We start from the raw sequence: 72089 nt of genomic DNA, 5'->3' as shown, positions 1-72089 counted from the left end.
ACTAAGCTTTTCTTTGTTTGTGTGATTTCAGTTTATGCACGGTAGACTTGGCACAGATCCATTGGTGTTTGATCCGGAGCCAGAGCGTACTCTCCATCGTCGTCGAGCTCAGCAAAGAGCTGCTGAGATAGCCGCCATGGCTGTCCACATGACGGAGGAGGAATTGCAAGGTGAAGAAAGAGTGAATGAGGCTATTGCTCAAAGACTTCAAGAGCAAGAAGCGGAGAATGCCAATCGTTCTCTTAGAGACCTCACCTCGGCTGCCATGAGCTACGATTATCCGGGGAGCATAGTTTCCCCCGATGGCACGGGAAATTTTGAGCTGAGGTCAGTATTCATTAATTTGGTGAGCCAAAATCAGTATGGTGGCGGTGCTCTTGAAGATCCTCATGCACACATGGAGCGGTTTATCCGCAATTGCAACACTTATCGAGTTCAGAATGTTTCAGCGGACACCATCCGCTTGAGTTTGTTCCCTTTTTCGTTGAGGGACACTGCTGAAGAATGGTTGAATTCACAGCCCCAAGGTAGCATAATATCTTAGGAGGACTTGGCTGAGAAATTCACCACAAGGTTTGTTCCAAGAGCCCTCTTGAGAAAGCTCAAGAACGACATCATGACTTTTGCTCAATCCACCGATGAGAATCTTTATGAAGCTTGGGAAAGGTTCAAAAAGCTCTTGAGGAGGTGTCCTCAACACAACCTTACCCAAGCTGAACAAGTAGCAAAGTTCTATGATGGTCTCCAATATTCTTCGAGGTTTGGCTTGGATGCGACTTCAAACGGTGAGTTCGATGCCTTACTTCCACAAGTGGGGTACGAGTTGATTGAAAAAATGGCTATAAGAGCCATGAACTCAAGTAATGAACGCCAAGCCCGAAGAGGAGTCCTAGAGGTTGAGGCTTATGATCAGCTCATGGCCTCCAACAAGCAACTCTCCAAGCAAATGAATGAGATTCAAAATCAAATGAAGACTACCAAGATTGGTGGTCGAGTTGCCAAATTGGAGTGTGTGACTTGTGGAGGGCCACATGACAACGAAGAATGCACAGAGACTAGACCGGAGGAGGAAGTGAAGGCCATGGGTCAAGCTCGGAATGACCCATTTTCAAATACTTACAATCCAGGATGGAGGAATCACCCTAATTTTTCTTGGAGGCAAGGTAATAGTGGGCAAGGAAATGGCTTTCAAAGGCAATTTCCTAGCCAAGGATTTCAAGGCCAAAGCTCAAGACAACCTCAAGAGCGAGGAGAAGGTGAAGGAGGTAGTTCCAAGCAAAGCTTAGAAGAGTTGGTGGAAACTTTCATCAACCGGACGGAGAATAAATACAAGAATCAAGAGGCGGCTATCAAGAATCTTGAGAATCAATTTGGCCAGCTGGCCAAACAAATAGCCGAGAGACCTCAAGGTAAGTTTCCTTCCGACACTATCCCCAAGCCTAAGCAAGAAAATGCCTCTGTTGTAGCCACTAGAAGTGGGAGAGTGATGAATGAATTGAAGAAAAAAACAGAGGGAGAAAAGAGAGAGGAGATAGTGGAAGGAGAAGTAGTTGTGCCTATTAAGGTGATAGAGGAAGTTGATCTTACTCCTGAAACTAGCAAGGTTCCGTTCGCTAAAGCATTGGCTAAAAAGAGCTTAGATAAAAAGTTTTCAAGATATTTTCAAAAAGCTCCACATTAGTATTCCTTTTGCCGATGCTTTGGAACAAATGCCTATATATGCTAAGTTTATGAAGGATATTTTGCATAAGAGAAGAAGGTTGAAGGGAGTAGATGAGACGGTGTTGATGACGGAGGAATGTAGTGCCATTTTGCAGCGGAAAATGCCAAAGAAAAGAAGAGACCCCGGAAGTTTTACTATTCCGGTGGAAATTGAAGGAATGTTGGATGTGGAAGCCTTGTGTGATCTAGGAGCAAGCATCAATTTGATGCCGCTCACCATGTTCGAGAGGCTGAACCTAGGAGAGGTTACTCCAACCATGCTCTCCTTGCAAATGGCGGATCGATCCCTCAAGACTCCTTATGGGATTGTGGAGGATGTAATGGTGCGGGTGGACAAGTATGTGTTCCCCGTGGACTTTGTTGTGCTTGATATGGAGGAGGATGAGAAGATTTCTCTCATTCTTGGTCGACCTTTCTTAGCTACTGGTAGAGCTAAGATTGATGTTGACAAGGGTCACCTCATTCTCCAAGTTGGTAAGGAAAAAGTACGGTTTTCTGTTTTTAATCCTATGATTAAGACTAACCATGATAACAATTTTGTTTGAGATGTGATTAGAAGCAAATCGAAAGTTCCGGAAGAGACCCCCAAGGCTAATGAAACAGTTGATGAGTTCCATCCGGCTCTCATCAAGCTTGTTAGTGGTAACAAGTATGGGGGGTCTAAGTACGAGAACCTGCATGCTCACATGGTTAAGTTCACCTAAGCTAGCTCTCTTGCTAAGATTGAGGGCGTTTCAAGTGATGATGTGAAGATGTGAAGATTAAACTCTTCCCTCATTCTTTGACAAGGGAAGCTAGGGCTTGGTTTGATGAGCAAGAGGACATTGCCTCATGGGAGGAATTACTTCAGAGGTTTTGTGCAAGGTTTTTACCTTGCACTCATGGAAAATTGATCAATGGTAAGGAATTTCCTCCCTAACACCATCGGAAGGAGAGTCCACCTAGGACTATAACCTAGGGCTAAATGGGAGACAACCCATTCTTTTATTTTGCTCTTTTCTATCTTTTAGTTTTGTAGTATTTTAGAATTGGCGCCTAGGCGCTAGTGCAAATTCCTGAAGGTCAAGGAATTGGCGCCCAGGCGCTGGGAATTGGCGCCTAGGCGCCAATTAGCTCCAGAGAGCATGTTTGGGCATGCAATTGGCGCTCAGGCGCTCTGAATTGGCGCCTGAGCGCCCAGACTCGTATTTTTTGTGTGTAAATAAGGTTTTAAGCCAATTTCTTGGAGACTTAGACATTTCACTCATTTTAGGATCAAGTTTGAGAGTTGAGGAGAACTTTGGGGCTGTAGGAAGGCTTCCAACTTGTATTTTTCTCAGGTTTTCATTACATTTTTCTGCATGAATTCACTAGCCATGAGTGGCTAGTTTCCTTTTTGCTTTGGGTTAAGAGATTCTATGAAGTTTTAGTTTGTTAAATCCTATCTCTATGCATGAGTTCTTGATTTAATCTTGTATTTCATTTCCATTATGTATGTTTAGCTTTGGTGCACCTTTGCTTTAGGCTAGATTATAATCAAATGGAAGTTTGTTATGATTTAGGGACATGAATTGAAATAGATCCATCTATACTTGCTTCTAGGCATAGAGTGAGGGGAGGGTTTTGTTGGCCTGAATATACATGCTTATAAACCTCTTATGAATGTTTAAGTACACAAGGAATTGGGCTTAACTTTCAGTTTGAGAGAATTACTTTTGTGAGGAATTAACTAGTAAGTACATAGGCTATAACAACAAGAGATAAATCAAGGTGTCACATGCATAGGATAGGTGGACTAAAGTGAATTAGATGATCAAAAACCCAAGGCAATTTTCTATCAATTGTTATTTACAACTTTATCAACATTGCTCTTTTGCAAAACTTTTGTCACAAACAACCAAAACGAATTTCTGAATTTTATTGCTTTAGAAACTTGCAAACTTTAGGCTTAAATCAACAATTCTCACTCACAATCTTTGTGGTTCGATATTTTAAAACCCGGAGGTATTCGTACACTTGCGAATTGACCAACATTTAGCTTGATCTCCTTTCCTTGATTTTCAATTTCCTATATTTTCTTTTTAAATCGATTGTGTTATATGTATAGTGGTTTGTTTTGAGATGAACTGACTTTGAAAATCCTATGGATTTGGTTTCCCCGTCATTAGATGATGTCTTCATTTTGTTATCACTAATACTAGCAGAAGGGTATCCTCAAAGATGCTTCTTCTTAGAATGGTCTCAATTCTTGATATGGTTGACAGATTTTAGGAAACAAAGGAAATGATTTATCTATATATTTGTTAGCTTTGCTTCCTTCAAACTACTAAAGCTTTATCTATATCTTTTTTTTATCTACATATTTGTTAGAAAAATCTACATATTTGTTACATTGTAGAAACATGACAGCATATTTCCCGTCTTTAATTTGTGGGTGGATATTTGATTAGATATGTACCATGAAAACCAATACCATATTAAGGCAAAGGAAGATACCGGAACATGGTGTCCTGAAGGAGCTTGACTAGAGGAGCATAAAGTTAAAATCCTTGAAGTGGATGACAAATAGCATTTTATTTGTCTCTTATTTTTATTTTTGAGGGGGGAACACTGCGCTTTCTCATTTAATCTGAAATGTGGAACCATTGTTTGCTTCCACGAGCAGAATGTTGAATTGGATTCCTTTAAATTCTCCCTGGGCCATGTTTTGGTATCAATGGTTGTAAGGTTCATTTTGACTGTATTTTTGTTATAAGTGGTGGTGATGTTCTATTTAGCTTCTTCATTGCAGATGTCAATCATAGACTGTGCGAATTTAGTTCTTCTATTTAGTAATTTCTTGGTCATGTGAAACTGTGTGATACTCTCATTAATTTTCTTTACCATACCTTTTGCTATGTTTGTGTCACAACCAGGATTGCGGCGGGACAGCGCTACAAATATTAGAATTCATAAGAGTCGCCACCAACATTTTTGAAGAGGGAAAATGTTAGAAAACCCATATGAATATAGTCTTCGAAACCAAAAACGGGTCCGGGAGTCAATTACGCGTAGGAAAGGTACTAACACCATAAGCGTCCATTTATAAATGGTTACCCTAATTAATTGTGTGAAAGAACATAGCTTTTTATCTATTCCACCTCAAGAAAATGATTTTGATTAAATACTATTTTATATTTTATTAAGAAAAAAAGATTATTTACAAATTTGACTTGACGGTTGTTGATGCCCGCTCCTACGTATCCCCAAAGTGCGATGGAGAATTCAAAGTCACGTAGTTCTTAGAATATTTTTAGATTGGTTTCTGTACTTTATTTTGAAATGATTTGATATATTAACATGTCTTACGTGCGTTGCACGGGTAATATGTCTATTGTATTTGATATATCAATTAATTATGAATGTGATTATTCGTGTTTGTTTAAATCTTATATAATTAGGGCAAATCTTTTAAAATTCGGTTTCAAGATCTGTTTTGGAATTAGGAAACACGTGTCAACAAAAGATAAATTATCTAATTCTTTTATAATAAGATAAATTAAGATAAAATCATGAAATAAAAAACCTAAATCCTAATCAAATCTAACATTTAAAAAGGTACTAAATAAATATAGATAAAAACTATCAAAATCTAGCAAATCACAATAAAAACTCATAAAATCCTGAATTAATTAAAAATCCGAAAATTCAATAAGAATACCATAAAAATTAATTAATACTCTAAAAATAAATCAAAAATAAATTAAGATAACATCAAGAAATAAACAACATAAATCCTAATCAAATCTAAAATTTAAAAATGTATTTTTTTATGAGAATTAACCTGAGAATGACACGTGTAATTTTTTTTTATGAGAATTAACGTGAAAATGACATGTCACTAAGAATTAACGTGAGAATGACACGTCACTAAATCAGCCGGATAGAAGTTCTTCTTTTCTAATATATATTGATGATTGATGATGTAGAAAAAAGATCATTTTAAGTTGGTGGGTGTATTTTATTATATATAAAAAACGGCCAACCCTTAATGAATTCAGTACGTGATTTCAAAATTATATTTGGGAGATTGTGTTTTGATTAATTGCAGGAGGAAAGAAAAAGAAAATAAGTCTACAGCAGGCAATAGATATACTTGAAAGAAATTATTATTTTAAGTAAGAATCAAACCATTCTTAAAAAAAAAAAAATCCTATGTTGGAAAGAAAGTAAAACGCGTCCTGCACCAGAGCAAGAAGTCCACGACAACATGGTAAAAATTGACATTCACAGTACCAAATCTTTTTAATCACGCCAAAGTCCTTTTTAATAATTAAAAAAAACCATTAGTTTTCCAGGTTCACACAGAAGGCAAGGATAAAATAAAGGGAGACCATTAGATTTGGAACTTTGAATCCATTTCCTTCCAGCATTCAAATAATTCACGATAGAGGGGAAGAAAAATAATTTTCCTTTCAATCACAAACAGATCAGATCACATTAGGATAAGTAGATATATTCATGTCGATTTACAATAACAACATATTAAACAGAGCTTTGTCAATAACAGGTATTAGTAATAACATGTTATCTAACAAAGAGGAGCCAAACCTTTTCAATCACCACTTGACGATTTGCTATTTGCTACTGGGGATTCACTCTCACTCTCCAACTCTTATGTTTAGAGTTGTGGTTCAAATATGGAACTACAATCCAAATAGGCAATATGAGTAACAATTGTTATCAAATTGCTATGATAAAATAAAAGTAAAGATATGAACTCTAATTTTTTCTCACAATTCCATGGTCAATATGGCTTAGCGCACATGAGACCGAGAAACGAATAAAAACTGAAATGAATAGTGGAACCACTACGTGGTCTCCTGAAGAAAGGAAAGCGAGATAGGGGACCACTACGTGGCCTCTTGAGAAAAGAGTTGCGGAACCACTACGTGGTCATCCGAAAAAGAAGAGCGAGATAGGGGGCCACTACGTGGTCTCTTGAGAAAAAAGTTGCGGAACCACTACGTGATCTTCCGAAAAGAGAAACATGCTAAGGAACCACTACGTGGTCTTTCGAAAAAAGAACAAACTGCGGAACCACTAGGTGATCTTCCGAAGAAGAAAATAGAAGCGAAACCACTACGTGGTCTTCAAGCGGGTGCACTACGTGCTCCCTGACTGGATGACGGGGTGAACATGGGCCGGGTAGATCCAATGAACCCGTCCAACCCAATCCGATCCAATAGAAAAAATGCGGGTTGGATCAGGTAATCGGGTTAATCGGATGGATTTTACTACAACCCAACCAAGTTCGGATCGGATTTCGGATTCAGTTCAAATCCATCCAACCCAACCCAGAATCCATACATATAATAATAATTTTTTTTATAATTTTACTCATACTTGGAGTGCTAGTGTTGTAATGATGACTTTTTGAAACTTTAAGACTTAAGTATTTATTGTTATCTATCTATCTATCTATAATCATCTATCTATAATATATATAAAAGCAGAGTTTCTGCAGCCTTGAGGGCAAACATGTCATTCAACAATTAATTTTAAAAATTATGAAGTTTGGCCATGGTTATTTTAGTAAAAATATCTCTTATTTCACTTGGATTGAATCTCAGCCGTTGATTCACAGTAAGTTATTAGTTAAGGATCAAATCTTGGCCATTGAAATCGAGCTACAATATTGATCTCCTTCAGCGTTTCGCTAACGCTTTTTCGTTTTCCTTCCGTTTTCATTTTTCCACCTTCTCGCGTTTCATTCTAATGTCCGCCTTTTCGGTTTCTTCAACTACGATTTCGTTAAACAGCAGTTCACCTCTCATTCATTCTCTTCAAAATTTCTGGCCTTTCACTTCAATCTCCTCTCCCTCACTTTCTACCGCAATGGAACCACTCTGATTGCATCCTTCCCTGGCCCGCGAATCGTCACGAATTGCCCTCAGAAGCCAACACCTCCAGTCCTCCACCACGCCTGCAGTGGCGCCACCGATTGAACAACAAAAGCTTTTCGACTGCTCCAGACCCATCCCTCACTTTCTACCGTGTAGGATTCACAACTTCGCACGCCGCGGGATCCCTCAAGATCTCCACCTCATGGCTGATGCCTTCGCGAACTTTACCATGCTGGTGAACCGTGGCTGCAAGCCGTGTGACCCAGCTCAGAATGGCTACCCAGAATCCTTTTTCTTCTTCCTTTCATCTTAACGCTAACCATGGAGGTGAGATATTTTCTCTGCGTGTTCAATTTTCCATATTTCCTTATGAATTTGTTCTTTGTCAGTATCTCTATTCTAAATGAAAATCACTTTGATTTGCACATTCAGATGCTGTTTTTTTTCGTATTATAGAAACCCCTTTATTTACGGTCTCATCTTCTCTTTCTGTTCGCCAAGGTAAGAACTAAGCGCTATCAGGTTTGCTCAGTGTTCAATTGCTTTGTGTTTTTTTCTCCATCAGATTTTGTGTTTATAGGTCAACATGGACATCAACAAAGCAAATAAAGAGTGTGACGATTAAAGGCTTCAAAGCAAGTTCAACATTGCTACCTATGTCGTTTAGAGAGTTTATCTTTGTATTCGTAAGTCTTCTTAATCTCTTATGACTATGAGAGTTGTGACATGTAATTGATAGGTGTTTGTTATCTTAAATCTTGCCATGAACTGTTTTTAATTTCATGTATCAACAATTAGATTCATTTTCCTTTTTTCTGTTGGTTAGATTGAATCAGAAGTATGGATTCATCCAGCCCGGTAAGTAACCTTCTATTTTTGTCTTCTATCATCCTTTTAGTTCTGCCTTTTCAGATCGAAAATCTAATTTGACTGCCATTTCATGTACAGGTTCCTTTATAGGCAATGGTGATCTTCATTGCTCATGACACCGGTAAGGATGAGGGAAGGTGCAGCAAACTCACAGTACATGTGGTGGCTGAGGAAGGAGATGTGCCAGCAGCCAGATTTATTTGGCTGAGCTCTCTGTCGTTTCAACCTTTATTGGACTTCAAGTGTGTTTCATCTTCCTAAACTCTTCCCTTCCTTTATTTTATTGACTCTAATTGCTAATTTCTATTTAGGATTTGGCGAGCACCATTTCATTAGTCCTTCATTGGCAAGGCAATAATTTGAAACCGCTTGCAATTTTCATTCTCACAGGATGTTATTACTTCTAATATCATTCTTAGTGCCAGATAGCATGCCCAATTTCTAAGATTGTTAGCACCACTGAAAATAAGATACTCACCTGAAGAAGCTTAATTACACATTTTCAACTTGCTGCCATCTTGGGACAAGCTAAACATTTTCATAATAGGAAAGATCTGCAGCTTAAATAATTAAGCTGCCTAAATCAATGATTGGACATTTTATTGATGTGATATTTAACTAAATCTGTTAAATGCAATGAGAGATTGATGTCATCCTTGCAATAGCAATTGTATTATTGTTTCCAGTATAATTCTACATGTATATAAAAAATTGTTCATTTTGACCTTTATCTTATGGGTCACTTTCCATGTCTGAATGCATGGTATGGAAAAATCTATTTACTTTGTGGATCTGGGAGTAACCCTGTTTATGATCAACTTAGTGCATGTTTGCTTTTGAGTTGGGTGCCCTCAAAACCATGGTTTTTGCAAACACTATAAGTTATAGAAAAAAATCTAATAATACATGATACATTGTTAGTTTTATCCATCTGTTCTCATTCTGCATATATCAAATTGGTTTTCCTTAGTATAGGAACTTTAGATGTGTTTATACTTTATATTATGGTTTGATATTTTACCCAATTAACACATTATTTTCTTGGCACAGATGACTATGAATGAAGAAGAGGAATTAAACACTAGACCACTATCTGTCCTGATGATGAGTAAATAATTTGATTTTTCTGAAAGTGTTGCCGGTATTGAGCTTTTTAATACATGCCCCTTTTCTATGCTAACTTCGTGCATAACACAAGTAATCTCATTAAAGCCACATAGTCAAAGTAAATTTCATATTCAATAGTGTTATTCTCATTGTCATTTTTGCAGGACGCATGCTTATTCAAGGAAGTGCAGAATGGTTGGTGAAAATCATGTAGACAAGCAAGAGGATTAAAATGTTGAGAGAACACGCAGGAGCAATAAGTTAGTATCTATCTATATCTTCTTTTTCTCTATTATAACTTTTTTCCTTCTCTTTTTTGCTATAACTGTTACAATCTTGCATAATTAATTCCATTCACTTTTCTATGACACCTTTCTGCATCTGTTTTAGAGGATGAAGTGAGATCTCAAACTGACTTGCTAGCTGCCAAAGACCAAGGTGAGTATTGTGTGATTCTTTGTCTTTATAAGAAGGAAACATTTAATATATCTTTGTATCTTTTTTTTGAGTGTCAAAATGCCTCAAAGTAATTTGTTTAGTGCCTTCTTTTCATTACTGAAAGTGTTTATTTTACTTGAAACTCTACACATTCTGTTATAAGTCTCCAAGCCAAAATTGACAGCTAATCAAAATTGTATTTACATTATAAAGCATGGCCATAAGTTCTGAAGATTGTATACCACTCAAATTCCTCTTCTCCATGTCCAAACTTGCAAAAATCATTCCTAAAACTTAGCATCATTTGATTATTTTACTGAACATGAAAAAATCTGTTTTGCTGTTGTAAGTTGATGTCTTAGCCCCTGTTTGGTTCAAAGGAGGGGAGGGGAGGGGAGGGATTTTAATGGAGGGGAGGGGAGGGATTTTAATGGAGGGGAGGGGAGGGGAGGGAATGGGAAGGGAGGGATTTTAATACTTATTATGTTTGGTTCATAGGAGGGGAGGAGAGGGAAAATAACTTATTTTTATTTGGTTCATGAGGTGAGGGAAGAGAATTTATAATTAAAATTACTTTTATACCATTATATATTTACTTGAATTTAACAACACAATATAACATCTTCTTCATCAACAATTATTCTGCATATTAAGCCTTCACCACAACCTCACAAACCAGAATTTTCGAGATCTTGCACTTGCACAGTGACAAAAAAAGAGAAGTTAAATGCACCATTAAATTCACAAATTCATTGCTACAAAGTGATCAAAATTTCCCCTGCTCAGAATAAATGAATTGAAATTGTTGTAAACAACAGAACAAAAAAGTTATGATTCATGATTAATAATTTGAGTACAAATACCTTGGGCTTTGTCGTTGCTCCATTTTCATCAGAAACAGTCATGACTAATCTCCGTAAGAAGCAATTAATTCATCATGAACACACACATTTTCTAGAATTCACATGAATGAGTGGATACAAAGTATGGTACGTGCCTAATAAACTGAATTTGAACCTTGTATGCAAATGAAACAAGAGAAAGCGTACCAGTATTGAAAAATAGAGATTACAATTTGAGAAAGGAAGTGAGACAGTGGTGTGTGGAGTGAATATTCAATTTCAATTTTGACAATGAATTGAATAATTCTTATATGAGTTTTGGCACCCTGAGAAGGAGGCGACGACGGCGGAGAGAGAGACCGGAGAGGGGGGCATCGGCGGCGGAGAGAGTGAGTAGAGAGGGGGCAGCGGTGGTTGTGAGAAGAAGGGTGGTTGTGAGAAGAAGGTAGGAAATACACGTGAAATGAAGAAGAGAAACCCTAGAATAAAAAATTGGAATTTTTAGATTTGTGCAAGGTTATTTTTGTCCGAAATTTATTTCCCCTCCTAATTCCCCCACTTTTGGGGGGAACAAAATATTGGGGTTGGAGGGATTTTGCTCCCCTCCATTTCCCTCCCCTCCCCTCCCCTCCCCTCCTAAAGTTTGAACCAAACAAAATCAGTTTTTAAAAATCCCTCCCCTCCCCTCCCCTTCCCTCCGTTCTCCTCCAACCAAACAATGCCTTAGGGAACAACTATTATGCAGGAACTAGGGGGCTTCATTAGTAATATGTTCTAAATTGGGAACAACACCAAGCCTCTCAAGTAAGAGACAAAAAGGAGATTCAAAATGGGTAGATCTTGGATGCTATAAACCATAGAGATTTTAATTTGACAGGACTGAGGTTAGCCACACAAAAAAATCAGAGCTTGGTACAAGGAGAGAGCAACATCATAGTGGGATATGGATTTGACTATTAACATCAAGAAAGGATTGGAATATTAGGGTATAGTATCATTGTGATTACCTGTTGTGTGACCTCCCTGTCATCCCCTTGAAAAAAAAAGAGAATTTGTTTAGCTTTTTATGTTTTGTATTGCTATTGGTTGACACTTAGCCAGTGTTGTATAATAGAAAAATGTAATGATCCTTAATAAAGACTTTTGCGCTGTATAATGGATGGTACCAGGTTAACTGAAAAAATGTATTGATCCTTATCGGTGATATTCAAATATTGTTTTGCACTACATGAATATACAATTTTTTTAATTATTTGCATATAAAAAGAAACTTTTTCTTGGGTACTGACTTTTAGAATTTTTTATTTATTTTGGTACATTGGAAAAAAAAATTATACCCCAGCAGTTGATCTCTAAATCTTCCCCTTCCCAACAACTCATCTTACCACTTGAGTTATCCTTTAGCGACAACCTCATTAGAATTTGAATAAGAAATAATCTATATATTCACTTTTAAAAAGTACAATTTGAAGTAATTAATTTAAATTTTAATATCAGGATATTATAATTTTTTTAAGTTATATAGAATATATTAATTAATAATCTTCAAAAGTGAATTTCCATGAGATAAATTCATTGGACATGATAAAATATTTTCTATTTATATAATATATTAATTAATCTTTATATTGATATTAATCGTCATCAATTCACAACCGTACCCTTTCACTTGCAATTTTTTTATTGTTTAGTTAATATTAGTTACGCACTAAATAAAAAAGTTAACATTACTTAGAACTCTATAGGTCATGGTAAGTTATTTTTTAATAATATAATAATTTAATTAATATTAATAATAATAGTTAAAAATTAAAGCTAGATGTTTAACATTTAATTTGATATGAATGTCAAAATAAATATTGGACTAACCCTTTCACCTTCACCAAATTTTGTTTTTAAGACTAACCCTTTCACCTTCACCAAATAATGAGGTTACTATAAGTTAGTGAATTATATTGGATATGATCAAGTATTTGGGTTTTATTAAATATGTATTATTTAATTTTAATATTATACTTAAAAAAATTAAAATCAGATATGAAATACCTTAAGATATCATATCAGTTTAATATAATAAATTAATTAATATTAATATTAATATTAAAGAAAATAATATCAGTTATGATTTCCATAAAAAATGATTAATTATTTTTTATTTATACAATATGTTACTAATATTTAAATTAATCTTCAGCAACTAAAGGTTGATATTCTACCTGATATAAATGAAAAAAATAATTTTTCACTGCCGCCAACACAAGTGACATTGTCGCTGGCCTTCACTGATGGCGGCAACGAAGGCAACCGTGGTGGTGATGGCAACGAAACATGATAAATTAATCCCAAAATGAAAATTCCAAATTTATTTTTTATTATACTAAAATTAATTTTTTTCTTTAAATTTATAAAAATTTTATTTTTGGTGTATTAAATTGCGCTCGCAATTTTAACCTGGATGTGGTGAAAGCTAAAGGCTTCTCCATGAGTGTGACTCCTAAGGATCGAACACTCGATCCGAATTCGGTTCATTAACTTTCTTTTACTAAACGTAGAAAAAACACTTATTTTGAAAAATTTCACGCTTAAAAGAAAAAAAAAATGTCCCCGAGGGTTAGGTCAAGTGGTAAGAGTTATGAGACATATGGGTTGTGAGGAATGAAAGGTGAGGGGCCATGTTCAAACCCAGGTGAAAGAACTAATTACTTACATTACTAACAACTATTATTTTCCTATAAAAAAGAAAAGAATACCCTCGAATGTTTCACACGTCACAAGACGAGGATAAATATGATAAAAAAGTAGTAACTAAAAAAACCAAAACAAACATTCAATAAAAATACTTTAAAATTTATGTTTTTTATATCTAAAATAAATTTTCTCATATTAATCCATAAAATATCTTAAAAGAAATAACACATATTTTAAAAAAGATCATAAAAGAAAAACCAAAAACAAAAATGGATATCCCCGTGCATCGCACTGGTAAAAAATACTAGTTTGTCATATTTGAACTTAGAGTATTTGTTTGTAGTTATTTGTTACATGTCTATATATATTATTTGGCATGTTGGAGACATCTAAGTTCTAAGTGTCATGGCATGACATTTAGTGTTGCTTTTCACTTTTTAGGTACTATTTATGTTAGATTGTTTCATGTCAATTGGTAATGAAGTTTTATGTTTTCATGATATCTTAATAATATATAAAACACATCCACCAAAGTGGGTCATATTGTGATTTTAATGACACATGTATTTTCCTGATTGGCTCTTCCTTACTATTTTCCACATGTATCTCTTTTATTGGTCCAAATTGTGTACACAATTAATAGAATAAAAGATTAAATAAAAATTCATTCAGTTCAATAGTTCCCCAAAAATAGGAGCAAATATGAAAACACGGTGGCATGGTGGTAAATATTATAAATTTTAACTAAAATTCATGTTTTTTCATTTCAAGTACGCTCCAGACCCGGGATCGAATCTGCGATGACACATAACAGTGCCTATTTTTTTTTCACAAATAAACTTTCAACAGATCACCATGTTTGCTATATTGAAAAAAAAAATTCAGGAGGTGGAGCCATCGAGAGCATTAAGCCATTAACGGTAGAAATAAAAGCATGAATTCTTTTTCTTAATCCATAATATATACATTTAGGGGTTTTTCAAGGTCCAGTCATCGCCTGTGTGGCACCTCCTAATTGGTTAATATATGAAAAAATCCTACATGACATGCATTCCTTCATTCATATTATCCTACACCTTTATTCTTAACCTACACTCACCTCTCTTTAATACCAATAATTAATTCCAATTATCAAAACACGTTTTTGCCCTCTCTCATCTATTTTCCTTCTCTGTCGTTTCATTCATCAGCATCTCTTCCATTTTTTCTTCACCGATGCCCTCCTCCTCTGAAAATTTTCCATTCTGCGATAGCCTCTTTCTCTGATCGACGTCGTGGCATTACGGCCCCTTTACGGTTGTAATCGGCAGTCTCATCCCTCCCCATGCTCAGATCCACCCTCTCCTAACCGAGTATAAGATCAATAACATCAAAAAGCGTGATACGAATTCTCACAGCGTCCTCGACTCTGGTACGTGGTTTTTGTACTCCAGTACTTTAGTCTTCTTCCTGACCGGATATTGATTTGTGAAATCCGGGTTTTGCAGGCCAATACAGATTCCATGGTAGTTTTTCGTCGGCGACTGCGAGTTCGACTTTGTCCAACAAATTTGCGGGATGAGGTAGCAGGTACTAGAAATTTGAATATTTTCTTTTGTGGAGAACTAACATTAAGGCTGCTCATAGCTTAATTCCTGCTTTTTTCTTCATGCTTGCCATTTTATTGGTTGAAATCTAGGATTTTCCCCTCTCAGTTAGATAGTTGATCTTCTTTATTCCATTCACTTTAAAACCTATGCTTATATTTATTTGTTTTTTGCACTTCATAGCATCACCAACCACACGGTTTCCAGCTGAGTATGTGCAAGAATTTCAGAATTGTTTTGACAGATCTCCTGCAGTTCCTGTGTCTGAATCCTCGAGTTCATCATGGCTGCAAGTTTGACCTCATCGCCATCTCAGGTATGTTCAAAGCAGGATTTGGTTTTTATTCCTTTTTCAAAAAATTTGGTGATTGATTAGTTTCTTATTCGATGCTGAATCTGTTGATTAGTTGCCTAATCTGCCTTATTTGTAATTCAAGAACAGATTTCATTGTCAATTTTTTCTCATTTTGACCATGTCCTTAAATCACTCTACCTATCAAGCTTCAAATTAGGACATTTATTTCCTTCAATCACGTTATGTAACGTTTTTTTATTTATGCCAAAACATTTGTTACTGTTTTTTTTTTTTTTAAAAAAGAGTAAGAATCTGCACTCATGAGCCATTATATCAGAAGAGATAATCAAGCAAATCTGCACTCTAGAGCCATTATATCCATATTTAAAATCAATCAATGCCACAATCTTTCAAATTTGAAAAAGAAGTTTCAAATTCAAATTTGAAATTTGACCAGCCAAGCCCCTCTCTTTTTACCTATTTCTGGAACTTATTATCCCCTGAAAAAGGGAATCCCGTAAATTTCTGATCAGGCGTAACATTCAATTTCTCTTTTTGATAATTTCTTTTTTCTGTTACACTTTCAAATTAGTGCGTTTAAACAAAGGTTCTTCATTTCAACTCTTTCTTTTTTATTACTTGGTTGCTTGATCATTGTTTGACTCTTTTATTCAGTGTCAGAGATTATCTTTGTTGTCGCTGCTATTTTGATGGTCTAAAATTGCACTCTTTGTTTGCCTTCTTTCTTTGCATATTGATGTTAATCTGATTTAGTTTTGTGGTATGTCATTCGCAAGATAATTCTTGAACTGAATTCAAATCCAAAACATCACTCAATCATGCATTGGCTTCAGGTATTCCTTTGTTTTGTTAATCCGATGCTAACTTTCTTTTGTATTAATCAGGAGAAAAATGAAGAACTTTGCTTATGCGCAATAGCAGGGGATAAAAGAGTTTTAATGTATGTTAAGTACATTGTCATGTACTATACTTTCATGTAGAATCTTCCATCCTACTTTCAGGCAACTCTGTTCATTCTCGTGTTATTTTTTATCCTGTTAGATGTGTTATTGTAGATTCCTGCACTCGGGTCACGGTTTATGGGAGGGAGAGTATTAACCGAAAAGTACACGCTCAAGCTTCAATTTAATTGAATTTATATAGAGATAGAAATAAAAATTCAAAATGAGGTTTATATTTTAGGCTATATATTTAAGCTGAGATTCTTTTGATTTTCAATTTTTTAGGGCACGCTACCTTCACATTACAAAGAAACATTCTGAGAATCAAGGATGCGGAGGTGTGAGCATTTCCTTTATACATGTGTGTGTTCCCGCCATTGCTGGATTATGGTAACCAGGTAAGCACTACTCCTAGCAAAATTAAGGTCAGCTGCTTCTACACAATTAAAAGGTCAACAAATATAATATGGCTTATTATTTATATGAGTCTGTACAATTGATGTAGCTTGGACTGAGGTTGGATACGTTGTTCAGGAGAATGAAAATGAGGCAGAAAATCAGCAATAACGGGGTGGTTCAGTTAGTTTTTGACATTATAGCCATCTTATGGTGAAAGGGAAAGGAAAACTATAAATCATTATCATAGTGTTTCTGCTTCAGGTATGTTTCTTCCTTCATTTTTAGCTTCCCTCATCAGTTTCTCCATTTCCCCCCTTTCTTTATCAATTCATGTGTTTCTAACTATTTTTCTCTTTCTTATCACTAATTTTTGCTTTGCTTATATCTTTGCAATTGAAGGTTTTATGCCTTGGTTCACTTTGATATGGTGAGTCATTTTATGTGCACATATGTCATGACTTCAATATTTTTAATTGCTAATGCTATCCCACTATTTATCATTATATTTAATATTCTGTTATGTATATCCCGCTTCATAATTTGTTTCGTTTGATCTATCTTCAATTCATTTTATCTTTCACCATCATTCAATTTTTTGATATTTGTTAAAGGTTACTCAAGAAGTCAATTTCTGAAACGAGCTATGGAGCGGATGGAATCAGATAACAGTTAGGAGTAACAGTGGCAGAGATATTGAGGGAGAAAGGGAAGCCAGCCTAGAAACTTGGAAGAGATTTGAAGCTCAGCAGGTTATTTTCTTTATTTTATGTGATTTTTATGTATGACTAATATTAATAGATTGAGTTTTTTGTATAATTCTTATTCTATCATATTTCTGATTACATTATTTCTGAGCATATAGAATTATTCAGTAGTTATAGTTTTGCTGCCTCAATAACTCATAAGTTAGCAGTCCAAAACCCCGAATGTGTAACTGTTTTCGGAAGTTTTTTAGAGCTTTTATAAACTAACCTCTCTATATTTTGTGTTTCTGATGTTCCTAGGAAATGTCAAAGACCCAAGAGGTACCACACAATGAGGATGGATTTCAAACATGAAGCAAAGTAATTGAGCAGCTTTGGTCTCATTGACCCTGTTGTGTCGATTGTGATGTGATTCAGCTTTCCTTCAATTTTTCATTGATACCTCTTACGAATTTGTTGGATGTTTCTAGGTCTTTCTAATCCTTCTTATAATTTTGATTCTGAATTACAGTATTAATTCATAATGAATTTGCTTATTAAATTGGTCTCCAATATATAATTCTTTTGTTTTTCTCTCCTCATTATCTACTATCATCTCATTTGATTATGTCCCAATTAGTTACTAAAGCTCTCTTATAATTTCGACTCAAAATATGTTATTTTTGCCATTTTTAGTGAGGAGGAGGCCAAGAGGAAGATATACTATGCTGCCACTCATACATTTACAAGTTTCAATGCCCTCATTTACAAGTTGAAATCTTCTTTACCTTTTATCTCTAGAACAAATTATTTCACATTATTTATGTGATTCTATGAATCTGCATTCCATTTGGCCAAAAGTTCAAGAGGGGTTTAAATTTAAGCTGTTTTGAAGCAGGTCTTGAGAATGAGAGTGCTCGATTATGAGAATCCATAGGTAAATAAGGGTTATTAATTAATTAATTAAATTACATACATTCATTCAGTGTAATGTGCACTATGTAAAACATTATTAATTGTATTTCTCCTTTTTAGAGCTTTCTTCTAAATCTCCTTATCCCATGACCTATAATTATTGGCTGGCAAAGTTGCTCTTGCTATAGTACACCCACGGAGAGGTCACGTAGCAACATAAATGCCCTGAAGGAGAAAACCCCTTCAAAGAATGAGTCCAAAATCATGGCCGAGACGATTTCAGAGTCCTTACTACATTTCACCCCCATTTGAGAACTTTTAATTTCTCAGTCCCCATTTGAGAAATCTTCTCAGTCTAACAATTGACGAGTTGCCTCAAAGAAACCCCATTCAAATCAACAAATTTAGTGAAGGACTTGCTTGAGATGCAGGGACAGCTGCAATAGCTGCATTTCCTAAAGAACAAATCTTTAAGGTGTTTTTTATTCTTAATATGTATTTTCTCAGCTTTGTGTTATTTTGATTTGGAGAATTGATTATGGTTTCATGATTGATCATATACTACATGGGTCACCTAGCAGGAATGATCTACAATGCTTTATGCATTTCTGTTTTTTTCTGAGCACTACATGCATTTCTGTTTTAAAGACCTCTTTCATGTGCCTCAAGTCATTCTCTTTATTTGTTAGGTTTCCTTCATCATTGATCTAAACCTGAGTTCACTTTTGGACCTATTCTAAATCATAAAATTGAGATTCATAATCATAATAGCTTTCATCCTAGGAGGATATTCGTTCATCTAAGAAATGAATTTTGTTAAGAAATGACACATTTCAAAAAAAATGTCTTAATAGATTAGGTAGCTCAGTTGGCAACGCAAGCTTAGTGTGTGGGAAGAGCTATCAGGTTCGATCGCCACACAATACACTCAGGGGAAGGACGGGGAGCCTTAACTGTGACTAAATCCCGAATCTGGCGGCGAGTGTGTGGGAAGAGCTCTCGGGTTCGATCCCCACACAATACATTCAAGGAGGGCTAATGAGCCTTAATTGTGACTAAATCCCGAATCTGGCGGCATCCAAAGGGTGATCGGGTGCCAGATGTTTATATCAAAAAAAATTACTTTCCATAGGATATAATACATTTAATGCATACATGGATTATAATTATTTTGGTTTGTCTACTTTATGAATTAAACTAGTCCTTTTACCCGTGCGATGCACGGGAGATTTTAATTTTTATTTATTGTATAAAAAAATTTAAATTTGTATTATGTTTATTTAAAAATAGTTTATGAGTTAAAGGGACAAAAAAAAATTGAATATAAGAAAACACGAATTTGTAAATTTTTTCCGTAAAGAATGTGTTTGCTTTTATTTTGTAGAAGCACAACTATTTTATTTATTATTGGGTTATGTGTTTAATGTTGCACTATTTAATTTAGTTTGTTATAGAGGAAAAAAATATATTTCGTTACTCGTGCGTTACACGGGGTATTATGTTTATTGAGCTAAAGTTTAATAAAGTAATTTATTTTATTAGGTTTATAAAAACAAAGTTATGAATTAAAAAATTAAAATTAATTTTAGATGTAAGTTAACTTAAATTGTTTAGTGTTTTTTTATGTGTCGTATGTGTTTGTATTTAATTTGTAGTGACATAATAATTATACTAATTTTTGTTTTTACGTTTATTTCAACGTTGAACTATTTAATTCGGTCTTTTATATAACAATTTAATTTTTTATTTTAGTGAAATGAAATATTATATGAGTTTAATGGATTTGTACTTTCAATGTAAAGAAATTTTACAATGTTATCCAATTATTGTATGTCACGTGGGATGAATGATTATATTGCTCATTTATTTTAATTAAATTATAATTATAGTTTCTGATGTGACGGAAATCAATTAGACGTTTGTGTAAAAAAGTTTACACCGACACTATATATTACCTTTTCTCATATTATATATGAGCTGATAAAAGACATTAAGTAAGTAATGATTATAAAAATATTTTGTTACAAATAGAAAATAGAATGATTATTACATTGAGAATGTAACTTGACATTTTGATTGACTTACTGGCTTTCACGAAATATAAAAAAATAGAAGACAATAGTTAGTATAATGGGATAAATATATTTGAATTTGTTTTATATTTATTAATTTAATTCTTCCATTCATTAACTACATGGAACAGGAAGGTTACAACTCTTTTTGTTGTGACAATTTTTTTTTGGCAGCAAAAGAATGATTGAATATATTAATTAACAAATTTTGTGCAAATTGGAAAATCATGATAAAATTCTCATTACTATAATTTGATTCAACCATTTAGTAAAATAATAATCACAATAAACATCTTATCCTTAGTTTTATATTTATATAATTTTTTTAAATCCAAATTAATTTTCTATGTCCTATGGAATTTTGTAAATGATATTAAAATTTTAAAGATTAATAATAATATATTATTTATTATATTATATAATTCTAATTCTAATAAAATTATCATGCATGTCCTATGGATTTCCGTAACTGATATTAAACTTTTTAATTAGTGTGTATATAATATTAACTAAACACCAATAAAATATCAAAGTGTAAGCGAAAGGGTTAGTAAAAGGTTTATTGTGAGTTTTCCGATGCATCGAAAAAAAAAGGTTTATTGTGGCATTCATATCAAAGTTAATGTTAAAATTTCAAAATTAATTGCTAAAGAATAATATTAATATTTATTTATATATTGTATAAATTTGATAATAATTTTCTATGTCTTGTGAAATTCCGTAACTTATGTTATAATTCCCTAGAAAAATTATCGTGTCTTTTGGAATTTCGTAACTGATATTTTATTTTTATTTAATTTGTAAATAATATCAAATACACAATTAACAAAAAACTAAGTGGAGGCGCAATGGTTAGTAGAAATTTTATTGTCGCATTCATATTATATTTAATGTAAAAATCCCAAAATTTAATAGCTAAATATTAATATCAATATTGATTTACATAATTTATAAATTTAAAATAATTTACCATGTCCTAAAGAGAGTTCCATAATTGATATCACATTTTTTCAAGATTAATATTAAATATTAATTTTATATAAATTAAAAATAATTTTCATGTCCTATGGAATTCCGTATATGATTTTATTTATATTTGATATGTTAATAATATTAATTAAACTCTAATAATAAGAAATTTAGGTGTAGGTTAAATGATTATTAGAAATTTTAAGTTGACATTTATAACAAATTTAATGGTAAAATCACAAGCTTGAATTGCTGAATATTAATATGAATATTAATTAATATATTGTATAAATCAAAAAATAATTTATCAAGGAATTCCATAAATCATATTAGTTTTTATTAATATTAGTATTAACATTAATTGATTTATTATATAAGACTGAAATGATTTATGATGTCTTATGGGATTTCGTAACTGATATTAAGTTTTTTTAGATTAATATTAATATTAAATAATATATATATATAATAGGAAATTAAAATAATTCATATGTCCTATGTAATTCTATTACTGATATTTACCTAATTATTTACCCTAAAAAACCTAATTATTTGATATGTAACTAATATTAACTATAAATTTGGTGAAGCTGGAAGGATTACTCCAACATTTATTTTGGCATTCATATTAGATTTAATGTTTAAACCCCTTCCTTTTGCACCCAAAAAAACCCTACCTCTAATTGTTAAGGATTAATATTAATATTAGTTAAATTTTTAATTAATATAAAATAATTTACCATGACTTATGGAGTTCAATAATTAATATTAATTTTGATTTATTGTGTAATTAATTTAACTAAATACTAAATAAAAAAAATCATAAGTCATATTAATCTATGGAATACTATCTCATCATAACCATTTATTTTGATGAGTAATTTTTTCATTCTTATAAAGTTTAATGTTAAAACATCCACCTTTATTTTTAAATAAATATTAGTTATTATATTCTAGAAATCTAAACTAAAGGATCATGTCTTAAGGAATTTTATAACTAATAAGTTTTTTTATTTCAAAAGATTAAGAATTCTAGAATGATATTTGTAATGCTACAAAAATAATTATTTAGAAACTATATAAAAAAAATTAAGAATTCTGAAAATTCGTCATGTTACAATAGAAAATACTAAATTTGTATTAGGGTGTATTTTTCTTGTTTTCCGATAAAGAAAAAAATGTTTATTTTTTCTTCAAACATCAAATTAATTTAACCACTTTATTCATATAATTAACTACAAACTAATACCATTTAACCAACTGACCACTTACAAAAAATGATATAATTTACCGTTACCCTCTCAGTATTGATAAAATCTGCCTTTCAATTTATCAAAAAAATCTCTCTTCAATAATAAATTTGTATCTTTGTCAATTCACCATGAATAACTCAATTAATATTGAATATGTTTGATACATTGTAATGGTGCCTAGACAAACTAAGAAAGCTCAAACTTTCTTGGATGCAATAACATGATGTTTATAGCATACTATTTTTGTCCTGCTTCTCAGGACCATCCTTTTTTTCTTCCTCTTCTTTCTCTGCCCTCCTCTTTTTCCTCTTCAATGAGAGTTGTACCACCTGGCTTAGGCCTTTCCCTTTCCCACTCCTGTCAATATATGCATTCAACAATAAATCAGCTTGTGTATTGAATGGCCACAAATAGAGAAGAAAAATAGTTAGACTTATAAGAGAGTTAGTGGAAAGTTAGTACTTGTAATTATTGTAGTGGAAAGGGTTAGTGGAAAGTTTTTATTTGCATTGATATCAAATTTAATGTTTAAACGGTTAACTTTTATTTTTTAGGATTAATGTCTTGTATAAATCCTAACTAACTAATCATGCCCTATGGAATTCCTAAATGATATTAATTACTAATATGTAACCACTAAATTCTTCAATATCCACAATAAGCACATATAAATGAAAGAGAATATGTCACATTTGGCCTTATAAGAGTGCTCTTCCAAAATGAGGACATTGAAACTTGTAAATGTATGAGTTGCAATTCTTAGCCTTATAAAATTAAAAAGAATATCTTTTTAATAGAAAGTAGAAGAGAGGTTTAGTAAATAATTATGAGAGAATCAATGGAGATAACAGTATGAGGAGAGAATAAAATGAATTATAGTATTGAGAAACTTCTTAAGCTAGGGGATATTCATAAGGTGTCATTTTTGAAATCATACACCCATATGAGGAATAAAATAAAGAAGATAACAACCTAATGTGAACAAAAAAATGAATTGAGCAATAAAGATTGTATCTTACTGGAGTGGAAGAGGAGAAATGAGAATAAAGAAGACAACAACCTAATGTGAAAAACAAATTGTAGAAAAATTAAAAGTCTGTACTCTGAAGTCAAAACGCAGAAAGAAAGAAAAAAAAGGAAAGGTTCTTACCACAGTTGGAGAGAACGATCTTTCTCTTTGTGGATTTCTTCCCTCTCGCTTCGTTTTCCACAAAACAAATGGTAGAAAAAATTAGAAGAAGGGTTCTTACCACAGTTGGAGAGAACGATCTTGCCCTTCACCGTTTGCAGATCTTTAAGCTGCAGATATTTCCTATTATGAAAATGTTTAGCTTGCCCGAAGATGGCAGCAAGTTGAATTTGTATTGTTCTATGTCTATAAAAAAGTGCAAGAAGGTAAAATTGCAGTAAGTAGATAAAAGCTCCGTTTAGAAAAGCTTATTTGATTTTATTTAGAAGAGGTTATGTAAACAAATATCAACCTCCAACTCTGAATTAAAGAAATTAAAATATTAAGGAGTTGTACTCTTATGCATAAAGAAATTAAAAATTGAGGAGGTTCTCTTTGTCTTTTGTGATCTCTTTTTGGAAAAAGCAAAACCTCAAAGAGTTCTGAAACTTTGATCCTATGACATCTAAAATCATGTGAATGTAGAGGACAATCAAATTAGTCCGAGGAAAATGTACTCAATTAACTCATGGAAAAAAATCAAATAATCTGAGACAACATGTGGTTAATTAATTTCCATTAACAAAGAGCTTGAACTTTTCAGGATTTATGGTTCTGAAATCTTCAAGCGGGTTTTGTGTGAAAGCTCCATCTCCCATGATTTTATGGTGTTTTGCACAGTCCCCTCTAATGAACCTTTTGGCCATTCCTTCAAAATAAATAAATAAAAATAGAAACTCATGAATCATGAGCCACCATAGATCAAATATAGAGAAGAGAGAAAATAAATAAAAGTTGATTGATGTGGGACTATGGTATATACTGCACCTTGATAGCAGCAAGTTGAATTTAGTATTGTTCTATGTCTATCAAAAAAGTGCAAGAAAGGTAAAATTGCAGAAAGTAGATAAATGCTCTGTTTAGAAGAACTTATGTAAATAGCTAATGACCACATTAACCAAAAGCAAAGGATTTCATTGAGCATTTTGGTCTCTGTTAAAAGAACAATCCAAGAAGAAAAACATTGATTAATTTTACTATTAAATTTCAGTTGTACTGAATAAAAACCGAGGAAACCAAAAGAAGAGTAGCAAACCTGAAACATTGTAGAAAAATTTGGACAATCAAGATTAAATCTTTCAAATCTTCACCATGCCATCATCCTCTGTTACCCAATAAAATAAAAATTTATAAATTCAAGCATGAAAGTTTAAAGGAAAGAAATACAAATTTATTAGATAACTTTCAAATCATGGTTTCTTTACACATGTGTCTTACTTTACTTGTTCCTCTCATAACAATCTAATCTATCATCTTCTCCACTCGCACAGTTTGAACCTGAAATTAACAAAAACCAAATTATGATATTCTAAATTAGAAGCTCAAACGTTGATAGACACACTCACTTTTTAAAAAATTTGCAAAAGACAAAGAAATGATATAATAGAAGGAAAAAGTAAAAAGTACAATGAAAAGTCATTCACCATTTGAGAGTTTGATCAAGCTTGAAACGCCTATGACCGAATCTACTATAAACCAAATAAAAAGCAAAGATAAAAGTAAGAAAACTGGCAAAAAAAAGTATGGAGCAAAGGGCTATTTATACATATAGTTTAAGCTTTGAAGAAGATGAAAGGTTTAAAAAAACATAAGAATATTGAAGGTTTCTTCAAAGGTTTTTAGGACCCCATATGAATGAATGCATTGATTTTTACAATTAAGTTTAGTGAATGCATTTGAGAATGTAGAAAGACAATGAGATTGCTATGAAATGGACGGCTGAGATTCAATCCAAGTGAAATAAAATGCATCTTTACCAAAATATCCATGGTCAAGCTTCATAGTCTTTGAAATTATTTGTTGATTGACAAATTTACCCCCAAGGCTACAAAAACTCTCCCTTTATATAGTTTATAGATAGATAGATAGATGACAGTGATAATTTGAAAGTGGTTTTAAAATGGGTATTTATGAAGTAAATAAACAAAAAATTTACTTTGTTTTTATGATTATCCTGGCTTAATAAAAATGGAAAATATATAAAACACTAAATGAGAATTCAAAGTTGAAAATTATTTTAATTCTAAATCCTCTTTTAAATAAATCACGTGTCAAATATTTGAACAAAAAAATTAAATCCAAAAAATATGATATATAAAATTAACTTATGACTGAAATTTTGTTCCAATTTAATGTAAGATTAGTCAACACATTAAATAAATTATTAAATAATATAAATCAACATTTTGAAGATTCATATAAATATTAAAACTATGTTTATATTAGGTACAAGCTATTAAGTAATGTTGCTGATAATACTGGATCTTACTGAACTAATATTTACACGCATCTATTAAATATACCTATGTATTAATTATTTACTACATTACTTCTTACTGAACTAATATATACACACAACTACTAATTTTAAAATGGATTAATGATAAATAGTTTTATGGGCAATTAAAAATCAACTTTTACAATTTTTTCAGGACTAAATATTGAAGATAACCAGTTGCAAAATTTGTGTTTGGCTAAGATAGAGAAAATGCTTCAAAGAAATGACAAATCTTTAAAGGAACATAGTTATCTGCCCTATCCAATTTTTGATGATGTGGAACAGTTTCAAAACAAGTTCATAGTAGATGAGCTTAACTACAACAAAGAAGAAATGACAAATAAACATACATCCTATCTAACAGTGATGACAACAGAACAAAAGAGTGTATATGACAGCATAATGCAATTAGTGTTGTCTGATAGTGGTAGATTTTTCTTTTTGTATGGATAAGGAGGAACTGGCAAAACTTTTGTTTGGAATACATTATTTGCAGCCATCCGTTCAATGGGTATGATTGTTCTAAATGTTGTTTAAGTGGTATTGCTTCTTTGTTGTTGCCGGGTGGTGGAACAACACATTCCAGATTTTAAATTCCATTGCAGATCGATGAAACAACTACTTGCAACATCAAACAAGGTAGCTTAAGGACAACTTTACTGATTCGTGCCAAATTGATCATTTGAGATGAAGCTCCTATGTTAAATAAGAATTTTTTTAAGGCACTTTATAGGACTTTGCGCGATATTATGAGACAGGAAGATGAAAATAACATGGACAAACCATTTGGCGGTAAGGTTGTAGTTCTTGGCGGTGACATCAGACAAATTCTTCCAGTCATTCCAAAAGGTGGAAGGCAAGACATTGTATCTGCTACAATAAATTCTTCTGATCTTTGGAAACACTGCAAAGTTTTAAAGCTCACTAGAAATATGAGATTAAGCACAGCAGGTTCACCAGAGCTTGCAACAGAAATAAAAGAATTTGCTGACTGGATTCTCAAAATCGGAGATGGTGATTTCGAATCAAATGAGCGTGGTGAATCAGATATTGAAATTCCTGAAGATCTTTTGATACAGAATAGTGAAAATCCACTTCTTGACCTGGTTGATTTTGCATATCCCAATTTGGTGCATAACATGAAGACTGAATTTTTTTTGGAGGAACGATGCATATTGTGTCCTACATTGGAATGTGTTGAGAAGGTTAATTATTTTATGCTTGATTTACTACCAGGTAATACAACGGAGTACTTAAGCTCAGATAACACTTGCAAATCTGACGAGGACACTAAACTTCAGTCAGAGTGGTTTACTACAGAATTCTTAAATGATATTACAAGCTCAGGAATACCAAATCACAAAATAACATTGAAGGAAGGTGCTCCGATAATGCTATTGAGAAATATAGATCAAGCAGCCGGTTTATGCAATGGGACGCGGCTAATAGTGGCTGATCTTGAAACAAATGTTACAAAAGCCATTGTAGTAACAGGAACCAACATTGGAGAAGACACTTTCATTTCAAGAATGGACATGGTTCCATCTGACTCAGGTTACCCGTTTAAGTTTGAAAGACGTCAATTTCCGATCAGTCTATGCTTTGTAATGACTATAAATAAAAGTCAAGGTCAGTCATTGTTCCACGTTGGCCTATATCTTTCTCGCTCGGTCTTCACACATAGCCAACTGTATGTTGCTCTCTCCAGGGTAAGATCAAGAAAATGACTTAAATTATTAGTGATGGATGAGGAAGAAAAAGTGACAAAAACTACTAAGAACGTATTTTACAAAGAAGTGTTTGACAATATATGAAATCTGTATTTTAGCTTTTTAAAAGTATGTAATCAAGTTTTTTTAATTTTAGCAGCATAGAAAATTACAATATGTTTTTATTCAATATTTTTTCACCATCTGTTCCATGATATATACAGTATGAAAATATATAAAATTAATGTCAGCACTCTATAAAGTCTTCAAAATAGTATATGAAATAACCCTAAACGTGAGCCTTTAAATCAGAATACGAAATTAACCAAAAAAAAAATACTAATAAATTATTCATACAGTTAAAGTAGAAATAATTTGAATTTTCAAAAAATGAAATCAATGCATAACAAAAATTTATGTATTCTAATTAAAATTGAAATTTTAATCTATGAATTGACATTACCATTAAAACAGATGTTATGGGCGAAGTAACGCACGTCAGAAATTACAACGGATTTGAGAGGAACAGAGTCCATACGCAGAGCAGAGGCATTAAAATTGAATCTCAAGGGTAAGTTTGCTTTTATCAATAACAAATTAATATTATTAATTTCTCTAAATTCCTACGGAAGAATATTAACAAATTTTGTTTAATTTTTTCCCTGCAAAAAAATTAAATGTTTTTTATACGACCAATTTGTTGATAAATTGGATGCACTTCTAAATTCAGAAGACAACAAACATGCATGTTGTTATTATCATATTGTTGGGAGTAGTAACAATTCACCAAGGTACATTTAGTTATTTTGAGCAACAAACAAACATAAACTTCTATATAATAAATCAACATGTTCAAACTTAAACTTACAATCGATTGCTAATTTTTTTTCCAGGGGAATATAAGCTAACTGCTGGGTTAAACTACACTAAAGTAATGTTCAATCCTGACATTCCACAAGCAGTGTCCTATAGAGGAAGGTATGTATGTACTGTGGATTTCATATTACTTTGAACAAATTTAGATGACAAATAACAATATAATTTTTGTTTCTTCCCAGATTATTTGAGTGTGACGCAGTTCATACTCAAGTAATGAACGTTGTGATTGAAAGATTAAATGCTACTGAAGAAGATGAGTTCTTGACGCTTTTCGCAAGCACAAGGATTAAAAATTTGATTACTTGCAGATCGGTATGTTCTCATCACTTTCAATTTAATTTATTAGACATTGCTTTTTGATTAAAAAATAGCAGACATTGATTTTCATTCAACGTTTTAATTAAATAAAAAAATACCTATTATATTATTAAATTACTATTAATGAATAAATTATTAAATTAGTAAATAAACATATAATGTTAGGATTACACTAAACAAAAATGCGTTTTAAATACAAGATTCATGGTGTTATAGATTTTTAAACACTAACTACAAAATAAAAAACTTATTAAACTAAATTAATAATCACCTATTATATGAAATTAATAACACATTAATAATGGGATAAAATATCAATTAATTATACCATAAACTCTTATACTCTTTTATTGAATTTAATTGCTTTAAATTCATAACGTTATAATAGAAAAAAAAGATTTTGAAACACGTTTTGAACATTTTAAAAAAAGATTAATTCATAGTCAACAGTTAAAACAACAGCTACTATATTCAATTCTTAAAAAAAACGTTTTTTTTATTGTTTTGTAAAAAAAAATGCTGGAACACTTATTTAATGTTTTTTAAAAAACTTAAATTTTAATCAATTTAAAAAAAATTCATTAAAAATATGTACCGTATTTAAAAAGGAAAAAAAAAGTTTTGCCTACCTAAAGGTCTTTTAACGAGTATATTAATTATCATTTAATAAATATAAAAACTCTTATATAAACGTATTTAATGGATCTTAAATAGTGTGTTTTATATTCAGTTATAAAAACAGTAGACACTATAATCCCTCCTTTTATAAAAATAAATTTTACACTATACCTATTTAATTACTTTTCTATAAATAAATTACTATCTAAAAAAATAACAACAAAATCAAGTACAATAATTTCCCATTTAAAATATTGACCATGTTGCTAAAATATTCAATAAATCGTTTTATGTTTGCAAATCTTCGTGCATCAGTCAATTAAAATGTGCTTTCGACCCTTAAACACATTACTTTGCAAAAAAAAAAAACACCTACAACACAAATGTGCAAAAAGAGAAGAAAAAAAAACTACATACCTATATAGAATAAATAAAAAAAGATATTAATTATTCAACTAAAATTAAAAAAGAAATCCAAAATTAAATTTCCCGTGCAAGGCACGGGTTAAAAACTAGTATGTTACATATATATTTGATACAGACGCTTTACATTTGTAAAGCATAAATATATAATAAATTAATTTATATATAACAAGATATATAATTATATTATATATATATATAGCTATGTTTATAAAAACTTTTTTTAAATTGCTCTTGAAATTCCTATTCGGATGTAATGAAGGTCAAATGTCTCTTCAAAAGTGTGACTTCTATAAATCGAACTCTTACTTAAGAGTTCAAACAACCACTTTTTATCACTGCGACCGAGACTCATTGAGTATATAAAAACCGTTTAAGACATGCATTGCAAAATAAATAAATTAACATAATTATATGTATATTTGTTTTTAAAATACATGTTATAGATATATTAATAATATTTGGTATTATTAATTTATATCATACCTTTTATAAGCACAAATATAAATATAATGTTATTATTTAAAAATTGATTTTAAATTTTATAAAATGATATTTGACAAATCTTTATTAAAAATGGTTAAACCAATTTTAGAAACAGGAAATTGGAAATCAAACCAAACATGATTTCTAAATTTGGAAATTTGGAACATGAAAAATATTTTGAAAAAATAGAAATAGAAAATTAAAACAGAAAATATTTTCTCAAACCAAACAGGTTTATGAATTTTTGGTTTCCAGTGCAGAAATCAAATTCAATGGTGTTGGTTAAAATTTATTAAACGTTTTGAATCCCCACATGTTATTGTTGATAATCGTTTTTAACAATTAAATATATAGCAATAATTACTAGATACTCCCTCTGTTCCTTAATATAAGAACCAAGCAACCACTTCACACCCTTTAAGAAATTTAGCTAATCAAGATAATTGCATTAAATTTGTTTTCAATTTATATCAACTTTCCAAAGTTACCCTCCACCCATTATTCTTAATTTTTATCCATCATTAATGCTATAGCAAGTGGAAAGAGAGAGAAATTCAATTAAATAAGGGCATTCTTTCCCAAAAATAATTAATTCTCCACAAACTCCAAGTTGATTCTTATAAAAAGGACCAAGGGAATTTTCTATTTGGTTCTTATAAATAGGAACGGAATGAGTACTAAGCATAAATAATGAAAATTTAATTGCTGCAACTACTCCACTAATCAAGTCTCCATCCCTTTACACGCATGTATAAAATTTTTTTAATATCTAAATTACTATTTTTTTTATAATTTGAAATCAATGATATCCCTTAAAATATTAAAATATATTATTTTTGCCAAATCAGATAGTTAATATTTAAATTTTGGGTCATAAATCATCGAAGGAAAAAACTTCTAAGTTTCCACTTTTAATGTTATAAAAGAAGAATGCAAACAGAGATTGTAATCAAGAAAAAAGACATTGAAATTGATAACAAGTATATAATTTAATTACAGGTGTAATATGCATTGCGAATACATTAAATTGATACCAATTTGAAAAAACACAACTTCGTGAAAAAATAAAAGATAACTAAGATATGTTACTTATTACAATTGTAATCTGCATGTGGCATGTTCTACATTGCAAGTATGTTGTGCCTTACAATCTCACACTCCTTATGAGGTATCAAGCTCACATTAATGTGGAGTATTATAACAAGTCCAATGCTATAAAATATTTGTTCAAATATATTAACAAAGGTGCAGACCGAGCAATGCTTGAAATTTAAAATAAGGACAACGATGGTCAAGCAAAAGAGTCAGTGGATGAGGTAAAACAATATTATGATTGTCGTCATCTTTCTCTGTGTGAGGCAGCTTGGAGAACATTTGGCTTTACCATACACAAACGATGGCCATCTGTGCAAAAACTAAATTTTCATCTCCCAAATGAATATTTGGTATATTAAAATGATGAAGAAGATGTTGAAGATGTTCTAGAAAAGAGTGGTACAAAATCCACAATGTTTATGGCTTGGTTTGCAGCTAATGAGAAATACCGGGAAGAGCGAATCTGGAAATGAAGAAATATGAGTTTTAAAATTGGCACACTACAGTATATTCCTCCAGGCATCAGAGAGTTATATTACATGAGAATCCAACTAACTATGCAAAAATGTTGTACACCATATAGAAGTATCAGAACGGTGAAGGGAATAACATATGATACTTTTAAGGAAGCATGCGATCAATTGTGGTTTCTAACAGATGACAAAGAATATATTGATGCAATTAAAGAAGTCTTTGATTTAACTTCCGGTGAACAAATGAGGAAACTCTTTGTAAGAATGTTAACGATTAATCCAATATCAAAACCTAATGATGTTTGGGAAGCATGCTGGCATCTCTTATCAGAAGGCATTTTACATCATAAAAGAAAAACATTTCATAATCCAAGTATGTAGGTTTTCAAGTTATATTATTAAGAAAATGTTGTTAATATTATAATTATTGCTTGGATTTAATTTAATTGAAATTCAAAACTTTAGAAAATCACGTTGCGCAGTATAATTATGCAAAGTGTGTGAACAACATTAGTTATATTCGATATAATGGAAAATCATTAGTTAATCTTTATTCTTGATTGCAGAACTACGAATTGCAGATGCTGATTTGAAAAATTTATGTATCATTGAAATTGAAGTTGCTCCAAAGAAATGGTAGGTCATTAAGTGATTACCCATCATTGCCAACTCCAAAATATGATGAAGTCCTACAATATGACAATAGATTTATTGTCGATGAACTTAGGGGTGTTCATAACCGAACCAATCCAAACAAAACCGACAAACCGATCCAAAAAAAAACCGAAATTCAAACGGACTGAAAATTGAAAAAACCGAAATTATTTATTGGATCGGATCGGATTTCGGATTTGATTTCCAAAACTGAACCAATCCAATCCAAACCGAACATTCACAAATATGTATACTTTTAGTTATACATATATCATTCCACTTACACTTACATAGTACATATTTATTGTATATATATTGATTATATCACACATGCATCAAAGTTTACTATATACATGCATCAAAGCAAACAATTATAATCATAATTTTAAAATATGTTGACTATGTTAAAATTTATGAATGTTATATTAATGTTATAAATTATGTATCATTGTATTTATCATATATTATATATTTTTAAAATTTATACAACACAATTTCAAAGTATAAAAAAGTGAAACAAAAACCGAACAATCCAATCCAATCCAAACCGCTATAGATTGGATCAGATTGGTTCGGATTTGAATTTAGTAAAAAATCCATTGGATGACAAAATCATAAAACCGATGAGATCGGATTGGATGATTTTTCTCCTCAAAACCGATCCAATCCAATCCGCGAACACCCCTAGATGAACTAAACTATGACAAAGATGCATTCAAGGTACAATATGAAGAGTTGCTTAGTATGCTCACACCTGAGCATACCTTTGTATATGAGAGGGTTTTCACATCTGTGTTGTCAAACTTAGGAGGATTCTACTTTTTATATGGCTATGGTGGAACCGGAAAAACTTTTGTCTGAAACACTTTATCCGCGTCACTTGGATCCAGATGACTAATTGTGCTTAATGTTACTTCCTATGGTATAGCATCATTACTCTTACCTGGAGGCAGAACAACTCATTCTAAGCAGGGAAGTCTACGAGCAAAGCTTCTGCTTGAAACAAGCCTTATTATATGCGATGAAGCTCCAATGTTGAAAGAGTATTGTTTCGAAGCTCTAGACGTTACACTCCGAGATTTAATGAGGTTGAAAAATGAAGACAACTTTCATAAGCCTTTTGGAGGAAAAGTGGTAATACTTAGAGGTGATTTTAGACAAATACTACCTGTAATAACTAGAGGAAGCAGATAGGAAATCGTCGAAGCTACTGTAAACTCTTCCTCATTGTGGAAGCATTGCCAAGTTATGAAATTGTCTAAGAATGTGCGGCTAACTGCAGCTGAGACGGTTGATAAAGCAAAAGAAATCAAAGAGTTTGCAGATTGGATTCTTAAAATTGGAAATGGCGATCATCCTGATTCTGGAGCAGGAGAGTACGATGTTCAAATCCAGCAAGATCTGCTCATCCCAATTACTCCTGACTCATTAATGGAATTGATTAAATATACATATCCTGACCTTTCGCACAAAATGAAAGACCCTCAATTCTTTCAAGTCATAGTAATATTGACCCCTACACTGGCGGCTATTGAAATTATAAACACTTACATGCTTTGCATGATAGCTGCACCAGAACACGAATATCTAAGCTCCGACTTTGCATTGCGATCTGATAAGGATTCTGAAATCCAAGGTGAATGGTTTACCACATAAATTTTGAACGACACCAAAAGTTCAGGAATGCCTAACCACAAACTATTATTGAAAGTTGGTACTTCAATCATGCTTTTGAGAAATATAGACCAAGCAGCAGGTTTATGCAATGGTACCAGGTTAATTGTGGATGAACTTGGTGAACGTGTTATCGGTGCAACTGTTATCATGGGAACAAATGCTAATGACAAGGTGCACATTTCAAGAATGGACTTGGTTCCTTCTGATTCCAAATGTCCAATTAAATTCAGAAGAAGACAATTTCCAATTGCAGTATGCTTTGCTATGATCATAAACAAAAGACAAGAACAAACACTATCTCTGGTTGAACTCTTCCTTTTGAGACCCGTCTTCAGTCATGATCAGTTATATGTAGCTCTAGCTCTATCTAGAGTACGCTCAAGAAATGGTCTTAAACTTTGTATACTGAATGAGGAGGGCAAACAACAGACTTATTGTAAATGTAGTGCTTAAGGAAGTTTTTGGAAATGTTTGATGTATACAATTTCATTCATTTATTTCATTTTTCACTTCATATATTTTTACACAGTTAATATATACACGTTTAACTTATTTATGATTAAAAAATTACGACTTAAAATTCCGTGCAACGCACGGGTTATCACACTAGTTTGGTTATATGTCATTTATGTGATATTATTTCATGTTATTTGGTATAACTTTTTGTGTCATTTTCATGCTATTTAGTATTATAACATATTTAGTATTTTTTATAACTTTTTCTGAATTTATAATAATATTTGCAAGATTTTTTAATATTTCAGATATATTATTATTTTAATATAGTGACCCAATCAATCCATCCAACCCAATCCGAACTTCATCGGGTTGGTTCGGATCGGGTCCGAAGAAGAAATTCGTGAAATCCAACCCAACCCAACCCAGACAATTTTGATCGGTTCGGATTTTATTTTGACCAAAATCCATCCAACCCAACTCATGTGCACCCCTAGGCCACTACGTGGTCTCTTGAGAAAAAAGTTGCGGAACCACTACGTGGTCTTCCGAAAAGAGAAACATGCTAAGGAACCACTACGTGGTCTTTTGAAAAAAGAACAAACTGCGGAACCACTGGGTGGTCTTCCGAAGAAGAAAATATAAGCGAAACCACTACGTGGTCTTCAAGCGGGTGCACTACGTGCTCCCTGACTGGATGATGGCCCACTACATGGTACCCTGAATGAATTTTGGCTCACTACGTGCGCATTTGAGTGGGTGCACTACGTGGACCCTGGATAGATTTTGGCTCACTAGGTACGCCATTGAGCGGATGCACTACGTGTATCGTGACTGGAAGATGGCCCAGCCTTTGAGTGGGTCCACTACGTGTACCCTGACTTGATGAATGCCCACTACGTGTGCCTTTGAGTGGGTCCACTACGTGTACCCTGACTTGATGAAGGCCCACTACGTGTGCCTTTGAGTGGGTCCCCTACGTGGTACCCTTGATGGATGTTGGCGCACTACGTGCACCTTTGAGTGGGTGCACTAAGTGTACCCTGGATAGGTCTTGGCTCACTACGTGTGCCTTTGATTTTTTGTTTTTTGTTTTTTGTTTTTTTGTTTTTTGAATTTTTTGATTCTTAAACTGGTATCAGGCATTCAAGGACCCGAGGATGAGCTTGAACGCAACATTTATCCCTGTTTTTCCTTCCACAAGTCCCCGTGTCAATTGTTGGACTTTGAACCGGGCGATGTCAACAGTATGTCATCATAAAAATTCTTTGTGGTCTAACCGTCCATCTTCTTAACTCAAGGTTTTGCCAAACTTACAAGGCTCACAGAGTTTGTCCAAAATGATGCATATACATTCTACAACATGCTTCCCTTTAATGCATAGAAAATAAAAAGTAAAATGAATACAAGGGTTATCAAATGAAAATGAGTTTATTACTATTCAAAAGGTAAATGATGGTAAAGTCAATTTATTCATCAAACGAATGAAAGGTACAAGAGGAAAGATATTTAGAAAATGTGGGTGACGATACAGTACTAAAAGGACGCCCCCTTGGATGAGAAGTGCTAGCTTTACTTCGTCTTATTATGTCTGCCATCAACCAACCACATTGATCTTCTTAATTACCCCAAATGACCCTCTCTGCAAGCATCTCTTTTGCCCTAGCCAGGGCTAGGGCTTCTACCTTCGCAGGAGGAGCTATCCAAGATTACAACCATACCTTCTTTTTTTACCCTAACTTTTGCGTGGGCTGCTCGTTTTTTAGTTTTCAGTCCACCGGGTGGCTCTAACTTTTGCCTAGACCATCGTTTGATCTAGCAATCTTTTCAAACATAATACTTTTTTACTGCATCAGAATTTATTGGGTGTGGCAGATCTTGGTTATCCATATGACTAAGGATAAAGGCTCCTCTAGAGAAGACTCTTTTGACTACGTATGGACCTTCATAATTTGGGGTCCATTTACCTCGGTGATCCTTTTGAATGAGCAAAATCTTCTTAAGGACTAAATCCCCTTCTTGAAACTCCCTGGGACGCACCTTCTTTTCCCTAGGCTCTTTTCATCCTTTTATGATATAGCTGACCATGACACAAAACGGCTAACCTTCTACCATCGATGAGATTTAATTGGTCAAGTCGGGTTTGGACCCAGTCAGCTTCCTCCAGTTTAGCTTCCATCAACACTCTTAGTGATGGGATCTCAACTTCAATTGTTAAGACTTCATTCATCCCATACACTAGAGAAAATGGTGTTTCCCAAGTTGAAGTGCGAATGCAAGTCGAAAAGGAGCATGTCGTGCCAATCCCTGTATGTTACTACCATTTTCTGCACAGTCTTTTCGATGTTCTTATTCGCGCCTCGACTGCTCTCGAAAGTTCAGGGGGAGGTTCATCCTCATCTTTTGTTTCCTCGTCAGCTTGATTGATGGGGCAGTCAAAATAAGGCGATATTACACTAGTACTGTCACCCTCGAGGACATCACTCTCATCCCTGCATTGTTATTAGTTAAAAATAAAAGGAAGGCGATAAGAAGAAACGTTGGCAACAAAAGGCTTAAGAAAAGACAAAGAAAAGGGCAGCAAAGTAAAAGAAGAGGTTATGGTGGAAATTCAAAATGCATTTTATTAATATTATAAATCAAAGGGAAACATGATGGCCAAACATAAAATGTTCAAAGATATCCTAAACTTTGGGCAAAGCAAAAGGATTATGCAATTACTTTGGAACCAATTTTGTAAACCATGGCAAGTTCGACAGCCCTCCCATTATTGAGGTTTTCATTTGGCGCACATGGACGGATTAGATCAGCATGCGGAATTCCTGGAACATCTTCTTCTGCCGCAGATATCGGGCCTTGAAATTCAAAACCAGCACTTCGAAATGTCTCAAACAGATTGCAGATGGGGAGTCCCTCAGTCTTTGACTCTTGATTTTCCAACCTGGCTAATCTCTTTTCCCTTTTATCAGCAGCCATCATTTTCTTGTCATCCCTAGTGGGTTTGTAGTCTAGCCCATATTTGTCCTTATTTTCGAATGGAGTTGGAACTTCAACGATCCCTATTTCACTTGTTCCAAGCCCTCTTCCTTGCTCATAACCTCCTTCGAGCATTACTTTAGCGACCATCAAAGAAGCATCTGACAATTGTGCTTTCGGGTCAGGCATTTCTTCGTTCACGTACGTTGCACTGGAAATTTCCAGTGCCTGAAATGAGGTCTCTAATGCATCTTCTAGTGCATAAACATGCCCGTTTCGAGTCACTCCCATGGTGTCAACAATATTTGTAATAGTTGGAGCTTCAGAACTTCCATTTTCGATCTTAAAATCATATTTCCATTGTACTGCCTTGCTATCTTTGAATGGAAATGGAGCTAGTAGTTTGATGGTGATCGACTTGGGATTGGTAGAAACCAGGGCAGCTGCATAGCTACCAACAAACATCTCTTGTAGCGAGGTTTTGCTAGTCTTGTCCACTTGTACAATAATGGTCTTTTGTTCACCTGAAATAGGAATGGTTACACTCCTAGTGTAATGGATAACCAGCGGCTTTGAAAAGATTGGGATCTATCCCTCATTCTTTGGTACTTCATGATCGGCCCCAGATTGGCCTATTCGCACTAGCTTTTGATCCATAAGGTCTTGTAATATCCCTCTAAATTCATTGCATTCCTGAATGTGATGAGGAGCACTAGGGTGGAAACCACACATTTGCACCTTATCGACAGTCCCCTTGATCATTCCTCTTTTGCACATTTCAATAAAGATGAGCTTCAACGGAGTCCTAATATCTTCCATGCTTCTGACCAAGCGTGGTTCAGAATCTTCTCGAACTGCATTCACGCTTGAACCTACGTGACCAGGCAATGAATTGTTCTTCATATTTGGTTTTTCAGCAAAATTCAGCAGCTTCGCATCGATCAACTTCTGCACCTTATGTTTAAACGCTAGATATTTCTCAGTGGAATGCCCGATAGATCTAGCATGATAGTCACACTTGGCATTTGGGTCATATCCTCTCGGATATGGAGGTTGGGCCGGCACCAAAGGATAAGGGACCATCAAGGAGCCTTTGGTAAGTTGGGGCAGGAGCTCTGTGTAGGTCATAGGAATGGGGTCAAACTGGACCCTATCTTTGGTTATTAGTGGACCTAGGATCCTGGTCTTGCGGTGAGTTTTGGTGTGGAGGTATTATGTTGGAAGATTGGGGTGGAGTTGGTCCATACCACTGCGAGGTTTGGTAGGCAGTGACGGCATTAGCTTCCCCTTCATTGTTCTTTCCAAAAGTTTGACATGGTTTCTTCATGCTGCTGGCTGCATAGTGATTAGCAGGAATCCTCCCAATTCTCATACCATGCTCTACTCTCTCACCGATGATAACCATGTCTGAGAAATTCGACAACACACCTCCGACCAACCTATCATAAAATGGGGGTTGAAGAGTTTAGAATGAACATCGATACAATCTCTTTCTCAGATAGGGAAGGTTCTACTTAAGATACCAGCTCTCTCCACCGTTGGGCGTATTCCTTGAAAGTTTCACTTTCTTTTTTCGAGGTGTTTTGGAGCTATTCTATCAGGAGCCATATCAGCGTTGTACTTGTACTGCTTCAAGAATGCGTCCGCTAAATCTCTCCAACTGCGTATGCAGGTCCGCTCCAAATGCATGTACCAATTCAGTGCCCCTCCATTCAGACTATCTTGGAAAAAATGGATCAGGATCTTCTTATCATGGGTATGTGAAGCCATCTTTCTGGATTACATGGTCAAATGACTTTTTGGACAAGTAATCCCCTTGTACTTATTGAACTCTGGGACCTTGAACTTTGGGGGAATCACAATATCTGGGACAAGACACAAGTCTGATGCATCAATAAAACCATGATTTCCACCTTCCATGGCTCGCATTCTTTCCTCTAGCAACTGCAACCTTCCTTTAGGTTTGTCGTCTTCAACAACGCGAGGTGTTGGTGGGTTGAGGCGTTGTTGATCCACCTCAGTAGAGTAATATGGTATGGGAATGGTTAGGGAGCGCGGGAGATAATAGGCGTGAGCCATGTCTTGTTGGCTGGTGTTCGGGAGTGGCACTTGCTTTGGTGGGACAACATATGGAGGGACATTAGTATATGGTGCTCCCATGGCATTATTGAGCGGACCCTATGACTGAGTCGGGCCAAGCTTGGCAGTTGCCGGCGGGTTACTGTCTGTGGGGTCGACAACAAAAGGCGGTGTATAACTTGGAGGAAGGCCATACGGGGAAACTGAACCTCGTGTGGCTGAGAAACTTGTTGGAAGGGGCCTGTTAGACTGCACTGTCAGCAGCATGACTACCCCTTGAGCATGGGCAGGAGAAAAGCCAGGAGGTTGGTCAGCAGTGGATGACGACGTTTCATTGTCCTTCTTCGCAGCTTCTTGTATAAACTCCATGAGCTTGGACATTTGTTCAAGGTCATCCATGATCGTAGCCTGAGACCGAGTCCTGTAAGGAAGGAGAAGATACACTTTTTGTTTCTTAAAAAACATTTATCATTAAGTTATTCATTTAATTTTTTATCTTACGATGTTGTTACTAGGTAGGTTGGTGCTGCACTTGATAAATCGAAATGGAACCCATATCCCATCAGAAGGTGCGCGACCTATAAGATGGTGGATATGGTTGACAATCAATCTAGGGGGAGTTCCACATAGAACGTGTCTAGCAATATCTTGAGGAGTGCTAGCATGCTATAAATTTTCCATTTCGTTTTTTTATCAAAGGCAATGCCAACCACCAAGCTTACCTATCATAAGAAAAAAAAAACTAAAAAAAAAAATTAAAAGTATGTAAAAGAAAAGAACCTGATATATACAGTATTTACATTATTATTATTTTTTAGGAAAAAAAAAGTAGAATATGCCCACATGTGTCCTATTAGGGTAAATCCTATAGATCGTAATATTATGGCCTGACTATTCGTGTGCTACCTCAAGGAGGGTTCTAAAATTCTCTCAACTAAAAAGGTCCCCAGATTGAACCTGTCATCCTGACCTTAACCACAGGGAACCAAAGTTCACATGTGGTAAGCCCATCATGGCAGTAGAAATCTAGGCGAGTATTCAGTGACTGTCAGGGAGCATAGCTCACATGCCATCACCAGGGTCTCTTTCTCATCCTATGGTTGTTCCAGGACTCGGGTATAGAGTCCAAAAAGTGTGTGAAGCAAGTGATACGTGGTGTGTGTAGGAAGCATACAAATCTTTATCTCTATTACTACCCTACCTGCAAAAAGAAAACGGAAAACACAAATATCCAAATTAAAAATGGCATCTATCCTAGGGTTCACAAGATTAAAATTAAGAAAAAGGGGGTTAAACAAATAAAGCTAACAAGAAAAATCACACAATTAACCATGTCAAGCTTGAATCTCGAAGTGTGATCCCAGCAGAGTCGCCAACTGTCGCAACCAGGATTGCGGCGGGACGACACTACAAACATTAGAATTCAGAAGAGTCGCCACCAACATTTTTAAAAAGGGTAAACGTTAGAAAACCTATATGAATATAGTCTTCGAAACCAAAAACGGGTTCGAGAGTCAATTACGCGTAGGGAAGGTACTAGCACCCTAAGCGTTCATTTATAAATGGTTACCCTAATGAATTGTGTGAAAGAACATAGCTTTTTATTTATTCCACCCCAAGAAAATGATTTTGATTAAAGACTATTTTATATTTTATTAAGAAAAAAAAGATTATTTACAAATTTGGCTTGACAGTTGTTGATGCCCGCTCCTACGTATCCCTAAAATGTGATGGAGAATTCAAAGCCACGTAATTCTTGGAATATTTTTAGATTGGTTTGTGTATTTTACTTTGAAAAGATTTGATATATTAACATGTCTTACTTATATAGAAAAGAGATCATTATAAGTTGGTAAGTGTATTTTATTATATATAAAAAAACAGCCAACCCTTAATAAATTCAGTACGTGATTTCAAAATTATATTTGGGAGATTATGTTTTGATTAATTGCAGTGAGGAAAGAAAAAGAAAATAAGTCTACAGCAGGCAATAGATATACTTGAAAGAAATTATTATTTTAAGTAAGAATTAAACCATTCTTAAAAAAAAACAATCCTATGTTGGAAAGAAAGTAAAACGCGTCCTGTACCAGAGCAAGAAGTCCACGGAAACATGGTAAAAATTGACATTCACAGTACCAAATCTTTTTAATCATGCCAAAGTCCTTTTTAATAATTAAGAAAAAAAACATTAGTTTTTCAGGTTCACACATAAGGCAACGAAAAAATAAAGGGAGACCATTAGATTTGGAACTTTGAATCCATTTCCTTCCAGCATTCAAATAACTAGTGCGATAATCCGTGCGTTGCACGGAATTTTATGTTATATTTTTTTAATAAATAAATTAGTTTTCATATATAATTAAATTATAAATAAGGTAATCGTGTATAAGTCAACCGTATAATAATATATGAAGAGACAAATGAAATTATGTTGTATATATCAACAATTTCAAAAAATTTCTTAAACACTATATTTACAGTACTGGTCTATTGTTTGCCCGAATTATCCAGTTAGGGATGACAATTTTCACCTGCATGTGGGGATTACCCCATTTGGGGACCCATTATATTCTTGGGGAATTTTTTCACGTGATGGTGGGTGTGGGGACGAAATTCCCCCGAAATGAATTTGGGGATCACCCTCCCCGCCCCATGTGCATAGGTAAAAATTCAATAATACCCTTAATAATAAAGTCAAGTAGCTAATAAAAAAATATAAAGGATCATAAACGTAGCTGATTCAGTACTTCAAAATTTCAGTTTGAACAACATATTTCTAATGAAGATAAAGATGTTATTGAGGTAAAAAATATGTGGTTTCTATATTTAAACATTTGTGGTCCAGGTATAAATTTATGTATTTTTATTTTATTTTTAATGATATATTAGTGATCCCTATGGGGATCCGTGGGACCTGTGGGGAGGTGGAAGATGTAGTAAAAATTCACCCCGTCACGGGGATAGGTAGTGGGGATGGGGGCAGAGAAGAGATGCGGGGATGGGGAGTGGGGAGGCACTCCCCGCCCCCACCCAGCGCGAGTGTCATCTCTGTATCCAGTATACTAATTCTAAGACTCTTTCTTGAGCGCATTGCAGAGAAAGGTACATATAACTGACCATGAGTGAAGACGGACTTCAGAAGGAAGAGTCCAACCTGAGATAGTGTTTGTCCTTGCTTTTGTTTATGATCATCGCGAAGCATATTGCAATTGGAAACTGTCTTCTTCTGAATTTAATTGGAGATTTGGAATTAGAATGGACTTGGTTCCTTCTTGAAATGTGTACTTTGTCATTAGCATGTGTTCTTGTGATAACAGTTGTACCAATAGCACGTTCACCAAGTTCATCCACAATTAACCTGGTTCCATTACTTAAACATGCTGCTTGGTCTATATTTCTCAAAAGCATGATTGGAGTACCTACTTTCAATTATAGTTTGTGGTTAGGGATTCCTGAACTTTTAGTGTCGTTCAAAAATTCTATGGTAAAACCACTCACCCCAGATTTCAGAATCCTCATTAGATCGAAAAGCAGAGTCGGAGCTCAGATATTCATGTTATGGTACAGCTACCATGCCAAGCATGTAAGTGTTTATCATTTCAACAATCTCTAGTGTAGGCGCAAATATTTCTCTATCTTGAAAGAATTGCGGGTCTTTCATTTTGCGTGGAAGGTCAGGATATGTATATTTAATCAATTCCATTAATGGGTCGGGACTAATTAGGATGAGCAGATATGGCGAGATTTGAACATCATACTCTCATGCTCTGGAATCAGGATGATCGTCATTTCCAATTTTAAGAATCCAATCTGCAAACTCTTTGATTTCTTTTGCTTCATCAGCCGTCTCAGTTGTGCTTAAACGCATGTTCTTAGACAATTTCATAACTTTAAAATGCTTCCACAATGATGAAGAATTTACAGTAGCTTCCACAACTTATTGTTTGCTTCCTCTAGTTATTACATGTAATATTGTGTAAAATCATCTCCAAGTATTAATATTTTTCCTCCAAAAGGTTTATGTACGTTGTTATCTCGGAGTGTAACGTCAAAGAGTTTCGAAACAAAACTTTTTAAAGTGACGCAGATAAAGTGTTCCAAACAAAAGTCTTTTCGGTTCCACCATAGCCATATAAAAAGTAGAAGCCTCCTGAGTTTGACAACAAAGATGTGACTATCATATACAGACTTCTGCTAAGGTGTAAGCATACACAACAACTTTTCATATTGTACCTTTAATGCATCTTTGTCATAGTTTAGTTCATCGACAATAAATCTATTATCATATTGCAGGACTTCATCATATTCTGGAGATGGCAAAGATGAGTAATCATTTAATGACCTACCATTTCTTTGGAGCAACTTCTCAATTTCAATGACACATAAAATTTTCAGATCAGCATCTGCGATTCGTAGTCCAACAGTCGAGAAGGAATATTCACTAATGTTTTTTAACTGTATCGAATATAACTAATGATGTTCACACATTTTGCATAATTATCATGCGCAACGTGATTTTCTAAACTTTTGAATTTCATTTATATTAAATCTCAAGAAATAATTATATTATTATGACAACATTTTAAATCTTAATAATATAACTTGAAAATCTACATACCTGGATCATGAAATATTTTTCTTTTATGGTGTAGAATGCCTTCTAATAAGAGAAGTCAACATGCGTCACAAACATCATTAGGTTTTGAGATTGAATTTATCATTAACATTCTTACAAAGAGTTTCCTCATTTGTTGTTCGGAAGCTAAATCAGAGACTTCTTTAATTGCATATATAATTCTTTGTCATCTGTTAGCAACCCCAATTGATTGCATGCTTCCTTAAAAGTATCATATGTTATTCCTTTCACCGTTCTGATACTTCTATATGATGTACAACTCTTTAGCATAATTAGTAGGATTCTTATGTAATATAATTCTTCGATGCCTGGAGGGATATATTGTAGTCTGCCAATTTTAAAACCTCTATTTCTTGGTTTTCAGATTCTATCTTTTTTATGATAAACAAATCTACTGAAAAATTCAGCTTATGTTCGATTCCGCTCGTCCCGGTATTTCTCATTAGATGCAAACCAAGCTATAAACATTGTGGATTTTTTACCACTCTTTTCAATAACATCTCCAAAGTCTTCATCATCATTATAATATACCAAATATTCATTTGGAAGAAAAAAATTTAGTTTTTGCACCGACGGTCATCGTTTGTATATGGTAAAGGCAAACGTTCTTCAAGCTGCCTCACACGGAGAAATATAACGACAATCATAATATTGTTTTACCTTGTCCACATGCTCTTTTGCTTGATCTTCGTTGTCCTTACAACTATAATAAATAACATATCTGAGTTATTTTTCATTTTTCACGAAGTTATGTTTTTTCAAATTTGGTATCAATTTACTGTATTCGCAATGCATATTACAACTGTAGTAAATAGCATACCCGTTATCAATTTCAATTATAAATAGTAAAAAATTTTGTTAGGGTTTGGGTCTAAAATAAAAATATTTTTTAATTTCTATAAATTTCAAAAAAATCAATGATGCACAATAATTTTTTTATCTATTTAGTAAATAAAATTTTTATTCCCGATATTGGTTTAAAATTGATATCTAATTACAAAAATATTGATTTTCAAAATAAATATGAATTTTCTCAAACAAACCTTAGCATTCATGAGGAGCATGTCGATAAAGTCAGGTTGATCAGGCTACTTTGCGTTAGGGACCCTCCATAGTCGTAGTATTCTGACAACTATCTTTCAAGCTTTTGATTCTGGGGATAGATTCGAATTTTGAATCCATAGTGTGTTATCTCTGAAGTCACTAACAACATGAATAAAAAAGATAATATTTTGCTCTAAATAAACACAATATCAATGGTTATGTTTATATTTAACTGGGATTGACTTGTATAGTTTTTTTTTTTTTACAGCAAAAAGATGAACTTTATTAATATTGAAACCTCCATGAGAACAACACCTTCATGAAAACTTGAAAATCATGCAAAAGCAACCCAACTCTTGTCTATAGTTTTATATTGTTCTATCAAATCAATCTTTAAGTTTGGCAGTGGCAGTGGCTAAGTGTTTTTGTGCTGGTAGTTCTGGTGCATTCTATGTGTGAATAGCTTGGAATGATTTTGTTTCTGGATTGGCCTTTGAATGGGGAGTTTGAATGTGGGGCATTGGTTACTTTAGGTGATATTTTGTGACATAAAAATGGGTTGAATACAGGCTGTTTGCTTTTTCTTGTTCAATTTTTTTGGGTGGATTTAATGGTATGGCATGATGTATTGTTCAATTGCTCTTTATAGTTTGTTGTACTCTTTTTCCTACTCTAGGTTTTTTCCTAATGGGTTTTACCTAGAGAGGTTTTAATGAGGCTCAAACGATTGACTCTTTCCAACAATCCTATGTTGGAAAGAAAGTAAAACGCGTCCTGTACCAGAGCAAGAAGTCCACGGAAACATGGTAAAAATTGACATTCACAGTACCAAATCTTTTTAATCATGCCAAAGTCCTTTTTAATAATTAAAAAAAACCATTAGTTTTCTAGGTTCACACAGAAGGCAACGATAAAATAAAGGGAGACCATTAGATTTGGAATCCAGCATTCAAATAATTCACGATAGAGGGGAAGAAAATTAATTTTCCTTTCAATGACAAACAGATCACATTAGAACAAGTAGATATATTAAACAGAGCTTTGTCAATAACAGGTATTAGTAATAACATGTTATCTAACAAAGAGGAGCCAAACCTTTTCAATCACCACATGACGATTTGCTACTGGTGATTCACTCTCACTCTCACACTCTTATGTTTTAGAGTTGCAGTTCAAAGATGGAACTACAATCCACGGACTTAGGATAGGGCTAAGTGGGGTTGATGGTTGATGTTGGAGGTTGGCCTGCCTTTGACATTTTTCACACCGGTGGACAAGCGCTGTAGCATCTTCCTGATGACTCGGCCTGTAGTAGCCCCCTGTCCCAACACTTTCTGCGCATACCAAACTTATAAAAAAAAGTGCAGGAGAAACCTCTGGATTTGAAATCACTGCTTATATACCTGGTATTGGCCATAATTTAGAAGAACTCTTGTGTAATTACTTAGAGAAACTTAAAAAAAAAATTCATAAAGCAAAGGAGAGGACTCGACTACCAAGAGATAACTCTATTTTATAAAGTAGAGACTGACATAGCAACCCCTATGTTCGAAGCAAAGTGTTTTCGAATGAAACTACGAATTAGAAATGTCTGGAAAAGAACAATGACTAATGAAACTGCTGTCGAAAGAGAAGAAAGTTTCATACAAATAAAATAAAGAAAAGAAATGGTTAATGATATAATCAACTAACAAATTATGACTTAATTATTCAATTTAAAATATTCATCCAGTCGAGGGTTCCCAAGAAATTCTTCGATTTCTTCCGGCCGCAAGGTAACGACTTCAAACTCAAACAAAGAAGGTTCTTATCCAAGGATGAGTCAAAGAAAATGTTGTATGTATTGCAAAAGTGATCACTCTGTTTATGCCTCTCTCTGAACATCATCTCACCACCAAAACTACCCCCTCTATATATAGTTGCATGTCTAGGGTTTTTTGGCTCACCACTCCTAGAATATTCTTGAGAATCATTTCTCACCATTCTTGCAGAGGAAGAAAAGCCCACCTAAAATAATCTAATTTACTTTTGGTATTTATTATTTATTTTTGTATTTACTAAATAATAATTATTCAAAATTCTGAAAATCTTAATTAACAATTATTATTATAATTTTGATTACTGTTTTTTTACACTTTATGTTATATAAATTATATTAAATTAATTTTATTAAATGTAGGAAAAAAAATTGGGTGTTCACAGTTTGAATGAAGGAATTTGTTTGCAGGTACTGCACATATGATGGATGTTGATCTTTTTTATTTTATATATCTGTTATGTAATCAACTATTATTATCAACCTTTTAAACTATTATTATTGCAGATAGCATATGAAATGACAAAGAACAAAGGCCAGAATCCAAACTATTGCAGCTATAACACTTCAAAGTTCTAAAAATAAATGTTGGCTTTATTTCTTGAATGATATCAAGTTCCAGGACCAAGAAGATGTGAAGCTTGAAGACATATCAAAGCCTAAAAAGACCTATGTTCACTTAATTCGCTACAATTATTGTGTGAATTCTCATTATAATGGTGAGTTGTACTCAATGGCTTTTTAGTATTCTTCTTGGTTCTTTGTTTTATATTCCTGGTGAATTGGTGTGGATGAAGTTTCTCATTAGTTGAGGTTGTTGCTATATTTTTCCATTTATGCAAGACAAGTGTGTTTAGTTAAATGTTTAAGCTATCATGTTTTAGTTTTCATTTCAAGCTGTTACTGTTCTTACTCTTATTTATTTATTTATTTATTTATGATTTGTAGTCAGTTTTACATTGTTGGCATCGGTATTAGAGCAGCAGTGGCATCAAGTTCCGGTTGGCTTATAAATGAAATTCTAAGAGCAGTATCCTCTATTTCGTTAGTCTTTTTTTTTCCTACATAATGATATATCCATGAATGATTTCTGTTAAAATCTCCTTTACATATTAAAAGTCATATGATCCTGGGGTACATGTGGTCTTAGAAAGAATTTTTAGCTTTTATCTTTCCACACCTCTTAATTATCTTCAAATTGGCAAGTCTTCATTTACATGTTTAGGCTTTGCCTATCTCTGTAAAAAATGGCTCCCACGAGGTGTACTTTCATGCTTCGAATAAAAATTTGTAGTTACTCTTTGGAAGGATCTCTATGTTTTAGGATGGCATCACTTTTAAGATGTTATTAGAACTATGATGATCAACATTAATAGGGGTCTCTCACCCATATAGTCATATATCTGCAGGTATATTCATTATTACATACATTACTTTAACAGGTAATGTGATGGATTGGATGGGGGGCAAGAAGGGAGGATTTAATGCTGCCATAATGTCTTCTGGGTTTCCTAAATCTGATTTACTTTGCTTCTTCGATGCCTATTTCTGGCTTGGTCTCTAGAAATACTACATTTGTGTTGTCTCATGGCCGTTTATACTTGGAATTTTTGGTTCTGATACCTTCTCTGAAGATTGTAAGCTACATGTATAGTGGTGACTTGCGAATGACAATTGTAAGGTTGGCTATGAGAGAGTAAGCTCCAATCTTTTAGGCATCATTTTGTGTTGTTCATTGCACTCTTCAAATAACTGGGTAAAGTATGGTGATAATATATAATTTTTTTTTTGCTACATCGGAAAACTAACAACAACAAAAGAAAACTAAGGAATAGCCAAACGATCTCTCAAAATGAGGATCTCTAATGCCGACGGCGGAGCTTCAAGAACACAGATTTCCATAGATGGAGACGATGCACCCTTCTTTGCTAGCCAGTCCGCGGGCTGATTACAATCTCTATTGATAGCACTAAGAGTCAAATTCCAACTTCTCATCCTTAACTCATGAATTTCACGCAAAACAAAGAAGAAGATCCAGGTTTCCGAATCATCCAACACCCGGAGGAGTTCGCTGCAATCCATCTTGCATATGACATCTCTATACCCTCGGTCCTAAGCTATCTGTAATCCAAGCTTTAGAGCCCTTGCTTCCGACAGTAAGGCGCTGCCCCCTGCTTGGAAACCATGAAAACCGAAAATCCAATCTCCCTCAGAGTCACACATCAGACCTCCATAACCCATGTGAGAGGTTATTGGGTCAAAACTGCCATCAACGCAGAGATTTACTCTCCCTGCCGGTGGCCGCTGCCACCTTCGAGCAATCCAAACACCCTCCTCTGTTTCATCACTCCCATTGCAGAGCCGTTCAATTTCATCGTGCTCATGGCTCAGGCGACGCCACGCTTTATTGGCAGTCCATGAAATCTCCTAAAAAATCATGTTATTCCGCCATTTCCATACTCCCCAAAGGCACGCCACAAAACGGATTGCGTTCTGCCCTTGCGCTTGACTCCGGACCCAAGCTCTACATCCATTCCGCAAGAATCCCGGCCAAGACAAGGAACCCGCACGCAGCCACAACTCTCTGGAATGGGGACAATCCCTTAAACAGTTTATCACGTCTTCCTCTGCAGCGGAACATCGAGCACAACTTGGCGAAGCTGCCATGGTGCACTTGAAACGGTACGAGTTTGTTTGAATCGACTCGTGCATCACCATCCAGAGGAAAATTCGTAGCCGCTCCGGAATCTTCATGCGCCAGAGCCAGCGCCAGTCCTCATGTAAATCATCATGTCTCTGTCGGTTCCTGAGCCACACATAACCCTCCTTGGCAGAGTAAACCCCACTGTCACTGCTTCCCCAAATCCAAGCATCCTGGAGGTTTTGGATCAGAGAAGGATTTATTAATCTCAGCCGCTGGACAAGTTCATCACCGGGAAGGATTACATTCCAACGCCCTGCTACAATCACATCCTGCAGCTTCAACTCAACATCGTGAATGTCCACATACGGAATCATGGCAGCCATGTTTCCCCTCCCGCTCAAATCATTGTACCACAGAGACGTGTTTCCATCACCCAACCTGAACTGGAACCCTGGCCTGATTTGATCACGCGCCTTCAAAAGACCTTTCCACACATGAGAATCTGTCCTCCTGGGTTGAACCTGCAAAACAGATGAGGAGCCCAAATATTTATGTTTCAGGGCCTGAACCCATAGTTTCTGAGGCTTATGAATGATGCTCCAAATCGCTTTGCCAAGAAGCGCCGTGTTGGCCATGTTTGTATCACGCACCGCCAGCCCACCACTCTCCTTGGAACCCAACATCTTCTCCCAACTCACGAGATGCCACCCCCTTGAGCCTTCATTGTTTGACCAAATAAAGGAGCGCATCATTCTATTGATGCGATTAGTGACTATGCGAGGAAGATAAAAGATTTGAATTGTGTATGTCGAAATGGCAGCAATAACCGACTTTGCAAGACAAATCTGGCCTGCTAGGTTTAGCATACTCCTCCTCCATGTACCTAGTTTCCGTTGGATATTCTCAATGAGGAAGTCAAAAATTTTACTTCGCATACCTCCCCCCTTGAGAGGAAAACCTAAGTATTTGCCCAAATCCCTAACAAATGGGATGGGAGCAATTCTTGAGATCTCCGTTCTCATTTCCGGGCTAACGCCCTTTGAGACTATGGCTTTGGATTTGCACATATTTATTTTTAGCCCTGAGCTATCAACAGAAGGATTTCATGGTACCCGCCAGGAGATTAACTTGGGATGTGGTTGCATTGCAAGAAAGAAGCACATCATCGGCAAAGAAAAGATGAGAGATTGGAGGGCCTCCCCTTGAAATTGTCACCGGTTTCCAATCACCAACATCCACAAGGTGTTGTATAGTCATAGAAAGACGCTCCATACAAAGCACAAACAAATAAGGGCATAGAGGGTCTCCTTGTCTCAGTCCTCTCCATGGTTTAAATTTCGGGAGCCTGGAACCATTCCTAAGAATTGATATATGAGAAGAGGTAACACAGCACATAATAAGAGAGATTAGAGATTAATACTTTTGTGGGGAGAAATATTTTTACATGAAAATACATCATGTATTATATATATATATATATATATATATATATATATATATATATATATATATATGATCCTTCGTATCCTAACATGGTTGCCTCTACAAATGCTTCATATCTCCTTCACCATTCAAATCTTTACTCACCACCGTTCTACCTCTGAGAATGCTTCCATGTGATCTCTTCCTGGAAACCCCATTATTTTTGTTCTAACGCATGCGGCAGAACTGGGAATCCTCAAAATCTACTACTAGCAAGTCTTTTAATCGAAGCAAAATCCTTGATATCCTCAAACCTCAGGTTTGTCCCTTTCTACTGCTGCATCCTACTCTTTTACCTCAAATGTGCCGGTTTGTATAAAAACTGCTCCTACTGTTTTTTTGTATAATTATTCGGTTGGGGTTTCTTAATTTTATTTTCAACAAACAAAAAGTGTGTTTATATCTGTTAGTATGTTTTAAATGAGTTTGGGTTGAGATTGTTTTTGTGTATTCTGTCACAGGCACTGTCACAGGCACTCTGTGGATGCATCACCTCAAGTGCTTGTGGTTTCATATGATAAATGAAAATAATGTGTAGTGTGCACTTTCTTACTAAGGAGGACTAAGATGTAGCTTTTTTCTCTTACCAAATGATCTGCCACACCGGGGGTAAGAAAGTGCACATTCTGAGAGCTAATTTTCCTTTTTTAAGTTTATATGTAGCAAGTCCCTGAAATATTCCCATTAGAAACAAGAGAGTGAAGCAAACAAGTTTTTATACCATTTGAATGTCATTGTAAACAAGTTACATGGATAGGAAAAGCCCTCATTGTAGGCAGTACTAGAGTTACAAAAGAGAAGATGTTAGAAGATCAAATGTGTTGGTTGTTCTGTATTGGGTAGTTGGTTTACCTCATATGTAAAGAATTTTCTCCTTCAACTATGTTGGTATTGTGGAGTGTGGAGTTTTACATTTGCTGAAGATTCAAAGATTATTTGCTCATAAATGAATTCTAAGAGCAGTATCGTGTAATAAGTAATCTGAGCCGGAAAATAGATGGAAGGCCAAATTAGTTTTGTAGTCAATGCATAGTTTTGTAATTTAAACATAATTTATGATGCATTGATATGAATACATAGTTTCAAACTGCAAAAGCTTTACATGGGCTATGGTTTTGAATAAAGGAAATACAAACGTAGCCAAAAACTAAGAAGGGTGTAGAATATAATTGGTTAAATGATATATGATACACTAGTGGTTTTTACCCGCGCGTTGCACGGGGAATTTGTCTATTATATTTGATACATCGATTAATATTTTAAATTATAAGATATTTAAGATGCTAAGAATGTAAGAACAATCATAATAAAGATGTGGATATTTAAAGAGCACAAATTCAAACACTCAATTTTAGTGTTTTGTAAGCATACACTGAATTAACTAATATAAAGATTTTGAAAAACACATAAGTTAATAAGCCAAAAGCTTTAAGTTTTACATATGTACTGAATTTTGTTTGTGAAGATGTATACTCGTGTTGCATAAAAGGTAATGCTTTTTTGTTTTAGATATGTAATAATACATAAATATATAAGTATTGTTTAAATTATTAAAAATACACTGAAGTTATAGAAAAATGAATTTTAAATTCTTTTAACTCGTACAAATTTTCATTTTTCATGTAAAATGTTCCTCCTCGTGAGATCTCGTAACTCTAATTTGTTTGCACTAATAAATTTAGGTCATAAATTTATAGTACATATGTATTAATATTTTTTATTCATAGTACTTTTCTTACTATCAAATTATTATAGTTACATACATATTTCAATATACACTCACAATTTTGAAAACAATACTAAAATTAATTATATTAAATTTTTTCTATTAAAATAATATCAATCAATTAGTTTAGAATATAATGATTGTATAAAAAAAAGTATAATGGTACCTTATATATAAAACAAAATCTCACGTAGGTAGCATTATAGTAGTTTAAAATTAAAACATACCAATTGAAAATTATACGCAAATACAAACAACAACAACTTTTAGGTTTCACAGGAGTCTTAGATGTAAATCATCTTACTAAATGGATTCTCATTTATCAGAGAAATAAAAAAGTTAACTGTATAGAGAAATCCTTGGGGTTTTACAAAATCTCACGTTACATATACATAAAGAAATCTCAACAGTTAAAAAGAAGATTTTACAATGATAGTTTTTATATAAAACAAAATCTCATGTGCATATACATAAATAAATCTCTATAGTTAAAAATAAGATTTTAAAATTAATAATGGCTGCAATCACATTAATATCACATTAATAATGGTTGATTTGCTGGAGTAATATCCTTTCACCCTCCATAAATGTACACCAAACCTTATAGGTAGTAACCTATAAACTCTAGTGTTTTTTACCCATACAACACGGGGAATATGTTTATTGTATTTGATACATCAATCAATACCTTGGTTATTAAAAATATAATAAACAACAAATGAAATAGAAGAGTCTGAAATGATGAGCAAAGTGGACAAAAAGTCTTAAATTGAGACTCTTGTTGCATAGATTGAAATTCGTATCCCCATAGGATAACTCAAGTGGTAGGAGCTATGGGGCATATGAGTTGGGTAGGGGGAGGTCCGGGGATCGGTTCCTAACTGGTGCAATTTATCTTTCCGATGTATAAAAAAATATATTGAAATTCGTACAATTGAATAACTAATAAAAAGATTGCTTAGCCAAATCTCAAATTCTGCAAAACATATCAGGGGATGGTTTAATGATGGCTAATAAACAATAGCTATAGTGAAAAAAAGAGAAAAAATTCTTTATGAACGTGATTATGTGGGTTCCGTTTTCACATAGTAAAATAACCTAAGCTTGATTCATATCAACATGAAAATCGTTTCACATTCTTCATGAACATGAAGACAATAGCACAAATCATAGATATAAGGAATCACCAATAAAGCAGTCAGAACACATATTAGAGCCATCATTGCAGGGTACCTACAAAATTTATGAAATATATCAGACTTTTTTATTAGTAGTTTGTTAGTACTACTTTTGTTGCATATAATAATAAAATGTGTAAGAGATATATATTGATTAGTCTACTTGAAGTTTGTCTTCTAAGGGAGAAAGGCCGAAATATATAGGGAGTTTATTATCTTTTATAGTATATCAAGTAACAATTTTCTGTCTACAGGTGACGATTATCCCTATTACCACAATGTGATTCCACCCCTTAATACATTCATAATTACCTGATGGAATTAAGAAACTAAAAAGATAACCATTTAATAAAACAACTCCACAACACAAATGAAATACCACAGACCTCGTGAAATCTCATATGATTTTTATGTACATTTACTCTTAAAATCATTAGAAAAACTATGAACTATTTACTTAAATCATATATGAAATTTTATTTTCTAACTATGTTTGACATTAAAGCATTTCCATGCTAAAATATTCTTTCCCGTAGGCGGTTTTTCCCTGTAATTTGAACAAAATAAAATAAAAATAGATTATATTGTTATGTAGAACATGTTTAATATGAGTTACATTGTAAAATAGTGACATCTTATCAAAGTTTATTTTTCTGTTAATTTTACATGAATTTTCATGTAAAATGTTCATCCATGTGGGGACTCTTAACCCTATACTATAACAAAAATACACTATATATGTATTAATGTTTTCTAATTTTCACACGACACATTTTAATCATCAAATTATCATGCCTTTATATTTATTTCCTTTTAAAACTTTCAAAAAGTTATGAAAAAAGTAATGACATCATATTGATTTTTTATTTACAACTCATTTTTTTGAACTCATAGGAATTAGATTTCGACCTATGAGTTCAAACAATCACTTTTTATCCGTACATTGCACGAAGAACTTTCTCTTGTGCGTAAGACATGTTTAATACAATACTTTAGCAATATTTTCAAATATAAAGGACATATTTAATGAGAGATATATAATGCTAACATAATGCGTCCCTCTAATTTGATTTCCCTCTATTTATAGCTCATCTCGTCATAGTACTAAGTAACTACTATAATAACATCTAACTAACCTAGCAGTCCCTAATTAATTTCTCTTTCTGTTATATCTTTACATGAGTTTGAAAATTTAAGTAAACACACTTCTCTTAGATGATAAATGGAAACAATATAGAAATAACCGTAGTTCGCAGCTAATGAGAAACTCTGCCAAATTCACCTAGCAACCATCAAATCTCTGCGTGTCCATGATAGCTCTGTGGACCCTCAGTACCAGATCAACTCCTTTTCCTGGTATTAACATTAAATAAAAATAAGACAAATTAAGAAAAAATCAATAAATAAACAACATAAATCTTAATCAAATCTAAAATTTAAAAAGGTACTAATTAAATATAGATACAAACTATCAAAATCTAACAAATCACAATAAAAACTTATAAAATCATGAATTAAATAAAAATCCAAAAATTCAATAAAGACACCATAAAAATAATTAATACTCTCAAAATAAATCAAAAATAAAATAAAAGACCCGAGATAAAATCAAGAAATAAACAACCTAAATCCTAATCAAATCTAAAATTTAAAAGGATACTAATTAAAGATAGATAAAAACTACCAAAATCTAGCAAATCACAATAAAAACTCATAAAATCCTAAATTAAATTAAAATCCGAAAATTCAATAAAAATATGATAAAAATTAATACTCTAAATGAAATATGTAACTTTAGGGTTTAGAACTTATGAAAGGTGCTTGTGGACTGGTGGTTTGTTTTTCACGGGCTGAACAACTTTTTTTTTGTTACTTACGGGCTTGGATAACTTGTTGTATTTTTCTTCATATTTTTTGTCAACATGTGTTTTTTTTTTATAAATGCCTTAAATTTAAATCCACTTACCTATTCAAAAAATTAATTCAAACGACATTTTGTGTTTTCCAATATACAATTTTTTTCTTCTAAAAAAATATACACTAACTATTTATAATTATTCAATTTGTATATATTTTATTAAAAACAACATTCAATACAATGCTATAATTAATAAAATAGGGTTAGCTATAACAAAGTGAAGTCTGCAACTTTAGATGGAACTATGACAGAGAATTATATCACTGTTGATTAAACAACAAAACTACATGCATATATGTGTACAGTAACAAACACTAAAGCTATTAAATTCTAGAGTGCAGTCCACATTATAGAGAAGACAAATCCAAGAAAAGAAAGGGTCAACAATAACAATGATCACAATTCAAATAACATATCAAAAATTAAAAACACAAAACAGTTTCTATTTCTATGTTAGCTTACCTCTTCAATCAATTTATCCCTCATTCCGAGAGATGGGGAAGAAGGAGAATTCAGGAAAGAAGAATGAGAGAGAGTTGAAGAGAGGGATTTGAGAAAAACCACCCCTTAAGCAATTAAAAGGACATGACACTACATCTGATATAAAAAAGAAACTCAATAGATATCATATTAATTAATTCAGAAATATGAGAATTCATACATCAGTTTTTTCATCATAGATCGTAGCACCAACCTGAACAATATCGTGAGTCTTAAAGGTAATCACACCGCTCTGCGATGGGATTAACCCCGTCATTACGAATACTTTCTTCAACCTACAAATTAAGGAGAAAAAATCACAAATCTCATTTAACCCAAAAGTCCGAAAAATGCAGAGAAGTCAAATACATATAAGGACTCTGTTGAATATCTATTAAGATTTAGTTTATTATTAATCTAACAAAGAAATAAAAAGAAACTAAATCTATCTAAACCTATCTCTATTTAAATAGATACTATTACAAAATAGAGAAACAAATCTAAACTAAATAAATAAAGATAGATAAAAACTACAAAAATCTAGCAAATCACAATAAAAACTCATAAAATCCTGAATTAATTAAAAATACCAAAAAAATTCATTAATACTCTAAAAATTAATAATAAGATAAATTAAGATAAAATCATGAAATGAAAAACTTAAATCCTAATCAAATCTAAAATTTAAAAAGGTATTAAATAAATATTGATAAAAACTATCAAAATCTTGCAAATCACAATAAAAAATCATAAAATCCTGAATTAATTAAAAATCCAAAAATTAAATAAAAATGCCATAAAAATTAATTAATACTCTAAAAATAAATCTAAAATAAATTAAGAGAAAATCAAGAAATAAACAAAAATAAATCCTAATCAAATCTAAAATTTAAAAATGTATTTTTTATGAGAATTAACCTAAGAATGACACGTGGAATTTTTTTTTATGAGAATGACACGTCACTAAGAATTAACGTGAGAGTGACACGTCACTAAATCAGTCTGATGAAAGTTTTTCTTTTCTAATATACTAGTGTTTTTTTCCCGTGCGTTGCACGGCGAATTTTTCTCGTGTTTGGGTCATGAATCAATATATAGGTTTATACAAATTCGATATGCTAAAAACACTATTTTGTTGTTACTGAATATAAATTAAGGATATCCTAAGTTTCGTGAATTTCTACAAATTATACCAAAATCTGGTTTAGAATGGCTTCACACGCATGAATTTCTACAAACTATACCAAAATCTGGTTTAAAAAAATACGAAAGCGGAAGGAGAACAATAGAAAAAACATTACATCAGAATCAAAACATTACGTCTTCAATGATAATTCGTTGAAGGGTCCCTTGCATATGCAAAAATTTGTAAACTTTTGGATCGAAACACACAAAATATGTGAAATTTAAGAATCCATTATTAAATTACAAACAAAGGATAAACTGAAATGACACAAACCATCAATCACAACATGATAAACTCTACTTCACTTAACATTATCTTATGGCATACCTCTGTTCTGATAGTGACATGTGGCAGAGGTAGAAATAGCAGCTATCAAATCCCTGCGTGTCTATGGTAGCTTTGTGGGACCCTCAGCACCAAATCAACTCCGTTTTCTTAGAATTAGCATTAAATACATAATAAGATAAATTAAGATAAAATCAAGAAATAAACAACATAAATCCTAATCAAATCTAAACTTTAAAAATGTACTAAATAAAGATAGATAAAAACTACCAAAATCTAGCAAATCACAATAAAAACTCATAAAATCCTGAATTAAATAAAAATATGAAAATTCAATAAAAATACCATAAAAATTAATTTATACTCTAAAGATAACTCAAAAATAAAATAAAATATTTCCTGAAATTAAAATTAAATAAATAATAAATTAAGATAGATTAAAACTACCAAAATCTAGCAAATCACAATAAAAACTCTTAAAATCCTGCATTAATTAAAAATCTGAAAATTCAATAAAAATAATTATCATACTCTATAAATAAATATAAAATAAAATAAAAGATTTCCCGGAAGTAAAATTAAATAAATAATAAGATAAATTAAGAAATAAACAACCTAAATCCTAATCAAATCTAAAATTTACAAAGGTACTAAATAAAGATAGATAAAAACTACTAAAATCTAGCAAATCACAATAAAAACTCATAAAATCCCGAATTAATTAAAAATCCGAAAATTCAATAAAAATTAATTAATATACTCTAAAAACAATTTAAAACATCAAATCTTTTAAAATAAGATCAATCAATTAGTTTAGAATATAAAATTAAAACATATCAATTAATATAAAATTAAGAAATAAACAATCTAAATCCTAATCAAATCTAAAATTTAAAAAGGTACTAAATAGAGATAGATAAAAACTATAAAAATCTAGCAAATCACAATAAAAACTCATAAAATCCTGAATATTAAAACATATATCAATTGAAAATTATACCCTCTAACAAATTGGCACGTGGAATAATTTTTATGAGAATTAATCTGGTGCTGACACGTCACTACGAATTAATCTGGTGCTGACACGTTACTATGGAAGTTCTTCTTTTCTAATATATATTGATTGATTGATAAGTATTAATGTTTCTGTCTTCCTAGGATAACTGCAAGTGGTAGGAGCCGATAACATATAGATTGGGTAGAAGGAGGTTCAGGGATCAATTCTTGAAAAGTGCAATTTATATTTCCAATGTACCAAAAAAAAGTATTAATGTTTCTTACCCGTGTGGTTTCAATTTTCTTCCGGCTAATACACCATCCTCAAAGCTTTGGTGAACACAAAATCATAAGATTCATTCATAACCACATCAACTTCACTATTGCAGTTCAATAAAGCAACACCACCCCTAAACTCACGTGGAGGGTTCAAGATGAGAGTCAACTAAGATATATAGAAAGCTAAATAACTAAGATAACAGAAAAATATATGCTATCATTAATTTAATTTGTTTGGAAATACATGGTAGAAACACAATCACTACTACAGAAAAGGCTTTTCGCCACGGTTCCGCACGCCCTTTTGCCACGGTTTAACCGTGGCGATAGCCTGCGTGGCAATTGCTCAATTGCCACGGTTCAAGGGCGAACCGTGGCAATTGATTCGCCTATGACCACAGTTCGTAAAGGGTAACCGTGGCAATAGGGTCCACATATTGTCACGGTTACGCACTTAACCGTGGCAATAGAGTCCACATATTGCCACGGTCAAGCGTGTAACCGTGGCAATATATGGCTTCTATTGCCGCAGTTTTTTAACCGTTGCAATACAGCTAGATTTTTTTCTTTTTTTATTTTAACCTGGTCTGTGCATAAATTGCAGTCCATTTTCTCAAGAAAAATAAATTACATAAAATCTCATGTTGAGAACAACATTCACATATTAAAGCCAAGAGAATTACTCAAATAACATAACAATAATAAACCAATACTAATTGTTGAGAACATACTCTCTCAAGAAATTAAACAAGCAAGCTACATAAGTTAAAAGCATGAATTAACAATGACAAAACATGCAGCTTGAACAACAAAAAACAACAATGAGATTGACTCATCATCAGCCTCTTTTATCGACGAAAAAACAGCAGCTTGACAACATCCCCAAACACCCCCACTACTTGAAATCACCAAAGCATAGCAGTCCACACTATGCAAAATTCTTTAACGCATAAGTAGCTCACTCTTCTTTAATTTCATTCAGTTGATCCTCATCGTAGAAGGCAAATTGAAAATCAGAGAAGTACTGCAAAATGATGGTAAAAGTAACAAAATTTAGAGTCACACTAAAATTAGGAAAATTTAAGAATTTAGTCAATGTAGGTGTAAGGACTATCACCAGGTATTTACCCTTTGAAAGTTTAATCTTTTGATCATATTGAAAGCATAGCTTTACAACAATAAACACGGGCCCAATTACAGATAAAGTATTCACTATGAGTTAACTGCTGAAAAATATAGGGTGTAGAGGAAAGAGTCAGACCTGGAGATTTAGAATCAGACTAGTCCTCTAAGTCAGTGGCAACCAGTTTGGCTCTTCGATCTACAACTTCAAATAAATCTAATCAAACAAAGCCAAAAGCAATAATTGAAGTCAGATTCGAGTTACTACAATCAGCTCTTGTACATATTCATAGCTGTTATCAAATAGTAATGAAGATAAAACAGTAATAGATCTAACTAATCAATGGTTAATTAAGCAATCAGCTAACTACATATGTGATTTACTAAAATAGCAAAAACAGAGTACAAGAACTGCACTAGCACAGTTTTGAAGGAAAACTAGCTAGTCTAAAAATAAAAGAACAACTAAAGAAGAAAAACGCAACAAAGAAGAAAAACGCAACAAGAGAAGCCAAATTTGGCCTAGCCAAATGCTGCACAACAACATAGAAATCCCAGTCTCCTCGGGTCAAGCTATGAAACAGCACCCATCCAAGAGAAACTCAAAATACATAGCAATATAGAGGGGCAGAAGCAATAGCAGCATAGCAATATAAAAGGATCATCCCTCAAAGACATATCAGATACTTGCCGAGAGCCTCACACAAAATAATCTAACTAGAAGTGGAATTGGATATGGGATGATTATGTTTTCACTTTTTCTTGATTAATTGATGGGATTTTGGGCCCTTGAAGCATGGAACCATTTATCATTTTCTTCCTTCCATTTCATTAATGTATTGAGTCTTCTACTTGCACGCCAAAACAATTCCTAATCATTAACATTCCAACTTAATATAAGAGTCTGAAATGATGTTTCTTTGATTGCTCTCCTAAAAATTGCATAAAAAGAAGGTTTTTGAGGAAAAGCAAATCTAATTCTCCCTTTGAGGTCTTTGACTAGAAAATCAACACCCTTGACCATGTCTATGAATTGAGGCAGCCGAAAACAAGAAAAAGAGACGCACAGAAAGGAGATTAGTGAAAGTAACTGCAAAGCTAAGGGATGAGAACCCTAAACACACACCACACTCAATTAAACAAATTAGCCTATTAAACCTATAAAATTGATGATACTAATGCGGTAATGCTAGTTGAATATACCTTTTTGTTTGATTACTCAGGGTATAAGACATATCAGAAAATTGTATTTTGGTACTTTGCTGGTTGTTTCATGCCCAGCCTTATCAATATGTTTTTTTGAGAATAAACCATATTATATATTAATAGAAAGAAAAGATGTGAAACACCCAGTACATAGTTAAGCCACACATCATGCATTTGAAATTCAAATCCGAAATCAGATCACGAAAAGGGTATGAATCACCTTGTTTTTATAATAATCATCATTAGAAATTTGAAACAACAGATCAAACTGTGATATCAGTTGTGATTTTGATGGTCATATCTTAGTTTTAATGAGTTACCAGCATACTTTCACTATCAAGAAAACGAAAACATGTACATGCAAGAAATAACAAATAACATGTATATTATCAAACATATCCAAAATGACATTTAAGCATAATCAAAACAAACCAAACCTAAGTTCGGCAGCCTATATCACCACCTGATAAAATGATCTCTAAAGTTCATTAAATATACCCACCTACCCCTATTTATACTATATTGCAAAAGTGTGTGCGTGTGCTCCCTCAGTCAAATGAACTTTAGCAAACCTTAGGTGTAGGTAACCACCACTTGTCATCTATTCATTCAAAGATGAGGATCAATCATATAGCAACTATCATAGGGACAATAAGGAACATTGGAAAACTAGGGTGAGTGAGGAGGGTTACCACCATGCTGGATCCATCTTTTGATTTTTGTTGAGTAGGAACCATCACAACAACATAATCTGTCACTGATAGAAGCCAATCGATTTCCTTTCTCCATCTGGCTTTCCTCTTGGGCAGCATCGGCTCTAGGCGCTTTTGTTCACCAAAAACAGCAGCTGCATTCTCAGCAAGAAAACAATGAGAAACTGACAAGAGCTATTTGAAACATTTCTTCTATCAAGAGCTCATGAAAATGGAAGTAACATCATAATGTTTATCCATCATGATTCAAGCAGGCAGCATATAAAGAAAGTAAAAAGTCAACATACCAGCAAGGTTTGGGAATGCATTTGACAGTGCCAGAGTTGATGAAACACCCTTTCCTCCACCAGACATATCCTCCCCCAATAGCAATTTAACAAATCTCTCCTTTATCTGTTCCATCTCTCCTTGATCATGAAAATGGAAACCAAGGCAAACCATATCTAATCATATAACGTAATAGATTCCATTAGATCCAAGCATATGATGCAACGATAGTGAGACTTATTCTTTTCCTTGCTTCTATTCAGGTTACTGTAGATAAATATTGTCCACATAAAGATATAAAACAATGGTGGTACCTGCAGGCTAGAGCCAAGTCTTCTCTCTGGTTGGGACCCATATACTTGTACTCAGCCAGAGCATCACAGATAATGTCTAGAAAAGTTTCTCTGCGAACAAATACAGATGTGCGCCTTTTGTACAGCTCAAATGGTACACTCTTACTTCTAAAATAATCTTTCCCTAAAAGAAATTGGTTGCCTAAATCTACTCCAGCATAACTACTATCTTACTTCGCATCAGGGCCTGATAACACAACTGCTTCAGGCTTTGAAATATCAGTAGAACTCTTGCTCCTTGTGACTTCAAAAGCTCTTTGGCATTCTGATAAGAGGAAAATGGAAAATAATTAACCAAAGTTATGCTTAGCTGAGGTATAACTCTCAGTGAAAGGGTTGTCTAATATGAAATAATTAACCAAAAGCCCAAGACATGTAAGAAATTACTCAATAGAACTCAGTTAAAAGATGCTTGGCTGTTCTGTTCACGCCGTTCACCCAAGGTCGCAGTCCCTCTCGACGCTTTTGCTTCCTCACCCAGACCTTCTCTTCCATCGAAGTCGCAGCGCACCTTGTAACTTCGTCCCCCACTCCGACAAAGTCGCCGTTCTCCGTCGAAGTTGTTCTCAGCAGCTGCTGGAAGAGGGCGGCGATTTCTGTTCCGTTCTTCTCTCGCCTCTCCGTCAACATGCGTTCCACTGCCGCATGGAGTCTGGAGAGGGACGGGAACAAATCAGAGCTTCGTCGGCAGGTCGATGGAGTCTGGAGAGTGGGATAGAGCGTAAGAGGGAGAGGGTTTGCACAGCTTTAGGGTTTTCTTCTAAAAAAAAATTGGAGAATGTGGGAGGGAGAGGAAAAATTGGGCAGAAAATTTCAATTGCCACGGTCCCTCAAAATAAATAATAAAATATTATCCCTATTGCCACGGTTCCGCTTATAACCGTGGCAATTGAGCTTTTGCCACGGTTCCTGTAACACCCCGATTTCGGTGGCGTCACTTTAGTAACCAAAAGAAAAATACTTTAAGCGGAAAAACGTGAATTATTTTTTTTCGACAATATAACTGAAGACAGAAAGCAATAAAACTCCCCAACTAAAGATAAAAGGAACTACTATACAACTATATATACATGCCTCGTGTCGGGTGACAGAAAAAGTAACGCCCGAAGGCAATATGTACAGTCCAAAATAAAGATGCTGTGTCCGCAACACTAACCTACAAAAACTGAGAGCAAGTTGGCCCAGCGGCCTAAGAAAAGACCCCCTAAATCCAACCAGCTCTCTGTGATCTCCATAGGAAACCACACAAAAGCTACCGGTAGGAAAACTACCCGGTCCCCAAAAACGGAAACATGACGGTCAGAGCATCGACACAACTCCTACACTATCCCTACCCGAGGAGCCCACACTAGCACTCGATCCTACATGCTAGCGCGGTCGTCATCCGAATCTGCATCCAGGACGACTAGATCGGCGTACTCAACACTGCCCTCTCTGTCCACCCTAATGCGCTCCCGCACTGGACTCTCGGGCTCGGGGCCCGGAAACGAGATCCGCAACGACAGCAGCAGCAGTAGACGGACTAGACTCCGTCGAAGCCCCACCTACTGGCAACTCCTCAGAAGGGTCCTCATCATCTGAAGGAGATGGTGGCGGTGGAGGTACTCCCAAGCCGGGTCCACAGTGTACTCCTGGAGGCAGGTTGAAGCTCACGATGTGCCTCCTCATCACTCCCTCCGTCAAGCGTCCAAATCGGTCGACACGGTCCTCCATGATCCGACCGGTGTAGGTCGCACGGTGGCCCTCGGGATCGACCACCCATGCACCTGGGTCGTCTTGGTCAAGCATCTCGTACCTGGTCCCCCCTGACGGGCTGACCATGGTAAACCAATCCCCCATACTCATCTGACAAATGGCGTAGTCCGCCCAAACACACACAGCAGACGCGAGGGTCAACTCCAAAGAATTATATAATTAATAAAGCCAGATATAATTATAGAATAATATATACTCGCCTCTCAGGCTTATAAGTTTTGGAGTAGCTTCCTAGGGTTGCATGTATCACAATAAATATAAAGAGCCACAAAAACAAGTAGCATGCCTCAAAAAAATAGGATAAACAGTTACCAATCACACTCAGCAAACAAGTTAGCATGTATGTTGCATGAAATGCAATGCTGGGTAACAAAATGCATTCCGGAAGAAGGATGGACATCAACGAGACGGCCCTAACACCAGCCACGGTGGGTACCTTCCTGCTCGCGTGTCTCTTACACCACACAAAAGTAGTCAGATCAGCAGTGAACCCGTAGGTCTGCCATTCCGTCTGCTACTGAGGACCACCGTAGTGTCCTAAATATGGAAATCCGGGTCTTATGACCATTTTGGAATCCACCGAGGTCCGGTATCACGCCGTGTATTAACCTCAAAATGAGTGCATGAATGCAAGTGATTAGCCAAACAACGTCTCCGACCTCACCCGACACGTCGCCACGTGTTCTAGCTAACTTAAAGTCTCTAAAAAAAATACCCTAAGGTAAATGTCGATTCTGCGACAAAATACAATTAATCATAAACAAAAGAGTGCAACCACTCACGACAACTCTTCGAGTCATCAATGCTCTCACGAAGTCTCACGCTTCTGTGGAGTCTCACACATTCACAAAGTCTCACGCTTCAGTGAAGTTTTATGCTTTCACGAGGTCTCACGCCTCAGTGAATTTACACACTTGCACGAAGTCTCACGCTTCAATGAAGTTTCATGCTGTTCACGAGGTCTCACGCCTCAGTGAAGATCCATGCTTTCCACAAGGTCTCACACCTCAGTGGAGTATCACGCATTCACAAGGTCTCACACCTCCGTGAAGCTTCTCGGCTCATCCCTTGGATGGCTAAACAATTGCTCCCAGAGCGAATGAGTATTAACATACCCAAAACTCGAAATCTTCCCAACACTTGGATCCGACGACACTTCTCATTTTCCAAAACTAAACATCAATCCAAAGCTTGCATCCGTGATTGTTATCTTTATTTAAAGGTTTAGAGGTTGTTTAGTATCTTATGAATTTCTTAATAAAAATAGCTCTTTTTGTCTTATCGTATTCCCTAAGAGTTCAAAGTTCCCATAAACCCAAGTAATTCCCTGAGAAGGTCTCGATCCATTGGAGCATGACAAGGTCCGAACTCCGTTCGTCCTTTTTAAAACTCTCTCAAAATCTCATAAAAATTCGGCATGACCTGCCCGCAATCCTCACTTTTCAGAATCTCAGGTACAAGTGTAATAGCATCATTGAAACAGCTCAACCAAAAGACATAAACAGCATATTCCAACACATCCTAAGTTAACCATGTAGCACATAGCATGTGAATCATTTAGCACACAATATCATGGCATCAAGTACTCAACAAGTTCGGCCGAAGCCTCAGAAATCATTTCAGACATTTAGCAATTAGGTGCATAACACATAAATCAAGTCGAATTTCATCGACACCTAAAGCATTATCTAGTAATTCAGAGAGTAGCCCTCACCGGTGGGTCTTCCAGCTTCCTCCTCAAGATGTCCTCCAAACTCTTCTCCTTGATTTCTTGGAATCTCCTCAAACGAACCTTAAGCAAAAATCACAGAAATCAACACCAAGAGTCAGAAACTCAGCAATCAAAGAGTCCTAGGGTTACACAGTACACTACTACCTCTGTGGTACGACAATCTAACGCGTTAAGACAAGTTTTCGAAAAATCGGATTCTCCTCCCCCCTTGATATAGCTCTCGGCCACTTTCCTAAATTGGAAGGGTCGATTTTTCTTCGATCAAACTTGGTTCCTAGGTTAACATAAGCCGTAACTAAGACGGTTCTAGGCTCGGAAAAATTTTCGGATCGAAAACTGATATAGGGGTAGTTTGGTCATTATTTTTAGCTCAGAATTTCAAAATTGGATTTTTGAAAAACAAATTGGATGGGGACGTCCACAACGACGTTTATGACGACAAATCCTACTAGCACTAAGCCAAGTCGATAGATTAGAGCGTAAAGGTTGCGACTTTGGCGAAAAATGGGTATTTAGGGTAGAAATTGATCCCGGCGGCATTTCGTCGACATTTGACAAAATCTAATCCGCAGAACACGCTCAGGAGCATGCAGGGAAGAAGTTTAGACGCTGAAATCAACTGATTTGAACAGTTTTTCAAAAACCTCAAAATTTTGAACTCAGAAAGTCGCAGGAGAAATGGACAGAAACGACGATTCGAAGGAGAGTATAGATTACCTACCTCGAGGTCTTCGATTAGTGACGAACGGTGAAGCAAACGGGCAAGAAACGACGAAGATCCGGATCTCTCTCTCTCTCTAGAAACTCGCGGCTTGGAGGGGTGGGGAAAATGGGTTTTGTGAAAAAAATCTAATTTTTCAACTATTTATAGGTTTTGGAAAAAACGGAAAAATGATTTTTTTGCGATTCCGATTTTTCCTGCGCGTTCCTCTGCGCATTCTAAGATAGGTTCTGGCGACAGAATTCCAGAACTCAAAATAGAATTCTTGGAATTAAACCAAAAGATCCAAAATCGGCATAAGTCGGTGTAAGTCGGTTTATCCCGAAAAACTACTTTTTGCAGTGATCGTCGGATGAGAAAACTTCCTTCTGAAGAAAGATTAGGAATGATGAGAGAAGTAGGAGAACGCGGGTGGAATCTTCATTTGAGTTTCCGGATAGAAAAAGTCTTCATCGTCTGTCGATCTTAGGTTTTTCGAACTATCAGGGATTCCGTTTCGGCAAACTTCCGAGAATTGGAATTTGACGTTCGTACATTCCAGGATTTCGCATCGAAATGGTTGTTTAAGGACGGAAAAGAGAAGTTCTAACATTTCTCTGAGGATTTTTTGGAATTAGTTTCCATCGTGTCCTAAAGCGTAAATTAACTATTCACTAATACCTTCGACCTAGGATTTAGCGTATGTTAATCGTGCTATAACCCTTTCGGTTTTTTGATACATTCTTGGACTTTTCCTGAACCTCTTTCCTTCCCAAATTTATCTTAATCAAATAACTCTTTTATTTTATTCACTTATCCAAAACGTTAAAACTTGGGCCTTACATTACTACCCTCCAAAAAGAAAGTTTCGACCTCGAAACTTAAGGGTCAGTAAAAAGTTCTGGATACTGTTCCTTGATCTTTTCCTTCAGCTCCCACGTTGCATCACCGGTGTCCTTGTTCCAAATAACCTTCACTAACTCGATCTCTTTACCCCTCAGCTGCTTTACCCTTGTGTCACCAATGCTGATTGGCGGTGTCTCGAAAGACAAGTTATCCTTCAACTCAATGTCATCCAGCTCGATGACGTGCGTCGGATCAGCAATATACTTCCGCAGTTGTGACACATGGAATACATCGTGAACATTTGATAGAAAAGGCGGTAGTGCGATCTGGTAAGCTACCGGTCCTACACGACGAGTAATCTGATAAGGTCCAATGAACTTTGGCGTCAGCTTTCTTGACTTGATTGCTCGACCAACTCCTGTAGTCTGGGTAACTCGCAGGAACACATGATCTCCTTCTTCGAATTCCAGGGTTCTGCGCCTTTGATCTGCATAGCTCTTCTGTCTACTCTGAGAAGCCTTCATCTTTTCCCTGATCTGTTTAATCTTCTCAGTTGTCTGTTGCAGAAGTTCCGGTCCTACTAACAAATTCTCTCCATCCTGATACCAACATAAAGGTGTTCTACACTTGCGGCCATACAATGCCTCATACGGTGCCATACCTATGGTCGTATGGAAACTGTTGTTATATGTGAATTCAATCAGTGGCAATAGGGTGTCCCAACTGCCCTTATTGTCTAACACGCAAGCTCGTAGCAAATCCTCCAATGATTGGATAGTTCTCTCAGTTTGCCCATCAGTCTGTGGATGATAAGCAGAGCTTAATCTCAGCCTCGTTCCCAAAGCCTCATGAAGAGCTCCCCACAGATGTGAAGTAAACTTCGGGTCTCTATCGGAAACGATACTTGTTGGCACTCCATGAAGTCGCACAATCTCAGCTATATAAATCTCTGATAGCTTATCCACATTGTACGTAGTTCTCACCGGTATGAAATGAGCCGACTTAGTCAGTCGATCCACGATTACCCAAATCGAGTCATATCCTCTTTGAGTTCTTGGTAACGCCACGACAAAATCCATCGATATGCTATCCCATTTCCATTGAGGTACATCTAAGCTTTGTAGCATACCCGCAGATTTCTGATGTTCCACCTTCGCCTTTTGACAGGTCAAACATGCAGCTACGTATTCTGCCACTTGTCTTTTCATTCCTGGCCACCAAAAATTCACCTTCAAGTCCTGGTGCATCTTTTTCATTCCAGGGTGAATACTCAGCTTACTTTTGTGACCTTCGTCCAGTATCAACCTCCTTAGGTCAGGGTTGTTGGGTACGCAAACTCTACCCTTACACCGTAGGATATTGTCACTTCCTACCTTAAATTCCGGGTCCTTACCCGAATCACCAAATTCCTTTTTCCGAGTAAAAATTCATCTTGTAACTGTTGGTCTCGGATTTCTTCCATCAATCCATTGGTAATCCTGATCATCCCGAACCTCAGTTCTCCCTCGGATACTCTTACGTCCAAACTCAAATCTCGGAATTGTTCCAGCAGTTGTAGCTCCTTCACCATCATTGACGAGATATGCATTTTCCTGCTCAATGCATCAGCAACAACATTAGCTTTTCCAGGATGGTATTGTAAGGTAAAATCGTAATCCTTGAGAAACTCCATCCAACGTCGTTGTCTCATGTTCAACTCCTTCTGGTCAAACAAGTACTTCAAGCTCTTGTGATCGCTAAATATGGTGAAATTGCATCCATATAAGTGATGTCTCCAGATTTTCAACGAAAACACAATGGCAGCAAGTTCTAAGTCATGAGTCGGATAGTTCTTCTCATGAGTCTTCAGTTGTCGTGAAGCATAAGCCACCACTTTCCGATGCTGCATCAGCACACATCCCAAACCTTGATGCGAAGCATCACAGTACACTTCATACGGTTCCTCTGGTTGCGGTAAGACGAGTACAGGTGACGTCGTCAGACGTTCCTTCATTGTCTGAAAACTAGTTTCGCACGCTTCGGTCCATGCAAAAGGTTGATCCTTTCTCGTAAGTTGAGTCAAGGGTCCAACGATCTTGGCGAAATTCTCAATGAAGCGACGATAGTATCCCGCCAAACCGACAAAACTCCTGATCTCAGTCACGGTCTTTGGCCGTTCCCATGACAACACCGTCTCTACCTTTGCTGGATCCACAGCTATACCTTCTTTAGAAATCACATGGCCCAAGAATTTTACCTCTTCGAGCCAAAATTCACACTTAGAAGGGTTGGCGTACAACTTTGTCTCTCTCAACACTTGTAAAACCTGACGCAAGTGCCCTTCATGATCTTCAGCGTTCTTTGAGTAGATCAGAATGTCGTCGATAAACACCACGACGAATCGATCCAAGAACGGATGGAATGTCCTGTTCATGTAATCCATGAAGATAGCAGGTGCGTTTGTCACCCCAAATGGCATCACTAGATACTCATAGTGTCCATAACGAGTCCGGAATGCCGTCTTCTGGATATCCTCAGTCTTTACTCTGATCTGATGGTAACCCGACTTCAGGTCTATCTTTGAGAATATCGCAGCTCCTCGTAGTTGATCCATTAAATCATCAATTCTGGGTAGCGGATACCTATTCTTGACGGTTACTTTGTTCAGTTGTCGATAGTCGACACAAAGTCTAGATTTCCCATCCTTCTTCTTCACCAATAAGACGGGTGCTCCCCAAGGTGAAACGCTTGGTCGGATGAATCCTTTCGACAGAAGATCCTCAAGTTGAGACTTCAACTCCACCAATTCCGCAGGTGCCATCCGATATGGTGCAATCGAAATCGGTCCTGTTCCCGGTACGATGTCAATAGCAAACTCAATGTCGCGTACAGGCGGCAAACCAGGTACATCGCCAGGAAAAACATCCGCGAAGTCCCTCACAACTGGAATATTACTCACTTCCGAATTTCCTTTACTCTCCAAGCTCAACAAAACTGAATACTCTTGAGATCCTTCATTCAGAGAAACATTAATATGATTGGCGGATAGATACTCGGAAAGGTCCGAGTCAGGAAATACCACTCTCTTTCGGCTACAGTCCAGAAGACAATGGTAGTGGGACAACCAGTCCATCCCTAGGATAACATCTAGGTTCTTGAGAGTTAGGCACACTAGGTTAGCATGGTAAACTTTATCCCTATAGGTTACTGGGCAATACATGCATGCAGTATTGGCAAGCAGAGTTTTGGCAGGTGTGGTAACTATAAGATCGAAACTCAAAGCAGTAACGGGAAGTTTTAATCTAGTAGCACATTCCCTAGAGATAAAAGAGTGCGTTGCTCCGGAATCAAAAAGTACAGTTAGGAGATTACCGTCAATCTCGCAATCTCCCCTGATCAGACCATCAACATCTTCAGCTTCTTCACCATCCATGGTGTAAACTCTTGCCTTGGCAGCAGGACGCTTCCCACGAGCAGTGTTTACAGCTGGTTCTGTCTTAGGTGCTCTGCATTGAGCAGCAGTATGCCCCAACTTGTTACAGTTAAAGCATTTGGGCCTCATGTCAGTACAAGCATTGGCATAGTGCCCAGGCTGCCCACATCTGTAACAGGTCATCTCCCTGTTCACAGTCTGACCTCCAGAACCTCCAGCAGTACCCACCATGGGCCTATAAGATCCTGAAGCAATTCCTCTACCTGCAGGACGTTGATACGGCTTCCTACTCTGAA

The 72089-nt window shown here is 34.7% G+C and overlaps 2 protein-coding genes, 1 long non-coding RNA gene and 1 other non-coding gene across 27 annotated transcripts; 2 read left to right on the top strand and 2 right to left on the bottom strand.

The window, feature by feature from the left end:
• Positions 1–598: 598 nt before the first annotated feature.
• Positions 599–705, bottom strand: LOC130721662 (small nucleolar RNA R71). The gene has a single exon (XR_009013583.1). It is a non-coding gene; the product is annotated as a small nucleolar RNA R71 (small nucleolar RNA).
• A 6705-nt stretch (positions 706–7410) lies between these two features.
• Positions 7411–18830, top strand: LOC130716817 (uncharacterized). Of its 24 annotated transcripts, none has more exons than XR_009012192.1 (15): positions 7414–7913; positions 8043–8087; positions 8167–8272; positions 8413–8444; positions 8535–8698; positions 9507–9823; positions 9954–10001; positions 14722–14942; positions 15019–15100; positions 15301–15433; positions 16318–16772; positions 16880–17034; positions 17173–17200; positions 17385–17522; positions 17778–18018. It is a non-coding gene; the product is annotated as an uncharacterized LOC130716817 (long non-coding RNA). The 24 variants fall into 24 exon arrangements; XR_009012187.1 differs by having other exon boundaries at positions 8019–8087; XR_009012188.1 differs by adding exons at positions 18153–18393; positions 18492–18826 and having other exon boundaries at positions 7415–8272; positions 17778–17947.
• An 8090-nt stretch (positions 18831–26920) lies between these two features.
• On the top strand, positions 26921–36969 carry LOC130719345 (uncharacterized). Its single transcript, XM_057569971.1, has 5 exons — positions 26921–27725; positions 28774–28858; positions 28939–29071; positions 36102–36206; positions 36835–36969. The coding sequence occupies exons 1-5, from the start codon at positions 26921–26923 to the stop codon at positions 36967–36969; spliced, it is 1263 nt and encodes a 420-aa protein (XP_057425954.1).
• Positions 36970–62641: 25672 nt separating this feature from the next.
• LOC130719343 (rop guanine nucleotide exchange factor 12-like) lies at positions 62642–63509 on the bottom strand. Its single transcript, XM_057569969.1, has 3 exons — positions 63310–63509; positions 63016–63171; positions 62642–62862 (listed from the first exon to the last, which is right to left on the bottom strand). The coding sequence occupies exons 2-3, from the start codon at positions 63167–63169 to the stop codon at positions 62642–62644; spliced, it is 375 nt and encodes a 124-aa protein (XP_057425952.1). The 5' UTR covers positions 63170–63171; positions 63310–63509.
• Positions 63510–72089: the final 8580 nt, after the last annotated feature.

Source organism: Lotus japonicus, chromosome 5 (genome assembly GCF_012489685.1).
Source record: "Lotus japonicus ecotype B-129 chromosome 5, LjGifu_v1.2".
NCBI lineage: Eukaryota > Viridiplantae > Streptophyta > Magnoliopsida > Fabales > Fabaceae > Lotus > Lotus japonicus.
The sequence above is the reverse complement of the archived record's forward strand: the minus strand, read 5'-3'. Positions and strand labels throughout refer to the sequence as shown.

Bases quoted from the DNA above. Each gene is read 5' to 3' on its own strand.
- LOC130719345 (XM_057569971.1), top strand. From the start codon at position 26,921: ATGAGACAGGAAGATGAAAATAACATGGACAAACCATTTGGCGGTAAG. The intron at 27,726-28,773 runs GTTACCCGTTTA...TTTTTTTTCCAG, and splicing joins CATGGTTCCATCTGACTCAG to GGGAATATAAGCTAACTGCT. The intron at 28,859-28,938 runs GTATGTATGTAC...GTTTCTTCCCAG, and splicing joins GCAGTGTCCTATAGAGGAAG to ATTATTTGAGTGTGACGCAG.
- LOC130719343 (XM_057569969.1), bottom strand. From the start codon at position 63,169: ATGGTTTGCCTTGGTTTCCATTTTCATGATCAAGGAGAGATGGAACAG. The intron at 62,863-63,015 runs GTATGTTGACTT...CTGAGAATGCAG, and splicing joins TGCATTCCCAAACCTTGCTG to CTGCTGTTTTTGGTGAACAA.